This window comes from Tinamus guttatus, unplaced genomic scaffold, assembly GCF_059628265.1.
Source record: "Tinamus guttatus ecotype Peru unplaced genomic scaffold, ASM5962826v1 Tinamus_guttatus_pri_ptg000077l, whole genome shotgun sequence".
Classification (NCBI taxonomy): domain Eukaryota; kingdom Metazoa; phylum Chordata; class Aves; order Tinamiformes; family Tinamidae; genus Tinamus; species Tinamus guttatus.
In genome coordinates this window covers 452752-524840 of record NW_028288611.1, presented here as the reverse complement: position 1 = coordinate 524840, position 72089 = coordinate 452752, and the positions used below count along the sequence as shown (strand labels likewise).

General features: G+C 43.6%; 1 protein-coding gene and 1 long non-coding RNA gene across 2 annotated transcripts; both read right to left on the bottom strand.

Moving 5' to 3' along the window:
• Nucleotides 1–18827: 18827 nt before the first annotated feature.
• LOC104580247 (integrin alpha-2-like) lies at nt 18828–65046 on the bottom strand. The gene is made up of 15 exons (XM_088519941.1): nt 64833–65046; nt 64098–64274; nt 62275–62420; nt 61959–62102; nt 59723–59926; nt 59032–59168; nt 57416–57555; nt 56193–56324; nt 48062–48162; nt 47044–47154; nt 46398–46502; nt 45975–46088; nt 23105–23194; nt 20232–20348; nt 18828–19414 (listed from the first exon to the last, which is right to left on the bottom strand). The coding sequence occupies exons 1-15, from the start codon at nt 65044–65046 to the stop codon at nt 19325–19327; spliced, it is 2022 nt and encodes a 673-aa protein (XP_088376067.1). The 3' UTR covers nt 18828–19324.
• On the bottom strand, nt 54533–55306 carry LOC148595683 (uncharacterized). Its single transcript, XR_015913105.1, has 2 exons — nt 55044–55306; nt 54533–54575 (listed from the first exon to the last, which is right to left on the bottom strand). It is a non-coding gene; the product is annotated as an uncharacterized LOC148595683 (long non-coding RNA).
• Nucleotides 65047–72089: the final 7043 nt, after the last annotated feature.

The window sequence follows — 72089 nt, the reverse complement described above, 5'->3', positions numbered from 1 at the left end:
GGAGGTCCCAAAGCTAGGATGGGCACACGGCAGCGTGTGGAGAGACCAGCCTGGGTCTGGCAGGAGCCTTATTGCATAACGACAGCATTGCGTGCAAGGAGCGAGCATTACCTCTGCCTGCTCTCCTAGGGACAGCCTGGCACATGGTGTCAGGAATGTTCTCTGAGTTACTGCTCAGTGCAAAACATTTTCTTATGTATCTCTGCTTTTCAGACGCCTGCTTCAGGAGAATGGGGTCCTGTGGTCTCAGAATAATCTGGGGGTCAAAGCCCTGCTGAATTTGGAGCTAGGAGCTGATGGGTGGTAAGTAATCTGCCCCAGATGTGTCATACTGTGAAATGTTGCAGTTTGAAAGAGATAGTGGTGGTGGAGGGGGGAAGGAGATATCAAATCAGTATTGGATTCATGAACAGTCCATGGACCGTAGGTCCGATCGCCTTCTTAGGAGCAAATCGAGTTCCCAAATAGTGTAATCACCTATAAGCTCAACCCTGGCAGTATCAGATTCACGAACAGTCCGTCAACTGTAGGTCCGATCGCCTCCCCCCAAACAAGTGGTCGAGTTCACAAACAGTATGATTTATTCAAATGCAACATTTACAAAGCAGGTTTCAGATGTCAGTACAGGAAATTCTCTACTAGAGCGTGGGGTTTTTAGCTAGCTCTGATGTACATATGTGCAATCATCACTCACCCCAGAAGATGGGAGAGGGCTCTCAGTCTCGAGTCTCCTCAGGTGGCATTCCAGTCCGAGGGGAGGGAAGGGGGATCAGTCCGTCGACTGACCCAGGAGTTACGATGGTTTCTTTCCCCCTCACTTCTTAGTCTCCTCAGGCAGCGTCCCGACCTGAGGAGAGGGAAGGGGGCTCAGCCTGTCAACTGACCCAGGAGTTACAATGGTTTCTTCTCCCCACCTTTTCATCCTTAGTTCACCTTTTATACTTTTCTTTGCAGTCAGGTGGAGCTTGAGTGACTAGAGTCATACTTAATATTGTTATTGATTGGTGAAAAAGTTTCTCACTTTCATTTAAAGGTACAGTCAACTGAAAATCTAGAGCGCATGCTCGGTGAGGGGTGGTCGTACCTCGGAGGCGGGTAACTTTTGGGATGGAGGTGTGGTTTTCACATTATAATGAGCAAAGTTCAAGCAAAGTTCATCCGAAAGGAGTGATTTGCCACCTTTGCTGGCTCAGCACCAGCACATGTTATCGTATATCTCCCATTAGACAGCCACTGTGTGGCTTATCAGCGGCCCAGCACAGGGAGTGCAACAGAGTTTGGCCGCGGTGTCTTCACTCCGCTCCATCCTCCGTTACTCCCCTTTGCAGCTGCGAGGAGGACAGATTGTGCTGCCCAGGGAACCGTGGAGGAGCAGAGTCCGTGCGTACCAACCATCCTGGAAGTGGCGACTGTGTATCACCCCAGGCAAGCTACTGTAATGCCAAAACTTCTGTTAGGCCCTAGTTTTCCTCTCAGTTCCTGCTTTCAAACAATTCTTCCACACATACTTACTGTATTTTTATGTCATCTTTTTAACATCAACATTTTATGTACACTTAAATGTTCTTATTCCTAGAAATGATGGTAGAGCAGAACAGCATCATGTAAAACGTTAGTTTCAGACATGAATGCTATATGCTGCCTGGCTTTTGCATCCTCTCTTCTGGATCTTTCCCAAAGTGCTTGTACATAGGTGGGCCCTGCTGATATTACTGGGGTTCAGGCTGCATTCAGCCCAAGGGGCTCCCCACACAGAAAGCCATATGTTCTGAGGATGCTGCCCGCTCTGCTTTCTATTTGCCAGCCAAGTGCTGTGTATTCCTGATGTGATCAGTAAATAATAGCCGGGTGCCTGTTGAGTTGTTTGGCCTGGCTTGCGGCTATGTATGCAGCAGACTCGCACAGTATTTCCCATTCTTTGTTTATATTTGCAGGAGATTTATGAGGATGAATATTCTTGGAAGGAAAACAAGGAATGCTTTTGGGCAAATTCAGAAAAATAACTGTACTCTTTTTAAAAATAAAGTCTTACTATTCCTAATGAGCATGCTGTTTTAGCTTTGGGTTGTTTTCATGGAGAATCTATATGTTTTTAGGCAGTGGTAATAGATGTTTCAATCTGAACAATTTAATTAGGACTGAATTAAGTGAATGACTAGTAATTAGTTTTTTTTTTTTAAGTGGTCTTGATTTTCCTTTGAAATCATCTCTATACTTTTTCATCTTGAGTCATTTTTTTAAAACAATCTTCTCTAAAATTCTTGGTTGCGAGCATTTGTTTACTCTGTGTTGTATACTGCTTTAAAGCCTTTATGTTGGTAATCTGTGTTCACTGTCTGCCTGGGTCATAATAGGACAATTACCCCCCCCCCCCCACCTTAAACTTGCTGAATTTAATTTTAAATGAATGAAGAGTCAGTTTGCAAGCTTTATGCTATTTTGACATTGTTGTAACATGAAAGCTACTTGAAATAGATTAAACATTTTGATACAGAGGAGAAAATATGAACTATACCCCAGAGTTGTTATTTTTTTTATTGGTGGTTACTTTCTGGTAGCTGTGTCTCACAGAAGTATTTTTACCATGCAGCTGATGATTACAAGCCCATCACATGAAAATATATGAACAAACCTCGATTCAGTTAGACTTAATACTTTACCAGCAACAAACTTGCATTAGCATTAACACACAAACCCTTAACTACATCTTAGCAATGTCTAGACATGATTTATTTTGAAGGAGCTAGGACAGTTTTGTAACTGTTATGAAACCTGCCTAAGAGGAAAAAGACTGACTCACTATGTACAGGCTTCCACTGAAAACATTTGGCTGCCCACCAAAGAAAGATCATGTCTTCCTGTCATTACTCTGTGCCATGATAGTATTTGGATGCCGTGTATGACATTTTTACTAATGCCGAGAGGCAGTTCCTATCTAATTATTATTATCAGTTTAATCAAGATAAAGGATGGCAAATGAAAGGGGTAAGGAGAAATAAAATGATTTGCTACAGCTTATACATTGTTTCATCAGACAACACTTGGGCCTCAGCCATATTATCCATTTCATTGCGTCTGCAGTGAAAATCTACAAACAGCATTTGCTGAACAAAATAAAACCTGAAAAATAGGCAATGGTGTCTCCTCCCCACTGGTGTCTATAATTTCTATAATGTTAGTGATATGTTTTTATCTGGATTAATTAAACCCTAGTGAAGTACACAACTTTAGGCAGGAGCCTGGTTAAACTGCTGCTTATCTTGTGTCCTTTCCCTCGGTGGAACCCGTGAGCAAGCTCCTCTGCAGTGCAGCAGCTGCTCCTTGCGTGCAGGCACATAGGCAGCCTCCAAACCATGTGGGCCTTATCTAGGCAGAGCTCATCAAGTTCAAGGTTGAATTTTATTTTGTTTTGGGTGTTGGAGAGAAGCCCTCTGCCATTTTTTTTTTCTGGGAATTGTACAGAACCTTGACTAAAGATCACTTCCTCTGAGTGTAATTCTTCTTTTTGTTAGAGTAACTAATATAGACAGTCTCCTGTTTTTGGCATTCCTTTTTCCACATCATTAACTTGTTTACTGTTACCATGCAGCTAATGAGTCTGTTAATTTCAAACAAATATATGGCTAATTTGCCTTGTGGTGGATGGCTTCTGAATGAAGTAAAACCTATGCAGTGCTTGTAAGCTAGTGCTGTGCTTTAATATAGAAAAACAGTGGTACTGAGAACAGCTAAATCATGATGGGAGTCCAGATTAAGAGGCAATTCTGTAGGACCCTGTGCAAAGAGAGGCTATATAAGAAGTTAATAAGGTTGAGGTGACTAGGTACCTAATTTCGCTATCTGCTTCTGTGAACATATCTTGCTACTTATGCTGAGCCACCCTGCTCTTGCTGCAACCATGAGATAAGATATCACCCATGAAGAACTGGTAACTGCGAATAACGTATGAAGGAGTTGCAGCTGTCTATAAAAACACAAACTTTTTCCTAAGACGGCGCAGATTTCAGGCAAACTGTAAGAGGTCCGCCGCCGGCTGGCTAATAAAAGCTTGCTTTTCAACCCACCAGGTTGAGCGTGCGGGTGATTATTGAGATTACGGACTAACATTTGGGGGCTCGTCCGGGATCTCAGTAATCGCCAGGCCCTCCCTGGTTGGGAAGGGAGGTCTGATGAGACAATAACTCCCCGCCGCCGGCACGCATGGGACACCACTGTGTTGCCCCGGGTAAAAGTTGAAATTGGTTGGAACGTTCCACAGTACTATCGTGGTCATTGTTATTTGTGTCGGTTGTCGTACTAATTGTTATTTGTGTCATTTGTGTTGTGTTCTAAATTGCTTTAATCCAGACGGAATGGGACAATCGAGTTCTGTTCCCGAAGGACCCCTTAATTGTTTTTTGTCAAATTTTCAAAGTTTTAGGAGATGGACTCTCCTAAATTATGGGTTTAATATTAAGGCAGATAAATTGAAAATCTTTTGTACAAGTGAACTTTTGGAGTGGGTTGGCCTCCTGAGGGGTCTTTTGACCCCGACGTAGTCCAAAGAATACTTTTTATCGTTATGGGAAATCCTGGCCACCCTGATCAAATTCCTTATATCGTTCCATGGAATGATATCCTAAAAGAACCCCCCATTTGGCTACAAATGTGTATGGTAAAATGTGGAAATGGGTGCAAAATACTAACAATAAGAATGAGAAGAAATAAGCCCCCCATTCCATCTGCGCCTAAATTACCTGTCTTACAAGAACCACCCGAGGATCCATTTTTACCACCCTATAGTCCCCAAGAACCACAAAGTCCCCCTGTGGTGCCGGATCAACACGGTGGTCCTGTCCAGGATGACCCTTTATCCCCGCCCCACACTAGAAGGGGGTCAAACTTATGGCCCGGTGGGAACTGGTGCAGCTATCTCTCCTGACTCCACCAGCTCCCCGGTACCAGTTTTACCGCTAAGGCAGGTCCCTGGAGAAAGAGGGAGCGCATATATGTATGTGCCCTTCTCCACCACGGACCTGTATAACTGGAAGCAACAAAACCCTCCCTTCTCACAAGATCCTGGGAGCATGATATCTCTTTTTAAATTTGTAATGTATAGTTATCAGCCCACATGGGATGATTGTCAACAGCTCCTCCATGCCCTATTTACATTGGAAGAGACGGGGAGGATTTTAAGGGGAGCTAGAGAATTGATACCAGGTATAGAAGACCTGACCAAACATGGTCGTAGAAACATTCAAGATGAACGTGTGCCCCTCCAACGGCCGGAGTGGGATTACCATACAGTGGATGGGTGAAGGTCCACTGAGTTGTATCGGCAGTTTCTGATACAAGGGCTTCAAAAGGCAGCCAGAAAACCTACAAAATTGTCAAAAGTAGCAGAAGTTAAACAGGGACCCTCTGAGTCCCCAACTGCATTCTTGGAACGCCTGTTAGAGGCATATTGGATTTATACCCCTATTGATCCAGAGGACTCTGCAAACCAAAAAGCTATTAATCTGGCTTTTGTGTCTCAATCAACCCCAGACATAAGAAAAAAGATACAAAAACAAGATGGGTTTGCAGGAAAAACTAGAACTGAGCTAGTAGAAATTGCTCAGAAAGTATTTGATAGTCGGGATACACCCAAGGATGCCTTGGCAAAAAAAATCACCAAGGCAATGATAGCAACAGTGGCAGCTTTACAAGCCGCTCCCCCCCCATCGTCCTACAGATAGGAACCTTCCCCCAGGAAGGGAAAGGAAGGATAATATGGAGAACCCCCCCAGACGATCCATTCTTGACCGAGATCAGTGTGCAGTTTGTAACAAGAAAGGACATTGGAAAAATGAGTGTCCTTACCGAAATGCACCACCAAACTCACGAGAGATTCTGTCTATGAAAGACGAGGATAACTGACGGGGCCGGGGCTCTGACAGCCCCCAAGAGCCCAGGGTAACTTTGTTCGGGGGCAACCTGTTTCGTTCCTTATTGACACTGGAGCGTCACATTCAGTACTTAAAGAACCGTTAGGCCCCCTGTCCCAAGAAACAACTAGGGTACAGGGTGCCACCGGACAGATGGAGACCTATAAGTGGACCGCATCCCGAACGGTGGATTTAGGAAAGCAAACTGTAACTCACGCGTTTCTGGTCATCCCTGACTGCCCTTACACCTTGATAGGGAGGGACCTTCTCCATAAGCTAAAAGCCACCATTTTGTTTCAAGGGACCCAGCCGATAGTAAAATGGGGGGATGATATACCAAAAGTATTGACTTTAACTTGCCCCCTGAGAGACGAATATCTATTTGTGGAAACAACAAAAGATAAGTACACCCTAGATCCACTATTACAGGATCTACAGAAAAAAATACCCTCGGTATGGGCAGAAAGTAACCCTCCGGGTCTAGCTGCCCATGTGCCCCCTGTCGTGGTGACCTTGGAGGCAACTGCTAGACCCGTGCAAGTAAAACAGTATCCTATCAGAACTGAAGCAATGGAAGGAATAAAAAAACATATAAAAAGACTAAAAGACGCAGGTATTCTGATCCCCTGTCAATCGGCTTGGAATACCCCATTGCTACCTATAAGGAAACCAGGGACAAATGAGTACCGGCCAGTCCAAGACCTAAGAGGGGTCAATAAATGGGTTGAAACAATACACCCGACTGTCCCAAATCCTTATACCCTCCTTAGCCTCTTAACGCCGAAACATGTTTTCTATACTGTGTTGGATCTGAAAGACGCTTTTTTTTCCAATCCCTTTGTCCTCCGTGAGTCAACCCTTGTTTGCCTTTGAATGGAATGACCCATCCGAGGGGTATTCAGGGCAACTAACGTGGACAAGATTGCCACAAGGGTTTAAAAATTCCCCGACGATATTTGATGAAATCTTGCATAAAGACTTAGTCGAATACCGACATAGCCACCCTGAGGCAACCCTCTTACAGTATGTAGATGATCTCCTCCTCGCGGCTTGGACCTTGCAAGAATGCCAGAAGGTGACCAAGGACTTATTGAGGCAGCTGAGTGAACTCGGATACCGCGTATCTGCAAAAAAGGCACAGATATGCAAAAAGAGGGTACAATATTTAGGATATTTAATAGAGGAAGGAACACGAAAACTCTCAGCATCAAGGGTACAGGCCATCACACAAATACCGACCCCCAAGACAAAGAAACAGGTGCGAGAATTCTTGGGGGCAGCCGGATACTGTAGATTGTGGATATTGGGGTTTGTAGAAATGACGAAACCACTCTATCAAGCTGTAGCAGGGGGAGATGCCAAACCCTTGGAGTGGGGTCCACAAGAAGAGGAGGCATTCCAGCAAATCAAGCAAGCCCTTATACAGGCACCGGGATTAGCACTGCCCGATATATCAAAACCTTTTTGTCTGTATGTACACGAGAGGACAGGAGTTGCAAAAGGAGTAGTTACCCAGGACTTAGGCCCATGGAAGAGACCAGTGGCTTACCTATCTAAGAGGTTGGATCCCGTAGCAGCCGGGTGGCCCCCCTGCCTACGAGCAGTGGCGGCCATGGCAGAACTTGTAAAAGAGACAGACAAGCTCACTTTGGGGCAAGGGCTCACTGTTGTAGCTCCCCATGCGGTAGAAACCCTCCTAAGGGAAGGTACTTTGCAATGGATGACAAATAACAGGCTGGCTAAATATCAAGCCCAATTACTCGATTCCAGAATAAGATTCTCAAAAACTACCACAATAAACCCAGCAACTTTATTACCGGACAAACAACTCGAACCTGTCAAACATGACTGTACAGAAATCCTCTATGAACTCCACAGTCTTCGGCCGGATTTGACCGACATGCCACTTGCTTCCCCAGAGGAAACCTTATATACAGATGGCAGCAGTTACATAAAAGATGGAGTCCGGTATGCAGGGGCCGCAGTGGTAACACAAGAAGGCCGAGTAATATGGGCCCAATCATTGCCACGTGGTAGTTCAGCACAAAGAGCTGAACTCATTGCTCTGACACGAGCGCTACGATGGGCAAGAGGAAAGGTGGTAAACATCTATACTGATAGCCGGTACGCCTTTGCCACTGCCCATGTGCATGGGCAAATATACAAAGAAAGGGGACTATTAACATCAGAAGGAAAAGGCATAAAAATAAAGAAGAAATTTTAGCCCTACTGGAAGCTGTGTGGGCCCTCCGAGCGGCAGCCATTATCCACTGGCCAGCACACCAAAAGGGAAATAGTCCCCAGATACAGGGCAACGCTCTAGCCGATAGAGAAGCAAAACAGGTGGCTCAACAGCCAGTGGGGCCACTACAAATATTAACATTAATGCCTCAGACCCAGTGGCCTGAAATACCCCCCGAATATACTGAAGCTGAGAAAGATTTATATAAAGGACCATCAAGGGGAAGAGGGAGATGCAGGATGGTGGTAGCTGCCAGGAGGAATACTGTGTTTACCCGAACAGATGGCAGAAACCTGGCTACGAGACTTCCACTCCAGCATGCACCTCTCCCCTAAAAAAGCATTTGAGTTGGTACAATTACACCTCTGGACGCCGGGTCTACGTTAGAAGCTGGAAAGGATTTCTGCCCAGTGTGCTACATGTGCTCAAGTAAACCCCAAAATATCCTCACCAAACCAGGGGACTAAAGAAGTGGGGGACGCACCAGGGGTTTACTGGGAACTAGACTTCACCGAGATAAAACCCAGAAAGTTAGGATATAAGTATCTATTGGTATTCGTAGACACATACTCGGGTTGGGTAGAGGCTTACCCAACAAAAACAGAAACCGCTGCTATAACTGCAAAAAAGCTCGTTCAAGAAATAATTCCTCGATTTGGCTTACCGACCCATCTGGGATCCGATAATGGTCCTGCGTTTGTAGCCTCAACTACTCGGTGGCAAAGGCTCTGGGAATCACTTGGAAATTAAGGTGCATATATCACCCCCAGAGTTTGGGAAAAGTGGAACGAATGAACCGAACACTGAAAGAAACTCTTACCAAATTGAATATTGAAACAGGGGCTAACTGGGTTGACTTGCTTTCAATAGCACTTTTACGTGCACGATGCACCCCGTATAAGATAGGATTGTCCCGCTATGAGATACTTTATGGGAGGCCCCCACCATTGTTTCCAAAAACTGTAAGCCTAAATAACAACTCTCCAGCCTTCTTACCTTTGTTCCAGGCATTGCAGAAAGTACGAAACCAGATACACCGAGACTTGCATAGCTACTACCAAAGCCAGGAGTCAACACAGGAGTCGGCCCACCCATACCAACCAGGGGACTTGGTCTATATCAAAAGGTTTCGAACAGCATCATTGGAACCTCGGTGGACAGGGCCACACCAAGTGATACTTCATACTCCAACAGCGATAAAGGTCGCCGGAAAACCTGCGTGGATTCATCACTCCCATATGAAACCAACTCCACCTCAACTGAATCCAGATTCAGATAAGTGCACTATTTCTAAGGACCCTAGTAACCCCCTAAGGGTCACAATACAGAGAAAATGAGTAAACAGATATGGGAAGCTGGGTTAATTTTAACAGTGTGTATGCAAACTTTGGGGTTAAGATATGAGCACAGTCCTTATCGCCCCATTAACTGGAAATGGGAAATTGGGAATACTGTAACGGGAAGCACAATCCAATCAATAAGCACTAGTGACGCCCCTGAAATAACAATTGATTTATGCAAAATAGGGATACCCATACAACGAGTCTCAGCAACAGGGGGTCACGGGGCAGCAGTGGCTCAGGGATACGGTCCCCATTGTGGGACTACTGTGGGGGAGGAATTACTACAGGAAATACAATACTACGCATGCCCTGCTATAGGAAATCCTAAGTGTCAAGGGGATGACCAGTTTCACTGTGCGCAATGGGGTTGTGAAACAGAATCCTCCTGGGGGCATCACGACCCCTTCATAAGAATAGAACGGGGTCCAAAGGGTAAATGCAGTATATCAGGAACTTGCAATCCGATCCTTTTTAAACCCCAGTATTGGGGCCGATATAGAACAACCTGGGATACGGGCAGGACGTGGGGACTACGGCTGTATGTCCACGAGACTGACCCAGGGGTCTCCCTAACAATACAGAGGCATTCCCCTACTTTTGAAACAATCAACCCCTTGGGACCTAACACGGATTTGTTTCCCCTAGCACCCCCTATAAGAATCCCCCTTGAACAAGAAAATTCCATAAGTTCACCTGCTGCTCCAAATGGAACTACTCCACGTCCTCCTCTTAAAGCAGTGCCCAATTTTGCACTGCTTAATGCCACGTACAAATTCCTGAACACCTCAAACCCAAACATGACTAAAGATTGTTGGTTATGCCTAGATCCAAGACCCCCTTACTATGTAGGCGTAGCTACTGAAGCAGCATCTACACCCAGGAAGCACTCAAACAAGTGTACATGGAATCACCCCAGATTGACCCTTGGGGATGTGCAGGGAGCAGGACTATGCTTGATCGCTGTAGGGTGAAAGATACCCCCTTTGTACCAGAAAAATTGTAACCGAACATTAAGAGTTAATGTTACGAGAACCAGGTATTATGAGGCCCCGACAGGGGCGTGGTGGGCCTGCATGAGTGGGCTGACTGACTGTGTAAACACCCAGCAACTTGAATCCCCAGGTAAAGGGCCTGATTTCTATGTATTAGTGTATGTTCTACCCCAAGTGTATTTGTATGATGAGGATAACGGAAGAGCCCACCTGAGCTACATTGAACACCATCATGGGAGAGAGAAAAGAGCTGCCCCTATCTTAATTCCATTACTGGTTGGGACAGGAATAGCTGGCTCCACCGCAGTCGGGGCTTCTGCATTAATCACTCAAAAACAGGGATTGCAGGACTTAAGCTCACGTGTAGCCCAAGATATGGGATATATGGAAGAGACAGTGGGAAGATTGGAAAATCAAGTAGACTCTTTAGCTGAAATAGTCCTCCAAAATAGAAGGGGACTAGACCTTCTCTTTATGAAGCAAGGAGGCCTATGTGTAGCTCTTGGAGAAACATGCTGCTTTTATGCAAATCAGTCAGGAGTCATTAGGGAAACATTAGCCATGGTGCGCAGAAATCTAAAAGAAAAATATTACCACGGGACACAAGAACAGAATCTGTTCCAGTCGTGGTATAACTGGTCCCCATGGCTCACCACCCTAATGTCTGCAATAGCTGGTCCCATAATATTAATTCTTATCTTCATGATCATTATCCCTTGCATTTTAAAATGCATCCGCACTCATATCGCTAGTACAATTTCAGAGGCAAAAATAATGGTCACGAGGACGTACTATAACCCACTCCCAGGAGAAGAGTATTACCTCAATGGTTTGAGGTAGGAGACAACAGCCAGTGGGGAAATGTAGGACCCTGTGCAAAGAGAGGCTATATAAGAAGTTAATAAGGTTGAGGTGACTAGGTACCTAATTTCGCTATCTGCTTCTGTGAACATAGCTTGCTACTTATGCTGAGCCACCGTGCTCTTGCTTTTCGCTATCTGCTTCTGTGAACATAGCTTGCTGCTCATGCTGGGCCCCCCCTGCTCTTGCTGCAACCATGAGATAAGATATCACCCGTGAAGAACTGGTAACTCCAAATAACGTATGCAGAAGTTGCAGCTGTCTATAAAAACACAAACTTTTTCCTAAGACGGCACGGATCTCAGGCAAACTGTAAGAGGTCCGCTGCCGGCTGGCTAATAAAAGCTTGATTTTCAACCCACCACGTTGAGCGTGCGGGTGATTATTGAGATTATACACTAACATTTCCTGTATTTCACAAATGCTTAAGTCTGCTGCAAGACTGCAGTGCTACAGATCCAGGGTGACCTTAAATGCACCTTCCCCATCAGCAAAGCAGCTGGGAAGGAGGGTGCAGAAAATAAGAGAAAGAATAATAGTGTACTTCCCCACAGTGCCCAGGAACAATGAATGGAAGAGATGTTGTACTGAGTCACAGCTGAGTGTTACAATGTGTGTACGCTGCCATGGTCAAAACAATGAAATGTCATTTTGTGTCCCTAGTTGTGCATGAGGCAAGTACGGCTTTGTTCTGAAACAATGATGTATCGGGATTGTGTAATGTTGGGTTCTTTAGCTGGCGTCGAGAAGATAAATGGAAAAGCCTCCTAGGAGGGATGAGAATAATTAGAGGTAAAATGTATCTCACTGAAATTTAAGTACATACTCTGAGCTTGTCATTGAGGTCCCTTCTGTAGGGCTCCCCAGTCTACTGGGCTGATTCTATGTTAAGAAGGCAAATTATTCTGTGCTAATGATAGCTGCCTAAGGCTATGTCTGGACTGACCCAGAAGTGTTTCCAACTTTCCAGGCTAGGGGATGAACCCCAGCTGCTTCTGACTAAGTGTCAGGGAAGGATGTGGTTGCACATGTCCTGATTTTCACACACACAGAACTAGGCTGCTGATCAAAAAATATCTTGTGTTCTGACAAGGTCTGTAAGCTGCATGATGGGCAGCTGATGATAACTATGAGCGGAATGCTCAAGTTTGTGTATTCACCAATAAGGGGATTTCCCCACAGTCTGACTGAAGAGCAGGACAAAGGCAGGGGAGACTGAGCGGAGCCATGAGCGAGTGGGACAAAAAGAGCCATCTGCCAAGAGTTGGGGGGCCTTTACAAGGCTCGATCAAAAACCAAAAACATAAGGAATAGGAAATAGTAAAACTAAATATAAACAAAGTTCAATGAAAACAGATGCTAAGCCCTTGAGGGGAAGAAGAAAAAAAAAAAAGGAACAACCATCCAAAACTCATCGTTAAGCCCTTCCAGTAAGTGTTGTCCTGTGGACAACAGAAAGAGAACAAGGTTTTCTTACTCTCTTATATCCAAAACTGGAGTGCAATGCAGATAAGGAAACTGGTTCTAAATTCTTCAAAAGGTTTTAACTTTGCTGAAAGATAAAATTTTGTGCCTTAAGTGAGTGTAGGGTCATCTGATTCTCTATTATGGAAGCATTAAAGTTTGTAGTTGGAAAGTTTATCTACCACCAAAAGTATGGAGGAGCTAAGAGGAGAAAAGGCAATGTCCACAAAAGCAGCTAGTTTTCAGGTGGTGGTTACTTCATGACTGTCAGTAGTCTTCTTCACAAGCAAATTTCCCCCTCGCTTCCTTCCCTATGTGCGGAAAATTTCGCTGTCAAGAACTGAATGTCCAAAAAGGAGACAGAGGAGTCCTAAAACTTTATTCGAATAAAGGGAGAGTCCACCGGGCATATCCCTGTGGGGACTCTCTAATTGCTGGAGGACGCAGCCCCCCTTTTATCCTAATTTCCCGACCGAGGGACGCCCTCTCCTTTTCCCCATTGGCCAAGGTACTCAGAAGTTACAGCCTTCCTGGCCCGCCTACACTGAACTCCGGCCTCTCGCCATCTCTTCTCACCTAAGGTCACCTGACTTCTTTGTCCCCCTTGCAGAAGAATGTGGGGGAATTCCCCTATTTCCCTCCTTTGTAAAGGCCCCCATCTCCTTGCAGATGGCTCTTTTTGTCCCACTCACTCATGGCTCCCCTCAGTCTCCCCTCCCTTCACCCTGCTCTTCAGCCAAACTGTGGAGAAATCCCCTTATTGATGAATACATAAACTTGAGCATTCCGCTCAATCCCTCCTCTTTTTTTTCTCTCTCCTCCTTTGGGCAATATTTGTTTTTACAAACCCCTACGCTCTCTAGAAGCATAACGGACTCTGCATAGATTATTAACTAACAGCCTGTGTTCAGTAGGTCTAGTACCCATGGGTAGTCTTCATATCCTCCTGGACTCCCACAGACCTAGCAACCCAGCATTTATTTTCCAGACCCACTCCTAGCCAGCGGTACAGATCTACGAGAGTTAGCCGGGGCTTTCCATCCTCTTCCTTCAACTGAGAAGTCCAGATTTCTGGAGTCTTGGAAATCTTAACTCTGGTATGATGAGTCCATCCATGCTCAGCTGTCTTGATTGATGTTTCTGTGGTTAGTAATACCTGATAAGGTCCACGCCACTTTGCTAGCAGTGGTGCTTCTTTCCATTCTTTGACCAAGACCCAATCCCCTGGTTGGATATCATGGACTGCAAAATCCAAGGGGAGGGTCTGTGCGAGCTGGGCTTCCTGTCGGAGAGACTTCACAAGAGAATGTATTCTGGCCACATATTGAAGCTATTGGTCAAAGTCTTTCTCTGTGTCCCGAAGAGCTAAAGCCAAAGACTTGGTCAATTTATCTTCTAATTTTCTAAAGCTCTGTTCTCCTTCTCATGTCCATACCACAACATTGGGCTGTTTTGGGTTAAACCTCCAGCCAAAATATGCCCCAAATATATATATATATATATATAAATATATATATATATATATATTTATATATATATTTCCCCCGACACCCTAAACCCTTTTTGGGCCAAGAAAATGAGTAACTTCACAGCAGTTTCCTTCACCACACTCTCTTGTTCACCTGATAGGGGCAAGTCATACTGCAATAACCTGGCTCCTGGGGATGGGATAAATTCCTTCAATATTTTCTGCAAGGCTTGTCCAAATAGGACCGGTACCTTGGTGTATCATTGCAGGAGGACTGTCCATGTCAATTGCTGTTTTATCATTTTTCCTGGAACTGCCCACACTTCTGAGTTCACTTCAGCCTGGCTTTATCAGACACTTTGCACAAAGTTACAGTAGTGCTAACTTCTTTATCATCCCCCACAATATTAATTGACATTTCCAATCCAGACATCAACTCCAACCCCTCAGAAGATTGCCTCTCTCTTTTGTTACATAGATTCCTCTAGATGTTGCCCTTAACCATATTGACGCACATTCTTTCTTGATGAGACCCTTCTCAGTATCACTGAGATACTGGCACAAAACCTGACAAAGACTAGGATCGTCATCCGACCCTACAGGGGGCCACCTGAATCCCCTGGTAACTTATATTCTGGCCAAACAAAACAATATTTATCATTAGTTCCTTGGTTATTTCTGGGGGAATGCACAGGTTATCCCAAACCCTCAAAAGTCTCCCCAAGGGACTATATGGGGATAAGTTGAGGTCATCATTCCTTTTCCCAGTATCCTCTTTTGGCTTCCCTTTTCTGCCCTCCCTGGATGTCTATATCAGGGTCGTCATCCCTTTTGTTCCCCACTGTCCCATAGTACTCACCAGTGAGATTTCGATGGTCCTTTCCGTCAAACCTAGTCCTTTCTGTCGGACTTAGCGCTACCCGGAGGTCCTTTCCTTCAGACCTAGTCCCTTCTGTCAGACCTAGTCCCTTCTGTCAGACCACTTGAGGACCCCCTCCCGGTCCTACCTGCGGATCCCCCTGATCCGCTTCTCATCTGTCTCCGGACAGTCTCGGGAACCCAATCAGTCATCCGGTGCAGGCTGCCGTCGAAGGGAGTCAATCACCAAAAGCTATGGTGAGGCGCACCATTGACTCCAGTCGTCATCTGCCGTTCCCAGAAGGTGGAAGGATCCCAGACGAGCCCAATTGTGTGGAAAATCTTGCTGTCAAGAACTGAATGTCCAAAAAGGAGACAGAGGAGTCCTAAAACTTTGTTCGAATAAAGGGAGAGTCCACCGGGCATATCCCTGTGGGGACTCTCAAATTGCTGGAGGACGCAGCCCCCCTTTTATCCTAATTTCCCGACCGAGGGACGCCCTCTCCTTTTCCCCATTGACCAAGGTACTCAGAAGTTACAGCCTTCCGGCCTTCCTACACTGAACTCCTGCCTCCTGCCATCTGTTCTCACCTGAGCTCACCGACTCCTTTGTCCCCCTTGCAGAAGAATGTGGGAGAATTCCCCTATTTCCCTCCTTCGTAAAGGCCCCCATCTCCTTGCAGATGGCTCTTTTTGTCCCACTCACTCATGGCTCCCCTCAGTCTCCCCTCCCTTTGTCCCGCTCTTCAGCCAAACTGTGGAGATGAATTATTTATTATTGATGAATACATAAACTTGAGCATTCCGCTCACCTATTTGTCTCCCTTGGCACTGATGCACTCTGCTTTTTCATCGTATGGTGGGGAACAGCCAGAGTTGCTGTCAGGAGATGCCACTCCAGAGCACTTCTGTACATAAGAAATTATATGAGTGGAGGGTGTGAGGCTGGCAGAATCAATACGAGTAAAGTGAAATGACCACATGTGGTTATGAAGGTCTGGGCCAGTTTTATCATCAATGTATTTTCACTCAGAGCTATCCAAAGAGAGGTATTTTGCACTAATGGGAACTGGCTTTTACCACAATATAGCTTATTGCTGCTGTTATACTCACAATGATAACCTACAAGAGTTTAAATGCAGCTTCTTTGTAAACCTAGCAGCTTCATCCCCTTAGGGTCTACCCTGTGTGATACCAGAACAGAGGTATATTTGACCTCATTTTATGGCAATGGTGCTTCTTCAGTAACATTCCTTCCCTTCAAAGTGCTGTTTAAAAATAAATGACACTATGCTCAGCAGTTTTATTCTTTTTATTGTATTAACACTGTTATACCCCCAGGTAGGCACTAGGCAGAGCCCTGCTCACATGGAGCTTACACACTAGCTTTCAGAACTCAATTTGATTATAAACTCTCCTGTACATCTCAAATCTACATAGTGTCACATGAAACTAACTAACTCTGAGTTAGGTCTTGATTCTAGTACTTCATCAAGTCTGCAACTAGATTCAAGACCAGAATCAGGTCTATTTATAATTTGGGCTTGCTGAAGTTATTCCTGACTTCTCCTGCTGTAAGCACAAACAAAAGCACATGCTGAAGCCTGATCAGGCTTCAGCCTGATCAGTTTCATGTGTAACATGTTGGAGGTTTTTTTGTTTGTTTGTTTGTTTTTAAAGTAAAACTAAAAAAAAAAATCCTTGAGCATAATGCAAAATATACATCATATTTCCATCATTATTTGCAGCTGTGCCAACTCAGAAGTGCAATAAACTTTCAGTTACAAAAACTGATTTAGCTATTTAAGTAAAACTACTTAAATAGAACTGCTAACCTTAAGTGGTTAGGTGATAGATACAAAACCTTACCCAGTGCTGTGCCTTCCATTTACTTGGGGAATAGTTTTGTTTCCAGGGAAGGGGGAAAGTCTTATTGTCTGGGACAAAATAAAATCCAGTGAAGACAAGTGAATTGAATCACTGCTGTCTACTTGATGAATTGTTAAATTCTCCAAAAATTTGCGTGTGGGATACAGACCTATATCTTCCACTAAAGGCAGAAGAGGGAAATCTGGTAGAATGCTGAATTTCCTTGTAAGAAGCACCAGAAGTGAAAGATGGTACCATCTGCTCCACTGTGACATTCCCTTTCTGGCCTGGAGTGCATGACCCTGGTTATACAGGAACTTCCCACACATATGGGTGTAGGGTTTTGCATTTTTCCTCTGCAAGAATTGAAGCAGACAATTTTTTATCTTTACTTTTAGCGCATTTGCCTTCTGGGTTCATAACTACAAATCAGGAGCTTATTTTTGAAATTTACACAATTGCTACATTTCTTTATTTTTTAAATAATTGTTTTGGCCACAGACTCAGCTGGTGGCAACAATCTTGTTAGACAATCAAGATCAGAATCCAGATTGTTTTTCAGAATGTTTAAAAAAAACTTCAAAAATTAGAACTTAGCATTTCATAGATATAAATCCAAAACACTCCACTGAATGCCATCCAGTGCAACTGAAAATGAATCTATCATTTACCAAAAAGGTGGTTGGCTCCTGATTGATTACTGATTAAAAAGACTTAATAAAACTCTTAAGCATGCTCAAGTCTTATTTTTGAAGAACGCTCCAGAAAATAATTTTAAAGGTGCCTCAGCATAATGAAGAACTAGCTTTGAGGAAGACAAGGCTTGAGGTTCTAAGTCAGTTAGGCACATTTATGTGTTTTGCTCCTCCAGTGAATCACCCCCTAGTCAGAAACAATCTTAAGTGTAGGTCAACCTACATAAAGACAACACACACTTGTCTCACAACAGATCATTACTGCCAGCCACGAGGAAGAAAGACACAAAAGGCCAATTATCTTGACTATTACCTGTCTTAACAGTAGGAGCCTTCCCCAGACTGAGCTTGCATTACAAGGGAGGCAGTGTAATAAACAGCACGAGGAATTTGTGTTGTTAGTAACCAACACAAAGCCACCCAAGTGTGCATTTAACAGGGCTCCATCCAGAGCAATACAGTAATTTACTGTTTAAGATGTAAGTTAACTTCTTCTAGACATGGAACCACACAGGCAAGTTGGTCACACTGAGCCTTGTTCTCCTGGAGGCCTCTGAGATGCTAAAGGAAGAAGTGCAGGACACCATTTCCAGAGCTTAGAGCTTCACTCTCCTCAGGCTTAACAGCAGCTTACTTCTTTGGTTCAGCATCCCCTCTAGTTCACTTACTTATGCTTGCAAAAATTTTCCATTACAGAATCAAAGACAAAATCTTGACTCTTTTCCCTATTTATGCCAAAAGCTAATCTGGTGTCAGAGGGACTGCTAGTTTAAAGCCCAGTGTAACAGTATTGCTAGTGCTCCTCAAGTCGAAATACAAAAACCAGTCATAACAGTGAAGAGACCATGTTGAAAGTGGTTGTGAAATTCATATTTTCTTCTCATAAAGACAGTATACAGAAGGCAGTTTTATATATTTATCATTTGACAATATTTTCCCAAAACAATATACTTGTAATTTAATTGTGACCTTAGTGCAAGGAATATGTGATCCTTTGGAGTGATATGCGCATCCATTTGTCATGTAACACATGGTTAGACATCTTGATGTGCAGTTTCCATTTTATAGTTTATAGATTAGTTAAGACAAAGGTTTGTTGGTGCAAATAATTTCTCTAAAACAATAAGTATGGAGCTAGTCAATGATATATTGAATTTTCTTCTCCCAGGCTGGAAACAGTATTCACTGCACATTCATCATCAAGTTAAAAGAAAATCTTCTTTACACATATGGTACTTGTCAACTGAATTATGAACTGATGCTGTCCCACAATAATCTGAAATAAATTGCTTTGTTTCAATCTGCAGTGGATCAGGAGAAGGGTTGCTGGCACAATATACGTTACTGTAAACTCCGGACCTGCCAGTTCTAAGGGCTAAGTTTGTTTGAAAGGCAAAAATATACAAGAAGAGGCACTATAAATCATTTGTGAAAAAAAAAAACTGTCCTGCAGTTACTCTTACAATAAAGTAGAATTTGTAAAATATTTTCATCTATAAAAAAGACACTTTCATTAAAAATGTTTAAATGGTATTAAACTTTAAGGCACTCCAGCTGAAGAACTGATTGGATCACAACTACTCTTAGTGGCTCAGATGTCCTCTCTGTATCCCCATCCTTGTATCTTCAGTCCTTGTCCTTTGTGAGTTCTGTAATTTCATCCATATCTTCTATATCCTGGGTCATTTTTTTGTACTGTCTCTTGAAGAAGCCAAGCTGTAAGATTTAAAATAACATATTGTGTCACATTAAAACTAGCTAAACATTAGTATAATTGCTAAAATAGGATATTTAACAAGAGCCATTTATTTAGTCATTTACAGCTACGTTTCTCAATTGAGCTAATGGTATAGTGGTAGAAAATGAAAATATGAATGTATGTACTCACATTCAGTGTTTAATTTGTTGCACTTAACTGTAAAGTGAAAAGAGCTGGGATGTAAACTGCCTGGCATAACCAAGCACCACAACAGAAGTTGCCTCTTTGCCAAAATACAGGAGCCTGAAGACCTCTCCAGGCTGTCTTGGCATGCCAAGTTGCTGTTTAAACACCAGTGCCTGGGCACACAGACACATTTTTCCCTGCCCTTAAACTAGCTATTCTTTGTACATCACATATAGCCCTATAGGCTTTCTCTGTTCTCTGCATATCCTCTCTCCTTGGTCTCCCCCAGTTGATTCCTACTCCCCAGCCTTTCCCACCAGGAGTATTGTGGGAGCATCCAGAGTCCAGCCAGGGAGTTGCTGATGTCAGAAATGCCACTGCCCTTGTTTTTAGCCATTGGCAAGTCATTTAACACCTTCACATGCCAATATCTATGGCCCCTTAGTAGCTTTTCTCTCCAAATTTTTAAAAGCACATATACATGCTAGCTCCAGCATGCAGTACCAGTGCAGTATTATTCTTACCACCAAACTGCATGCGCAGTTTTGTTCAGCACTGGAGGAAGATTCCAAAGAAGACAGCCCAAGTGCATGTATGAAGAAACACTATTTTCTGCTTTTCTTTGCAGGAATATGAACACCTACTTACTTTCCATAAAACCGCAATCAATGCTAACAGCAAGAAGAGTCCAGCCAATATACTGCCAATCACACCACCAACTGGTATCTCAGCCTTCTCATCAGGCTTCATTATTGTAACTGGGATCTGAAAGCAAACAGATTTGCGTGTTATAGGTTAACATTAACAGTGTTTAAAGGTTTTTCTTTGTAAAGAAAATTCTTATCAAGAATAGCTAGGCTGTATGTATTCCAGGAAAAGAGAGACTTTGACACACCAGGCAGTTGCAGCCCTTACACTAGCGTCCCCTGGTACCAGTTTGTGCCTCTGTGGCGCACAGGAATCTCTTTTAAGGACTAGGGTCCCTCATCACTGCTGACCGTACCCAGGTAGAGAAGGAGTAACTTCCAATCAGTCTTCTGTTTCTTCAGTCAAAGGAATTCTTTTGGTGTTGTCGCCATACTGCATAGACACACTGTCACTGGAAAAACTGGATATGTTTCAACACACACTGGCAACAGGATCATGCAGATCCACCATCTGCTCAAAACAGGTTTCTACTACATCAGCTAGAGAAGAACTGTGTCAACTGGCTGCTGGTGGAGTCGGCTATCTGTGGTGGCCAGCTGTGATAAGGCAACCTAATTACAGAGTCCATACACTGTTGTGCACTGATGGTGGCTGCTGACATTTCTGCCTTTCTGATGGCAGCTCCTCTGTCTCTTTTGCCTGCTCTTCTGACCTCCTTGGAAAGGCACTAGCAACTTGTAAGGTTCTCCCTGTCCTTCACGTTAATGTGTTTTCCCCTGAGACAACTGCATGAATTTGCAGCAAGATGTATGGGTTCAGAGAAGTATTTCTAACAAACACACCTATGCTTCCTGCTGGTCAGAAGAAATACAGTCAATACCAGAGAGCTCCCATAACAGTATATACAGTGCTTGGATATTAGTTTTCAGGTGTTACCCTATCTCATTGCATTGGGTATGACCAACTATACAATTACATGTAGCATAGCTGCTCAAGGAGATATTTGCCTAATATTTATGAACTGACAAATCTTTGGATTTAATCATGGAATAATATTCATTCAGCATGAAGATTTTTTTTCCTTCCTGAAACATGATAAAAGGAGTCATGTCGGTTTACTTTGTCAGGGTTGCTTGCTTGGTGCATTTGTCTGGTGTAATTTAATCTCAAGCTTTCTGAGAAACTTGCACTGAACTGACATCTCAGTGATTTAAGTTGTTTCTGCTGGAAGGCTCTCATGTTGTGCTAGGTGTGGCCATGTGTATTCATTTCACAGAGGCAGGTTTTTTGTATTTTCTAATAAAATGGCCATGATGATTTTAGCAGGTTAACATAGTGTCCTCCAGCTGGCAGTGCTTTCTAACTTGGGAAAAAATCTGAAAGCTCTTACGCAAAAATATCTAAGCAGCTTCTCCACATAGATGATATCAGTTCATTTGGCTACACTGCAACCCAGCTCATCCAAATTAGAAGAACCAATTTCATGTGTGTGTGCAGCTTGTCTAGTGTGTAGACTTCATCAAAATACATTTTGTTGCTTAGGAGCTCTGCAGACATCTTTCGGGGTCTGCTGTCTCAGAGCTGTAGATGTCCCAGCTGCAGAAGGCCGATTGAAGAATTACTTTTTACTTGTTAACTGGCAATTTTATCAGTCATTTGAAAGGTTCAGTTCTGGTTCTCCTGAAATCCCAACAAAATTGATAGTACTGTAAAATTTGGCGCTACCATGGTACAGCTGTGGAATATTGTCCAGTAATAGATGGTAAGGCCTGTAAAATTACTCAGAATATTTCAATGGAGTATAAAGAAGTTCTATCTCCTAGTAGAAATAATGTCATGAAGCTCAGGGCCCTGAGCACGCTTCCAAATACTGCCATTCTGTTATTCTGCAAAATCATGGCATTATTTTCAGAACTTCAAATATATTCCCTTTAAGTCCTCAGGAATTGGAGATTTCCCTGAATACAAATGGGCTATTTAGAGATTCTTTACAGAAACTGAGTGATACATGAGAAAATAATAATAAAAATAGTACTGAATTACAGCCTTATTTCTATTTTGAGATACGTCCATCAGTAATTTTCCTGGTACACATTTCCATTACCTATGACAGGGCTATACTACCTTTCCCCCCTCCTGACACTTGACTGCCTTGCTAAGTTGCACTTTGATCTTCAAAGTTCTTGATGATAATTCTATTATCTAAACTCATTATTGCAAATTGAAAAGTGTTACCCTGTAGATACATGAAGAGAACAAGGATTTTTTTTTTAATAGCAGATAATTATTTTTCAGTGCTGCTTAATTTGTATTTTAGTGGATGGAATGCTTGGGAGGATTCCAAACTATGAGTGGTGTTTTACTGACTTTTCCTGAGATTACCTGTCCCATATGGTCCACCAACCATACTGTCCGCATTACTGCCATTCTGTATTCAGAAATACTCCATAATGTTTTACAAATGAGATTAAGTACATTTGCTGGAGAGCTGGGCCAAATATCTGTTTACAACTATCAAAACAAATACACTTCCACAAGTAGAACTATAAATCAGATTTGCTAAAATCTGATTTTGAGAACAGGAAGCTAAAGTGAGGTTCAGAAGATTTTAATTGAGTTTTATTCATAGTAATACAATCTGTTTGAGATCTGCAGATTAAAATTCATCTGATTGCTGTTGTATATACAAAACATAGATAAAAACATTTTGCTTTCTTAAAGGGGATGTATATAGCTAAAGGACACTTTAGTTTAATATATTCAAATATTATATCAGTGCATAGTTTTCTATATACTTTTCAGATACATTAAACATCATCATTTTAATGCACTAAAAGATAGAGAAGTTAAATATCTATTTATCCATCACTTACAGTTAGGCTGTTCTCTCCAATTACAAATAATGTAGGGTTATGCGTATCAATTTCTGCCTCTGCTGAGAGTTGTAGTGTCTGGAAAGTTGACTGAAAAAGAAGTTAAAAAGAAAGAAAAACACACCTGTAAAGCTCTATATCAAAGGGCAAATCAACCAGAATATAGATATCCCCAAAATTGAAATGAATGAAATGAAGCCTTCAGAACTAGAAAAAAAACCCTGCAGCACTGAGAATATTAAAATCATCTTTGTTTTTCTTGAGCTAATTTTTCTATAAAAGCAAAAATATATCAGTAAGAATTTCGCTATTTTTATTTATTAGCAATGAAACTTATGAACTGTCTCTGCTTATTTATCATATAGTCCAAGCAAAACAGAATAATTTGATGATTATATGCATTTTTATAGCTATTTCAAAGCTTTCGATGCTGTTAACTTTGAAAAGATGGGGGGAGAGAAGCCTGGTGAGAAAGGCAGGAACAGTTTGGCCTTTGAAGGAAGTGGGATCTGGATCTTCTTTCCCTTCTTTCCTCCCTTCCCCCCTCACTTCTTTGCAATGCTACTCCGTTTTTCCCCATTTAGTTTTCCTATCACTATCAGTTCATCTCCACTGCTCAAATTCTGACATCACTCTCTCAACTTAAAGAAAAATTAGGAAAAACCCCTGAGGCAGCTCCCACTGAGAGGGGCCTGCATGCCAGATCTCCTTCCTCTGCAGCCCTGCCCCAGGCAGCCACCACAGCTGAGCTGGCACTGCCAGTGCAGCCTCGTGCTGCTCCATGAGACATTCCCATGCACTGCAGCCATGGGGGAGATGGCCCTTTCCCAGGACACTGCAGGAAACATCTTGATGTTCCTGGGCAAGCGTGAGCAGTGCTGCCAGCAGCACAAAGAGCAGCAGGGAAGCTGTCCCAGAGGCAGCAAACGCTCTGTCCTTCTGCCTCCTGCATCATCATTGTGAGTGTCCCTGCTCATGCAGGGCTGTTGGACTAGGCGATCTCCGGAGGTCCCTTCCAGCCTCGGCTATTCTGTGACTCTGTGGTCTCTTTGCAGCTGCTTCTAACAAACCTACAACAACGGCAGGACAAGGCACAGGTCCCTTGAGCCAGGGCACACGAGCTGCCTTAGTCCAGAGCAGCCCACACGCTGCACCGGCCACGCAGACCATGCACACCTGTACACCTGCACTGGGGCAGGCTCTCCACGTACTCTCTCCTGGCTGCTGGAGACTCACCTGATCACTATTCCAAATACTTTATTATTTCCTAAACACCTCTTCCTTAGCTTTGTTTTGCAAGTATCAGCATGCCTGCTCTTCTCCTCTTGGACAAAGACTGATTGCCATTAAGTAAAGCAGCTAATTATCTGCAAGGTTGGGTGCCTGCAACGTTGTTTGCACTAAACATTGACAATTAAATAGAAACTAAGAAAATGGGAGTGTTGCAGTTCAAATCTGCACTATCTGCAACATGGGAGGTAAGAGGAAAACTGACATGCAATCTTCACACCTCCCAGCAGTAAACAAATTATTTCTGTAGGACCCTGTGCAAAGAGGGGCCATGTAAGAGGTTAATAAGGTTGAGGTGACTAGGTACCTAATTTTGCTATCTGCTTCTGTGAACATAGCTTGCTACTTATGCTGAGTCACCCTGCTCTTGCTGCAACCATGAGATATCAGCCATGAAGAACTGGTAACTGCAAATAACGTATGAAGGAGTTGCAGCTGTCTATAAAAACACAAACTTTTCCCAAGACGGCGCAGATTTCAGGCAAACTGTAAGAGGTCCGCCACCGGCTGGCTACTAAAAGCTTGCTTTTCAACCCACCAGGTTGTGTGGGTGATTATTGAGATTACGGACTAACATTTTGGGGGCTCGTCCGAGATCTCAGTAATTGCCAGGCCCTCCCTGGTTGGGAAGGGCCGCCCGACTTCGCTGGGGGAACGCTTCCAGGGGTAGCGCTACCTGACAACGTTCCAGGTCCCCAGATTCCGCCTTCCCTTGGTGACCGGGCGGCACCTCGCAAGCTTAAAGAACTCCGAGGTCCAGGGGGAGCGCTACCTGATGACATTCCAGGTCCCCGGATCTCGAAAAACCTTGAGGTAAGGGATCGTACGATTCAGGAGGTTAAGGGGCGCCCCGATTTCTGGTGTGGTGGACCATGGGAGGTCTGATGAGACAATAACTCCCCGCCACCGGCACGCGTGGGACGCCACTGCGTTGCCCTGGGTAAAAGGTTGGAATAGGTTGGAACACTCCGCAAGTAGTATCGTGGTCATTGTTATTTGTGTCGGTTGTCGTGCTAATTGTTATTTGTGTCATTTGTGTTGTGTTCTAAATTGCTTTGATCCAGATGTAATGGGACAATCGAGTTCTGTTCCCGAAGGATCCCTTGATTGCTTTTGTCAAATTTTCAAAATTTTAGGAGATGGACCCTCCTAAATTATGGGTTTAATATTAAGGCAGATAAATTGAAAATCTTTTGTACAAGTGAATGGCCAACTTTTGGAGTGGGTTGGCCTCCCGAGGGGTCTTTCGACCCCGACGTAGTTCAAAGAGTACTTTTTATCGTTATGGGGGATCCTGGCCACCCCGATAAGATTCCTTATATCGTTCCATGGAATGATATCCTAAAAGAACCCCCCATTTGGCTACAAATGTGTATGGTAAAATGCAGAAACGGACACAAAGTACTAGCAATGAGAATGGGGGGAGAGAAGCCCCCCATTCCATCTGCGCCATCCATGCCAAAATTCCCTGTCCTCCAGGAGCCACCCAAAGATCTGATTTTACCACCCTATAACCCCCAAGAAGCACAAAGCCCCCCTGTGGTGCCGAATCAACACAGTGGTCCTGTCCAGGATGACCCTTTATCCCCACCCACACCAGAAGGGGTCAAACATGGCCCGGTGGGAACTGGTGAAGCCATCTCTCCTGACTCCACCAGCTCCCTGGTATCAGTTTTACCGCTAAGGCAGCTCCCTGGAGGAAGTGGGAGCCTGCCCTTCTCTACCACGGACCTGTATAACTGGAAGCAACAAAACCCTCCCTTCTCAAAAGATTGTGGGAGCATGATATCCCTTCTTAAATTTGTAATGTATAGTTATCAACCCACATGGGATGATTGTCAGCAGCTCCTCCATGCTCTATTTACATTGAAAGAGAGGGAGAGGATATTAAGAGGAGCTAGAGAATCGATACCAGGTATAGAAGACCTAACCGATCATGGTCGTAGAAACTTTCAAGATGAACATGTGCCCCTCCAACGGCCGGAGTGGGATTACCATACAGTGGATGGGTGAAGGTCCACTGAGTTGTATCGGCAGTTTCTGATACAAGGGCTTTAAAAAAAAAAAAAAAAAACCCTACCAGCCAGAAAACCTATGAATTTGTCAAAAGTAGCAGAAGTTAAACAGGGATCCTCTGAATCCCCAACTGCATTCTTGGAACGCCTGCTAGAGGCATATCGAATTTATATCCCTATTGATCCAGAGGACCCTGCAAACGAAAAAGCTATAAATCTGGCCTTTGTGTCTCAATCAACCCCAGGCATAAGAAAAAAAGATACAAAAACAAGATGGGTTTGCAGAAAAAAAAAAAAGAAAAAAAACTAAACTGAACTAGTAGAAATTGCTCAGACAAAAAATCACCAAGGCAACAATAGCAACAGTGGCAGCTCTACAAGCCACTCCACCCTGTCGTCCTCTAGATAGGAAGTTTCCCCAAGGAAGGGAAAGAGGGGATAATATGGGGAACTCCCCCCCCCCCAAGATGATCCATTCTTGACCGAGATCAGTGCGCGATTTGTAAAAAGAAAGGACATTGGAAAAATGAGTGTCCTTACCGAAATGCACCACCAAACTCACGAGAAATTCTATTTATGAAAAAAAGAAAATGACTGACGGGGTCGGGGCTCTTTTTCCCCCCCCCCCCCCCCCCCCCCCCCCCCCCCCCCCCCCCCCAAGGTCTTTGGATGCTTAATCAGACATGAACTTGATACTAAAAACCTAATTAAAGAAATCAAAGGAATTGCTAGTCATCCAACAGAGAAGTATTTCTTTAATGTGTCATCTGAGGCTGCGCTGCTAGAAGCAGCAGGAACACTTGGTGAGCGCATTTTTAGCATAGAAGGTAAAATACTTAGATTGGAATCTTGTAGCTGAGGAGCTGTTTTGGCTTCATCCTAGCGTACGACCATGAAACTCACAAGTACCGGGAACTGTGGGCTGCTTGGTGCTCACCAAGAGGGCTCTGTTTTTTGAGGACTTTCTCGAGGTTATTCTCCCAGCTAACGCTGCTTCAAGGCAGTTCCCGCCCTTTGGTGGGAATTGACCCTCAGTTGCTCAAAACCTCCATGAAGTCCTGGGTTTGAGGCATCTGAGGGTTTGTATTAATTCATATGTGTTTAGAGCTTTTATCAAAGGAAAAGTGAAGTATCTTAACTGCTTGTCAGATTCACCTGTGTTTCACTGTTAACATCAAACAAGCGTAAAGATAAAAAGCAAATCAAAAAAATGCAGTTACACTAATGCAATCAGCATAGCTGCTACTATACTCCTTTCCCGACATCACCTAGAGTTGTTGGTACACAACTTGCACGAACATGCTGAAGAGATAAGTCAGTGGCAGCTCATATCATGAAAGTCAAGTTTTTAAAGTCATATTTAGACCTTGCTTGGGAGAGTTGTGACCTACCCTCAGCCCTCTCTGAAAAACTTTTGTAACTACAGCCTTACTCTGCTTAAGGTAAAATCTCTTCCTTCCCTCTCAGCTGTAGGGAAGCCCTACGCAGGGTGTTCTCCTGGTGCCGTGGAAACTTAGAGCGGTGTGGAGAATCAGACCCGAAACTTCATGGAAGCTGCATCTGATCTCATTTATTAACTTTTAATTAGCAGAATATATAGCCCAAGCCATAGCAACAGAGCATCATGTAATAATATGATTGGTTATCCGCATTAACCTGTATTGACGTTTATGGAGCTGATAGGTTGCCATGCCTGTATCCAAGCGCCTAACCGCAAGATTTAAAAACAGTATCTCAGTCCTAGGAACTTCCTCAAGTACAGGAGGTACTTCCTTAAAAGTTGTTTACCAAAATTCAGTGATTCTGCACATCAGCCTTTTCAGTCCAGGTTAAGGACGGTCAAAGGCACCCCCCTGTACAACATCCCCCTACATCTCCCCCTTTTTCTTTTAAATCAGGTGACCCCGAGAAGCTAGCCACCCCTGAGTTGTTAAATGAGGGTTGCGAGAAAATTGCTTTAGGATACGGGCAATCAGCATCCGCATACAGCTCCACAGCGCCAGTAATCCGAGCAACAGTAATAACCCCCATAGCAAAAGCATTAAAACAGATTTGACAAGAGATTTAACCCATCCTCCCAGACCAAACAAGTCAGTTAAACCATCAAGTCCGAAAAACCCAACATCCTTTGTTACTTTCTGCGTGTGCTTGATCAAGTCGTGGATTTGCTGATGAATGGCTGCCGAGTGATCTTGCAGGTCCATGCAGCACATCCCGTCAAAGTCCTGACACCCATGTCCATGAGCAAGAAGCAGAAAATCAATAGCAGCACAATTTTGCAGCACAGCGTGTTGTACCTGGGATAAGTCTTCCGACAATTCGCTAAGCACAGCACTGGTAGCGTTTGCTTGTTTAACTGCCCAACATGCAAGACGTTGGATATTCCTGTGAGCTCGGGCGGCCGATGCTCCCAGCACAAAAAGGGAGGCAAAAATTACTTCTGAATCATTCCATAAGCTGACATCATCATTGCAATCACTACCTACAGTAACCCTTGTACTTCTTCGTCGCCTGACTACTATTCTCCTGCTCCCAGGAGGCCCATGGGGCCATATCATGCTAAGGTGACCAATCGTGCATGGTGCTCCCATAGGCTGGGCTGGAATGCCAGCCCAGGCGCAGTTTCTGCATATAAGAAAATATCTGGGCAGAAGTTTACGGTGCAGGGCATTACCTGACACTTGAGGGACGGACCCGTTACACCAGGTTACCCAACTCATTCTGTTACCAACTGGATTTACGGGGGTGGTGTTATTGGATAAACGTTGTGGGTAAGGCAGTGGCACAGCCTCGGCGCTAGTGTTCAAGAAAATGCAAGCAGTAGCATTAAGAGAATCCAGCAACTCTAATTCCTGTGGCGGGTTATCCATATCCAGCTGGCCGTTAACCCACTGGTCGAACCGTGACATCACGACAGACATGCTCTTATAATCACAATAGCTGCTACCTGCGTTCTTACAATTGTCATCATAGTGAGCCGCAAAAACCGCAGCTTCACTGTCATCAAGTGGGACCCCTACCAGACAGGTCACAAAGGGTGTGCTGGGTGTCGCCAAGCTGGCACAAAATTGTGTAGTATTTAGCTCTCTGGCTAATGTTACCCATATATTTTGACATGATAGGCCCGCACACAGTCCTCTATCCTGCACTGATAAGCTTGTTTACAGGTTCTTCCTTTCCTACTTCTGGTGGTGACTTTCCCACAATCTTTTCGCCTTGGTCTTAGTCTGGCTCATTGTATCCATCTTCTATCGGGAAGCCTCCGTTACTTAGATATGCTCCCACTATTCCCCCTTTTTTTACACTGATATGATGTACTGAGTAGGCTATATGGATTCAGGTCTGTCCAGTTGCTTAGAGGAATACCTAACACCAGTGCATCAAATTGATCTGCTGTCCCACAAAGCCAACAACTCTTAATTTGGGTATAATTAACAATATGCCTAAGAAGCATAACATACACATTAGCGTTAAAAGTAGCATCAGCTTCTATAATAGCATTGAAAGTAACATTACCTCCTAACAGCCACAATATACAGCTAATAATGACAGTAACACTTCTTCCTCCCATGTTGTTCTTCTGCAGGCTCACACTTTCCACAGCTAGGGTACCGGCTGCTTGCCTGCTACATCTGATGTATGCGAGTTTGCTTCCAGCCAAGGTTTCACCCATTTTGCTGGCACCCACCTGGTTCCAGCATCTGTAACGATACAAGCATACCCTTTTCCCCAGGTTATCAAGTCCAAAGGTCCCGTCCCTTTTCCCGTGTTCCAGTCTCTCAGCATCATCTTACACGGACCCGACTTTACTTCTGTCAGGGCTCCCTTTAGCCCAGCCCTGTATTTGACCATCAGAGGGACTAGGCTATCCTGGGGTAATCTCAAAAAGTTTAAAACATATTCTCCTCTTGCCAATTTTTCTGCAGGCATAATTCCCAATTCTCCTCCTTTTCGTTTTTTTGTAGCTGGCATTTCAGCGTTTGGTTCATACGTTCCACTATGTCGTGGTCCTCAGGATGCAATAGTATGGTGAAAAAACAATCTTTTAAATCGATTATTAAGATGTCCCAATCATTTTGAAAGGTTCTCGATTTCCATTTCTATTTATGTTTGCATAGCTTCAATTTGGTTTCCACCTCAGAAATTGCTTGGGATTTCCATATATTAAGGAGGCCCCCGCTCCAGTAGCAATTGAGGCTTTCACAATTTGTAAGGACTGTTGCAGGTCCTTCCGTGCCAGTTGCACTGGAGCTTGGCCGTTGCTTCATTCTTGTTTCCCATGCTGAAGTATTTCCCTGGTCTCTTTCCAAGGATACAAGCCAGAGTACGGCTCCCAGTCCTCCACTGGTGGGGGGGACACCATAGTCTGAGTTATTCCTGGCTTTCCTGCTTTCAAATTCTGCACTTTCCTGTTGTGCTTATTCAGCCCTCTCTGCTGATATATATTACACAATAAAGATCTAAAGACTACGCTGTTGCCTGACATTGGCAATCGACTCCGTCCGCCGAGGCGGCCAGGCACGTCCAACCCGTGCCCGGGCCAGAGAGCACAGACACCAATATGAGGATGCTGCAAATGGCGTTTAATATACGCAGGCTGGATCTTATAAAGGTAGCAAAGGCGGAAGCATGCCTATATAGCCAATAAGCGTTGCTCTTTACCTAATATGGCATATGCCTTAGTTCCCTATTCTTCCCGTACATCGCGAGATCTTCCGAGCGCCGTACCCTACATCTCCCCCCCCCCATGTTAATCTAAATATCCTAAATATCACTACTTTGAACAAGCTGCTAATAGCGTACATTGTGACTGCCTTGTTTCTGTGAGCGTCGTAGCTGATGCAATACATAGTGGATTATACATGACAAAATAGGCATGCCGCAAAAGACACCAATCAATACCATAATGATAATCAACCCAAGCTTCCACAATCAATCCAATTGAACCAGGATAGTAATCATGCCCAGATACTGTTGCCTATGCTCTCAAGCCATCTCCAGTTTCCTGGGTTACATCTTATCACCTGTAGCAGATCTGATCCTACGTTTTGAATGGCCTCCGACCTCTTGCCGATCTTCTCGTAGTCTTTTGTGGTCAGGCAACAAAATGTTAGGTTTTTGAATGTTCTGGACTGGCCTCCCCCCACCTGGAGAATCTCGAAGATTACGTTGATGGCCTCGTGATGTGCTTTGAGTATCTTGTTGACATCCCTAAAACCTGCCGCTATCTGTTGAGACAACGTGTTTACTGCTTTATTCGTCCGCAACAAGTGACAGGTCGAGCTTTGAATTTTGTATAGCCCTGTTGATCCTAAGATTGGGCCGAGGCAAGTAATATTAGCATTCACCAGGACGAGGAATGGTGCCTCGCTCATATTACCCGGTAAAAAGACACCAGGTGACATGGGGGCAAAAATTTTACAAGGGTTGGGGGTATTTTGTCTGGTGGTAGGTATGCAGCAGCCAGCAAGCATAGCGCGCTAGAGCAGGAAACGTTTCAGTTGGGGAGAATTATAGTACCGTTCGTCCATCTTGTACCTGAGTGTCTAACAAGTCTTTGGGTATAATCCACTCCCTGTTTCCTTCATTATCCCCGTAGCTAAATCTTCCCACACCTCTGTCTATATTTATTGTATTATAACTTTCACAGGTGGCAGAGGGGTCTGATGTAATCTTTCTCTCCCATTTCTGAGCCTTCTGAGTGACTATCTCTAGGTACCCTGTGAAATTCACATGATGGGAGCGGTATGTCACATTAACATATGACCCATATGGTGACCATGATTCCCCATACACTGTCTCACTAGGCAGTATTGTGAGATTTGCTGCGCTTTGTGCCATTAATTTGCATAAAGCGTTATCTGTTAGCGAAGCCGCAAAGCTTACAAAAGCAAAGCATGTTAGTGGATTGTGTGGAAGGAGCGTTTGTAGAAGAATTGTTTGAAAGCAGGAACTGAGAGGAAAACTAGGGCTTCACACAGCTCTGGCATTACAGAGGCCTGCTTGGGGTGCTGCACAGTTGCCATTTCCAGGATGGTTGGTGCGCACGGACTCTGCTCCTCCACGGTTCCCTGGGCAACGCAATCTGCCCTCCTCGCAGCTGCGAAAGGGAGTAACGGCGGATGGAGCGGGATGAAAGCTCCACGGCCAAACTCTGTTGCACTCCCTTTGCTGGGCTGCTGATAAGCTGCACAGTGGCTGTCTAATGAGAGATATACGATAACAAGTCCGGTGCTGAGCCAGCAAAAGTGGCAAATGATGAACTTTGCTTGAACTTTGCTCATTATAATGTGAAAACCGTACCTCCATCTCAGAAGTTACCCGCCTCCGAGGTACGACCACCCCTCACTGAGCATGCGCTTTAGATTTTCGGTTGACTGTACCTTTAAATGAAAGCGAGAAACTTTGCCACCAATCAACAACAAGGTTAAGTATGACTTTAGTCACTCAAGCTCCACCTGAATGTAAAGAAAAGTATAAAAGGTGAACTAAGGATGAAAAGTCTGGAGGGAAGAATTCATTGTAACTCCTGGGTCAGTCGAGAGGCTGAGCCCCCTTCCCTCCCCTTGCGCCGGGACACTGCCTGAGGAGACTCGAAACTGGACGTCTTCTCCCATTTTCTGGGGTGAGTGATGATTGCATATTTGTACATCAGAGCTAGCTAAAAACCCCATGCTCTAGTAGAGAATTTCCTGTACTAACATCCGAAACCTGCTTTGTAAATGCTGCACTTGAATAAATCATACTGTTTGTGAACTCGACTATTTGTTTGGGGGGGGGCAATCGGACCTACAGTTGACAGACTGTTCGTGAATCCGATACCTTTTTTGATACCTCCTTCCCCCCCCACCACCATTACCACTACGGCTTTCAAACTGCAACATTTTCAACACAGGTTGAGATCAGGACTTTCCCCTTTTTCCACCCCGGTGGGGAGGCAATAATGGGATGCGCCTCTCGCCCTCGCCCATTGTCGGGCCTAGGATTCTGTGTTTCCTGGTCGACTCCATACAACCTGTATCAGCAGGATAACGCAAAGAGACCCTTTCCTCGTCTTGCCATGTCGATCATTTGTTTTGCTGTTCTCCAATATTTCCTTTTCAACCGGACAAGGTGCTTTCTTAGTAGGTCGGGGTCCAGTCGAATCCTCCATCACTGAGGTGTATGGGTTGTGGGGGTCGTCCCACCAGCTGTTCCTGTAGGGGTAAGCTCATAGTTGCCATGAGTTTTGAGGTTCGGTCTTATCCACCTTGCGGGTACCCATTTCACTACCTCCTGCTGTCTTACGGCCGCGTAGCCCCTTCCCTGGGTTACCAAGTTCCACCCAGACTCCCATATCCCTTTCTCTGGGAACCTGACCAGAACTGGGGGCCCATCCTCTATAGCTGCGACCGCCCAATGCTTATCCACTGGTGCCTTGTTCTCATTTCCACAAATGAAATGATTCAGCGAATATAGCGCTCGCATCAAAATTTCTGGTTGCTTCATACTGGGAATTCTTTGGGTATGACCTTCCCCCTCCCCAAGGATCTTGATTTTTTGTTTGAGGGTTTGATTTGCTCTCTCTACAATTGCCTGTCCTTGGCTATTGTGAGGAATTCCGTGCTGCAGTTGAATTCCCCATTTGTCAGCCCAGTCTTGCGTAGATTGGGCTGTGAAGCAGGAGCCGTTATCTGTTTTGATTATTCGCGGAACGCCTAACCATGCTATAGCCGTTATCCAATGCTGGTGAGCTGCACGCGCAGTAACCCTCTGGTGTTGTGTGGCTATGATCAGTCCACTGCATGTATCCACTGTAACTGCTAACCAGGGTCGTGGTTTGAATAAAGGGCATAATGTGAAGTCTGACTGCCAGATTTGATTTGCCTTTAGGCCACGGGGATTTACCCCAGCACCCCATAGAGTCGATCGTTGGCAATACGGGCAAGTGGCTACCACATCCCTGGGTGCTGCAAGGGGAATGTTGCAATGCTTTGCGAGGGCTCTCGCTCCTATGTGGAGGTGCTCGTGTATAGCACGAGCTTGTGTTATTGTCCATACACCCTTGGCTGCTGCATCAGCTTTATTGTTGCCTTCCTGATAATATCCCTGTATACTGGCATGACTTCTCACATGGACTATGGAGGCTGTGGTGCTGCGCTGTTGCAGCGCCTCCTCCAGCATGATGGCTATTGGCGTGCCCGCCCATACATTCTCCTGTGTGCACTGATATGATGTATTGAGTAGGCTATATGGATTCAGGTCTGTCCAGTTGCTTTGAGGAATACCTAACACCAGTGCATCAATTGATCCGCTGTCCCACAAAGCCAACAACTCTTAATTTGGGTATAATTAACAATACGCCTAAGTAGCATAACATATCCATTAGTGTTAAAAGTAGCATCAGCTTCTATAATAGCGTTAAAAGTAATATTACCTCCTAAAAGCCACAATATACAGCTAATAATAACAGTAACACTTCTTCCTCCCATGTTGTTCTTCTGCAGGCTCACACTTTCCACAGCTAGGGTACCAGCTGCCTGCCTGCTACGTTTGATGTATGCGAGTTTGCTTCCAGCCAAGGTCTCGCCCATTTTTGCTGGCACCCATCTGGTTCCAGTATCTGTAACGACACAAGCATACCCTTTTCCCCAGGTTATTAAGCCCAAGGGTCCCATCCAGTTTCCCGTGTTCCAGTCTCTCAGCATCACCTTACTCGGACCCGACTTTACTTCTGTCAGGGCTCCCTTTAGCCCAGCCCTGTGTTTGACCATCAGAGGGACTAGGCTATCCTGGGGCAATCTCAAAATTTTAAAACATATTCTGCTCTTGCCAATTTTTCGTTTTTCGTAGCTGGCGTTTCAGCGTTTGGTTCATATGTTCCACTATGTCATGGTCCTCAGGATGCAATGGTATGGTGAAAAAACAATCTTTTAAATCAATTATTAAGATGTCCCAATCATTTTGAAAGGTTCTCGATTTCCATTTCTATTTATGTTTGCATAGCTTCAATTTGGTTTCCTCCCCAGAAATTGCTTGGGATTTCTGTATATTAAGGAGGCGCCCGCTCCAGTAGCATTGAGGCTTTTACAATTTGTAAGGACTGTTGCAGGTCCTTCCGTGCCAGTTGCACTGGAGCGTGGCCATCGCTTCATTCTTGTTTCCCATGCTGAAGTACTTCCCTAGTCTCTTTCCAAGGATACAAGTCAGAGTACGGCTCCCAGTCCTCCATCGGTGGGGTGGGTGGGCGGGGGAGGTGGGGGGGGACGCCGTAGTCTGAGTTATTCCTGACTTTCCCACTTTCAAATTCTGGACTTTCTTGTTGTGCTTATTTAGCCCTCTCTGCTGATATATATATTACACAATAAAGATCTAAAAACCACAGATACAAACAGCACAAACACAATTTCTATCCAGTGGCACGACCTCACGTAGCTGTGCACTCCACTAGTGAGTTCCACTGTCTCAATTGCCTAATCCCATCCTCGCTGCCAATTAGGTTGCGAATGGGTTTGGGATTCGGCAATAATCACACAGAACAAAGTGGCTACGGCTATTCAGGTGAAAGCACGTTAAAGAAGCAAAGTATGCCTAATTACTCGTGAGGTAATACTTGTTGGCAGGACACTGAGACTGAACATTCTCTTGAGTTGGCAGATGAGAGGGTTGCTGACAGGCTCCCAACTCAGCGGGCGTCCCCGCAGAGACAACGTGGGTCTCAGTGTTAGGAGTCTCACCCCTCCCTTCTCTCTGCTCTGTCTTGTTTATGCCCGGTGCATCCTGCCACGTAGGGCCAGTACATGCCAGCAGGCAGACCAGGGGGCGGACAAACTCTGCCTTCAGTCACATAATCTTCCCTCCTGGGTGCGCAGGTGCGCATGTCAGTAAATTGTCCCAGTCGTCAGTCTGAGGGTCCTGCCTTTCTCATCTCCCTCCCTCTCGGGTGTTTGACCTTCAAACTAATTTAGAGGATGTTTGCAGTTAAGTTGGCTACAAGCCCGGTCGAGCAGCCGCCTTCAGCTGCTTTTGGAGGAGATCGGCTCTGAGCCTGACTGGGCAGCCGCCTCCGCACTCCTTATCGCTCAGCCTGGGCAGGCAAACATCTTCTTTCTCAGGGTCTTGGATTCTATTTTGCACAATAGTTTTATGACTCTACAGATCATACAAATTTCCACCTTTCAACCATACCTCGTGTCGGCATCAATATACAAAGGATACAACACATAATAGAGATGAACATAGCAAATAGAAATAATAGCCCTAATAACGGTTTCTGTCCTCACTTAAAGCATTACAGTTCTTCAACCCCCACTTTTAAAGACAGATCAAATTCCTCTGCACCTCCCTCCTGGCTTTCATCAAGCCTTCAGCAACATAAGTTTCCTTGATCTCATTCGCCTTCTCTTCCCCAGCCCCCCTTTCTCCTTTTTTCAAGGCGATCTAACAAGCGGAAGCGGGGGCACAGACAGTGTAGGCGCCGCAGGTGCAGGCACAGAGGCAGGCACGGGCGGGGGGGGGTTAGCGATGGATCTCCAAACACCAGCGGTTTTCAGTGGCGTGGCGGTCCCGGTCCTGAAGCGCTTGCAAAGGCTGCTGTGGCTCCGATGGCCACTTTGCTTTTGGCTTTCACATCGGGTTTGAATGCTAGGTGGGGTTCGGCTTTGAACCCATTCTCTCTGCACCAGATCGAAAGCTTGCAGAGGGTCTGTTCATCAGCCTCTGTCTGCACTCCCACTGCTTCGCTCTTCCCGAGCGCCTCCCGTGCTGCCCTCCAAGTCTCCCTCTCCTCCCTTGCTCTCTGGAGGACCTGCCGTATCACTCCCCATGTCTTTAGATCTTTCGCACTCCCTTTAGATATACCATATTCCGCTAAGGCGGTGGTACATCTCTGCCAGTGCTGGGGGAATAAAACTTCCCCGGCACTGTTAACCGCCCCTTCTTCAAGGAGCCGCTCAATGCAGCTCTTAACTGCGTTCGATTTCATAGAAATCCCCCATTCACGAGCAAACGATAATACGACCTTGATTATCCCTTCCATGATCCGGATCCCTCGACCGCCTGCGGTCCGCCGCCTCGGAGTATCACGTCGGGGTCACCACTTGTTGCCTGACATTGGCAATCGACTCCGTCCGCCGAGGCGGCCAGGCACGTCCAACCCGTGCCCGGGCCAGAGAGCACAGACACCAATATGAGGATGCTGCAAATGGCGTTTAATATACGCAGGCTGGATCTTATAAAGGTAGCAAAGGCGGAAGCATGCCTATATAGCCAATAAGCGTTGCTCTTTACCTAATATGGCATATGCCTTAGTTCCCTATTCTTCCCGTACATCGCGAGATCTTCCGAGCGCCGTACCCTACACTACGCACACAAACAGCACAAAGACAATTTCTATCCAGTGGCACGACCTCACGTAGCTGTGCACTCCACTAGTGAGTTCCACTGTCTCAATTGCCAAGTCCCATCCTCGTTGCCAATTAGGTTGCGAATGGGTTTGGGATTAGGCAATAATCACACAGAACAAGGTGGCTACGGCTATTCAGGTGAAAGCACGTTAAAGAAGCAAAGTATGAATAATTACTCTTGAGGTAATACTTGTCGGCAGGACACTGAGACTGAACATTCTCTCGAGTTGGCAGATTAGAGGGTTGCTGACAGGCTCCTAACTCGGCGGGCGTCCCCGCAGAGACAACGTGGGTCTCAGTATTAGGAGTCTCACCCGCCCCTTTCTCTCCGCACTGTCTGTTTATGCCCGGTGCATCCTGCCACTTAGGGCCAGTACGTGCCAGCAGGCAGACCAGGGGGCAGACAAACTCCGCCTTCAGTCACATAACCTTCTCTCCTGGGTGCACAGGTGTGCATCCCAGTAAATTGTCCCAGTTGTCAGTCTGAGGGTCCTGCCTTTCTCATCTTCCTCCCTCTCGGGTGTTTTGACCTTCAAATTAGTTTAGATGATGTTTGCAGTTAAGTTGGCTACAAGCCTGGTCGAGCAGTCGCCTTCAACTGCTTTCGGAGGAGGTCGGCTCTGAGCCTGGCTGAGCAGCCGCCTCCGCGCTCCTTATCGCTCAGCCCAGGCAGGCAAACATCTTCTTTCTCAAGGTCTGGATTCTATTTTGCACAATAATTTTATGACTCTACGGATCATACAAATTTCCACCTTTCAACCATACCTCCTGTCAGCATCAATATACAAAGGATACAACACATAATAGAGATGAACATAGCAAATAGAAATAATAGCCCTAATAATGGTTTCTGTCCTCACTTAAAGCATTACAGTTCTACAACCCCCACTTTAAAAGACAGATCAAATTCCCCTGCACCTCCCTCCTGGCTGTTGTCAAGTCCTCAGCAACATAAGTTTCCTTGATCTCATTCGCCTTCTCTTCCCCGGCCCCCCTTCTCCCTTTTTCAAGGCAATCTAACAAGTCCTGGACCCAGCCGGGCCGTTCTTCAGGCGCGACGGGGGCAGTCCGGAAGCAGGGGCACAGATGGTGCAGGTGCCACAGGCACAGAGGCAGGCACGGGCGAGGGGGGTTGGCGATGGACCTCCAAACACCAGCGGTTTTCGGTGGCGTGGCGGTCCCGGTCCTGAAGTGCTCGCAAAGGTGGACATGGCTCCGACGGCCACTTTCCTTTTGGCCTTCACATCGGATTTGAATACTAGGTGGGGCTCGGCTTTGAACACATTCTCTCTGCACCAGATCGAAAGCTTGCAGAGGGTCATCACTGGCCGTTCTCCGGTCTCCCATGCAGAGAGCAGCGGAGCCGTGGGCGGCACTTCACGCCAGGTATGACCCAACTCTTTGGCAGTTTTGCTACCTTCGAACATCTTTTCCATCAGGGAGTCTCCAATCTCCCTCCATTCTGTAATACTAAACACCGACTGTGGCTCTTTGATATGTCCCTTGTCACGAGCCCAGGAGAGGAGCTCTTGCAGCTTCTTCATACTAACCGCCGCTTCCCTTCGAGCTAGCGGCTCCTGCAGCAATTGTACGGCCGCTTCCTGCTCCATTTTCCTTTACCGCCTGCCGCTTTACCGCGTTACAGGATGCTCTTCTCAACCGCCTGCCGCATGACCGCGTTCCAGGACCAGCCTGCCGCTCTAACGCATTCCAGGACGTTCCTCCGTTCTCCTGCCTGTTCCTGGCTAACGGAGTTCTACTGGGTGCATCCCTCCGGGTCTCGCATTTAAGCTCCCCGCTTCTCCGCATTTAAGCTTCTGGGTCTCGCATTTAAGCTCCCCGCTTCTCCACATTTAAGCTTCTGGGTCTTGCATTTAAGCTCCCCAAGCCGCTACCACCGTGTGCGCGCTTCATGGCCGGCTTACCCGCTCCGGGCCCTTCTTAGGTTGGATCCACGTTCCCACTTTTCCAGGAGGCGCGTCAGGATCCCTGTTTGGGCGACACTTGTAGGGAATCCCTACGCAGGGTGTTCTCCTGGTGCCGTGGAAACTTAGAGCAGTGTGGAGAATCAGACCCCAAACTTCATGGAAGCTGCATCTGATCTCATTTATTAACTTTTAATTAGCAGAATATATAGCCCAAGCCATAGCAACAGAGCATCATGTAATAATATGATTGGTTATCCGCATTAACCTGTATTGATGTTTATGGAGCTGATAGGTTGCCATGCCTGTATCCAAGCGCCTAACCGCAAGATTTAAAAACAGTATCTCAGTCCTAGGAACTTCCTCAAGTACAGGAGGTACTCCCCATCCCCGTTCCGTTCCGTTCCGCGCCGCACCACGCCACCCCCCCAGTACAACATCCCCCTACACTCAGCTGCTTTTATTCTTAATCAGGCCCATACTGCTAATGAAATAAAGTGGATCAGCTGAGCTCCTTTTTCTTTCTGGGTTTTGCTAAGTGCTTTTACCATGCATGACTATTACAAACCATTCTTCCCATCATCTTCTGCTTGTTTTGGAGCAGACTTGTAGCAAAATATATTTATCAAGTATTAAATTTCCATTGGTTGTAAATGCTGGAAATAATTTAAGATGAATGGATAGGTTTGGAGAAGACAAATTACATATACTCTCAAAGTCTCCTGTAAGATTAACCATATGCAGATACTTATTATGCCAGGTACAGATCAAGGCGATACATTCCAAATAGAAATGTCACAAGTGGGCTTCAGTGCATATTACTCACAGAAAAAGGTAGGTGAATTTAATTATTTAATCATATAAATTGATGTGGTTATCTAGACATGAATGTATAGAAATGCAACAAAACAAGACTAATAAAAATAATGACCCTGTTTTATGATTAGTATCAAATGTTAAGGAAATTATAACTAATGTCAGATTAGTGTCAATTTATTTATTTTTCCACTTGAACATGAAAAAAATACTTCTAATATGTTTGCTGATGGTATATATTTCTGAGAAGAAGATACATATTAATAAGTTAATCTGAGTAATAGTTTCTTTGGTTGTAATGATTTTGAGACAATCCAAGGAATTCAGGGACTGCTGAGTTCACCTAGTATGAAAAGCTTAGTTGTTCCAAGCTGACATTTTGCAGTTGAGTAACTCAGAAGAATTGAAACAAAACTGTAAAACTGGCTTGTTTCTGGGCACTGACCAGGATGTAAATAAATCAAGTCTGAAAAGACTTTGTCCAGTATTTATAGTGTTATTAACATTTGTTTAAAGCACGTTTCACTTATAGCTGATTTGTTATAGTTTCTAATTTCTATTTTTCATGATAATCAATTGTAAGTTCATCTTGACCAAGTAGACCCTCTCCAACTGTGATTCAAGCATTTTTTCAATTGAAAATATCTGAAGTCTTATCCTTTCTTCCTCTGTCCTTAAAAAATAGTGAAATAATTTTTTAAACTTCTCCTTGTCAGCGCACATTGATGTTATCATTTACTGAGCACTTGATACAAAAGTTAAAAATCTTTCAGTGCTTGTTCAGGAAGGCAGCACATCCTATTTTTATTGCACAATATCTTCGTTAAGTAATGAAAGAATTTTAATAGTACAAATTCTTTTCTTTCCTTTGCATGCCAGTCAAAGATTAAATAACAGTTTATTCATTTGGATTTTGGATTAACTGTCCTCTTAACAACATCTCCTTGTCATACGCATAAAAGATGAAATTTTGCATCTCTTTCTGTCAGCTTTTGTGTGCTGTCATTGCACTTGAACACAAAAACTAACGCCCACAAAAGTGGGCATTTGTTCCTCTTACCACTTTGACGCTTTCCTGAGTATTGTGAGTACATAAAAAAACTTATCAAGCCCAACAGTAGGGTGGACGTGTTCCGGATGGGCTTGGGATTCAGCAATAATCACGCAGAACAAGGTGACTACATCAAGCATTTATTCAGGTGAAAGCACATAAAAGAAGCAAAGTATGGATAACTACTCACGAGGTGATGCCTGCCAGCGGGATACTGGACCGAAACATCCTCTCGAGCTGGCAGATCAGAGAGAGAGAGCGAGTTGCTGACCGGCTCCCGTGTAGACAGCGTAGGCCTCAGAGTTAGGAGTTTCTCCTTCCCCTCTGCTCTCTCTGCACTGTCCTCTCTATGCCTGGTGCATCCTGGCACGTAGGGTCAGTACGGCCCAGGAGGCAGGCCAGGGGGCGGACAAACTCCGCCTCGAGTTGCGTAACTCTTTCCCCCCTGCCCCGAGTGCGCGGGTGCCCAGTTTCTCTGGGTTCCCGTACACTACTGTGACCTCCGCTCCCGTGTCCACCAAGGCATGAACCGTTTGTCTATTTTGTTCTGACCAATAAATGGCACATGTAACGAACGGTCGATCGTCTCGGCGAGCGATGTTACATTGGAACCCTTCGGACACTGGAGCTTGGCCACCCCCCTCTTCTTGTTTCAGGCATCCAAGCCCCTCCTGAGGGGGAGAAACTGGTTCCAGCTCTTCCTTGGGTCTGAATCTTAACACTGTCTGCTCTAAATCCTTCCATGCGTGCACCACCTGTGATCTATCAGCCTTGGACATTATTCCTGAGTGTTGCTTCGCAGCCTAGACCGCACAGACATTATATCGGCGTGCTAGTTGGCATAATACTTCTGTTGGTTTCCCATCAATTTCCTGTTTATCAACACCCTTCTGTAAAAGGGGATGGAAGAGCCGAGCTCGCTCCCTGGATTCCGACCCTGTGTTCCCACTCGACCCTTTTTTTTCTCACTGCTGCCTTTTCCATCCACCTCTAACGCCAATCCTGGAAGGTCCCCTATCTGTTGCAACTTTTCAATTACGTTCTCAATAGGGTTTCCTTGTTCTGACATCAGAACTGGAATTAGATAAGGGCACCACGCTCCTGGACATCCCTCCAACAGCTTGTTTCGCATCTCAGGTAACAACAGCTGTTGCAGATAAAGCTCCGGACTTCCCAATTCTATAGCAATCTTCATGGCCTCTGCCTTAAGCATCTGGTATGCTTGTCTTATAGTTACCCAGGAGGAGCTGGATGGGGGCCAATCCCCATCATTAGTGTGGCAGTAAGCGAGACCCTCGGCTACCACAGCCATAAGACTCTTGCCGCTTCCGTCCACTCTTTGCAGGGTGGACTGTACATACATGTCATTAGTTAACCCCAAAAACCTCGAGGCATCGACATTGTCAGTTATCGCTGAATCAGCCCCTTCTTCCATTAATCTTACCATCCAGGACTGTGGTTTCTAGCAGTGACAAATATGGAACCTAACATTGACCATCTCATTAGCCAAAAGCAGGCCCATAGTTCACATTGAAATATTATTTGTTTTTGTTGATTACAATTGTTCTTCATTTTAAATATTGCATTCTTTTTCCTGTTGTTTGTGCACTACTACAAATAAAATATGTGCAGTGTGCATAGGAATTCGTTCACTTTTTTCCAAACTATAGTCCGGCCCCCGACAGTGTCTGAGGGACATTGAACCGGCCCCCTATTTAAAAAGTTTGAGAACCGCTCTGCTATAGGAAATCCTGGGTGTTAAGGGGATGGCCAGTTTCACTGTGCCCAATGGGGTTGTGAAACGGAATCCTCCTGGGGGCATCATGACCCTTTCATAAGAATAGAGCGGGGTCTGAAGGGTAAATGCAGTATACCCAAAACCTGCCAACTGATCCTTTTTAAACCCCAGTATTGGGGCGGATACGGGCAGGACGTGGGGGCTACGGCTGTATGTCCACGGGCCTGACCCAGGGGTCTCCCTAACAGTACAGAAGCATTCCCCTACTTTTGAGAAAGATTGCTGGCTATGCCTAGTTCCGAGACCCCCTTACTATATAGACGTAGCTACTGAAGGAGTACCTGTTCCCAGGAAGCACTCAGACAAGTGTACATGGAATCACCCCAGATTGACCCTTGGGGATGTGCAGGGAGCAGGACTATGCTTGATCGCTGCAGGGTGAAAGATACCCCCTTTGTACCAGAAAAATTGTAACCGAACATTAAGAGTTAATGTTACGAGAACCAGGTATTATGAGGCCCCGACAGGGGCGTGGTGGGCCTGCATGAGTGGGCTGACTGACTGTGTAAACACCCAGCAACTTGAATCCCCAGGTAAAGGGCCTGATTTCTATGTATTAGTGTATGTTCTACCCCAAGTGTATTTGTATGATGAGGATAACGGAAGAGCCCACCTGAGCTACATTGAACACCATCATGGGAGAGAGAAAAGAGCTGCCCCTATCTTAATTCCATTACTGGTTGGGACAGGAATAGCTGGCTCCACCGCAGTCGGGGCTTCTGTATTAATCACTCAAAAACAGGGATTGCAGGACTTAAGCTCACGTGTAGCCCAAGATACGGGATATATGGAAGAGACAGTGGGAAGATTGGAAAATCAAGTAGACTCTTTAGCTGAAGTAGTCCTCCAAAATAGAAGGGGACTAGACCTTCTCTTTATGAAGCGAGAAGGCCTATGTGTAGCTCTTGGAGAAACATGCTGCTTTTATGCAAATCAGTCAGGAGTCATTAGGGAAACATTAGCCATGGTGCGCAGAAATCTAAAAGAAAAATATTACCACGGGACACAAGAACAGAATCTGTTCCAGTCGTGGTATAACTGGTCCCCATGGCTCACCACCCTAATGTCTGCAATAGCTGGTCCCATAATATTAATTCTTATTTTTATGATCATTATCCCTTGCATCTTAAAATGCATCCACACTCATATCGCTAGTACAATTTCAGAGGCAAAAATAATGGTCACGAGGACGTATTATAACCCACTCCCAGGAGAAGAGTATTACCTCAACGGTTTGAGGTAGGGGACAACAGCCAGTGGGGAAATGTAGGACCCTGTGCAAAGAGGGGCCATGTAAGAGGTTAATAAGGTTGAGGTGACTAGGTACCTAATTTCGCTATCTGCTTCTGTGAACATAGCTTGCTACTTATGCTGAGTCACCCTGCTCTTGCTGCAACCATGAGATAAGATATCACCCGTGAAGAACTGGTAACTGCAAATAACGTATGAAGGAGTTGCAGCTGTCTATAAAAACACAAACTTTTCCTAAGACGGCACGGATCTCAGGCAAACTGTAAGAGGTCCGCCACCGGCTGGCTACTAAAAGCTTGCTTTTCAACCCACCAGGTTGAGTGTGCGGGTGATTATTGAGATTACGGACTAACATTTCCAGTCAGTTTCTTGCAAAAGTAGCAGCCTTTTATTCAGATCTCTCCCTTCTGTGTACCTGTCAGCACTTTCCCAGCATTCTTGATCCAACCATTTTGAAAAATACAGAGAGACAGGCAGATGCTTTCCTTCAGACACCAGCATAAGTATATTACACTATCAAACTGACCTTTTCCTTTTTAAAAGGAGAACGCTGAACCTGACAACCACTCCGCTGCTAAATGTCAATACCTAGCCGTAAGATTTGTCAGACAGACTACCAAGACTGCGTCATATTCCTGATGCTCTAGACAACCCCAGGACTTTGGACAGTTTGGTCGGTTGCCTAGCTGAGGCACAAACATGGTCTCATTTCAAAAGTCTGGTAAGTCATGATGAATTATAACCTGGAGGTCACATGGTGATTTAAAATGGAATAGTCAAGATATTATTGAAGGATATTTATTATGCATCGTACAGGATGCTCTTAAAGCAAGGACTGTTTTCTTGACACCAAGTTTAATCGAAACAACAAAATCAATAAAAAAAAATCCACACCTTGTCTAACAAATATAACTGGCAGCACCAACAAGCTTTTGATATTTAGATATGATCCCTGTATAGGCTATGACGTTCAAAACCTAAAAGCAACATTATTTTCTGGACTATGACTAGATTGTACGGCTGTCCCACGTTCAGTTTTGTGGAAACTTTTGTTTCTGATTCTTTGAATGAATTCAAGGGTCACAGCAAGAATTTTTTCCCCCCATCTATGAAGAATTATCCCAGCATTTTCTTAGGTTTTAACCTCTAGTCCCAAAACCTCTAGGACATCAGATCTGTTACACAGCTTACTACTTATTTTACTTTTAGATTAAAGACACAATAATGTAAAGGATGATCTTCCTATATTTCGAAGATTTCTTTACCTCTGTTTAGGAAGTGTCAGAAACTATGAAATATTTGAATACTGGTTCATTCATAAAAACACAGCTGATGCTCACAGCGGCAAAGGTTCCATTCCAGATTCTGGTGGACACATTCACAAAATACTCCCCCTTCAACACAAGCTCTTCCAGTCTGCACGTGATGGTGCTGCACTTTGCATTCTTACAGTTCTTCCAGTGAAAACAGCAGAGAGAAGTAGTATGCATTAAAAAATACATCCTTAACAAATTTTCTTTTAATAATCAGATTTTTTACCCTGGCCTTTGTGTGCACATGAAGCAAGTGTTTGCAAGTGGTGAACAAGCACTCTCCTTCCCTCTGTGGTAGATGCAGTATGTTTGGAAAATCACAGAGGCTCCACTCCTGTGGAGGTAGCAAAGGCACCGTTCACCTCCCCAGCGCGTCCCGCGGGCACAGCAATGGGCTTGTAGCGATCAGACCTGTGCCCCCGTCCTGCACTAGTGCTCATCCTCACTCACCAGTTCTTTGGAAGCTCTGAAGTTCTCCTTCTTAAAAGATGCAGAATAAGGTCTTTTTCCTATTTGCAGTAGGTTTACCCGAGCTTGACACGTAACACCTCTGGCCTAAAAAGATAGAAGGAATTAAATTAGATAACATCATACTCAAGAGTTTACAGTATCTCATCACAGTAATATATATTTTTGCAACCAGATGTTGACAGTCAATGCTGACTGTCAGGGTCTAGATTGTGAATTATACATAACTGGATACTTTTGGAATATAAGAGACTGAACATGTTTTAGGGCAGAATTACAAAATTAAACTGCTCTTATGGTAATTTGTTTATCCTAGGATGACCTGAGAGTTTTGTCCTAATCTAAAAATTTCATTTGTACTATACTCTTCCCAGGGACTTGGAAAAGGACCCAGGTGAAGAGTTTCAGGGTCATATGAAAAGTCAGCTGTGGACTGTAAGGATAATCCACTTGTTGTGCCAGTACTAGAGAAGTTTCTTGATCATGCTCCCCTTTTCCTTTTGAAATGGGAAGAGAAGAAAGGCAGAGATTCAGACAATCTCTGCCATTCTGTGAAGGAAATAGTTGATGCATACGGTGCTGGTTAACCCCCCACAAAACACAGCAGTTTATGTATCCAGTTCTTCACCTGATCTGTGCTGACTGCAGTTATATACATCAGTGGGTTGTCTTTGTTGGTCAGTTCTGGGAGACAGAGTTTTACAGACACCATTTTTACTGGAATACTTCCTGTTGTTACCTGCAAAGCAAATAAATCATGATTAATTGAGGTAGTTATTCTCACATAAGCAAGAATTATTTTGGATAGCAAGAAAATCATAAATCCAGGATGAATAAGAAAGAATGGGATTCCTTTTGCAACGGTCTTTTTTGTATTAGAACACTTACTGAAGTAGCAATTACATTATACCAATACTACAGCAAAAATTACAGTATATTGTTTCAGCTCCCAGGCTATTTCCTTACCAAGCTCTTATTAATTGCATGAAATCCTCTTTTGAAAACCAAGTATTCTGCCATAGCCAAAATGCTTATTATTTAGGTGTCCCTGCTGGAGCAGGGGGGTTGGACTAGACAATCTCTAGAGGTCCCTTCCAACTTCAACCATTCTGTGATTCTGTGATTTAGTCATTTAGCATACCATCTACATGAAATTTAAAAGGGACCTAATTAAAATCCTCCTCCTCCTTCCCCCTCCCCCTATTGTTTTGGAACCAACATTTTTATGGGTTATATAATAAACGCTGCATCAAGCCTGGTTCTTTCCTCTGGTTTGAGCTTTCAACCCTTAGTCAAACTTCAAATTTAAGAGTCTAAGCCTGAGAAGATTTATTTTTATATATCAAGTTAGCAGAAAACAAATATGCACTGTGATTAGCTGGCCTCAAGTTAAGCATTAACCATCCCATAAAGATGTAACCAGTGCAGGACCAATCCCTCTCCCCCTCCACTCATAGATAGGAAGTACAAATTTCATCCTTAAGCTCGTAAAGACTGTGAGTGTCTATCCCTAAGCGGCTCAGCTTTTTGGCTGACTCGTAAAGCATCAAAAAAAGACAGTGAAATCAGGATTTTTTTAAAATTGCTTTTGCCACCAGAAGGAGGTAAGGCAGCTTCTCAAACTTAAACCAGAAACTTCTACTAACCTTAACTGAAAAGTTGAATGCAGGGCCAATTTCTCCAAAATTATTCACAGTGGAAGGAATGCTACAATCAGAGTACACCGTAGAAGTTGATGTTAGCAAACCTAGTTAACAACCGTAAAACAACACATTTCAACTTGGCAGCCACTGCAAAAACATATGCAACTGGATGCATTTTGGTTTGCTGTAAGGCACTTATAAACAGAGGTCAGAAACACAATCAAAAGAAAAATCAGTCACTTGTAATGCTTTCTGAATTTTATACAGCTGCTTAGGAAAACAGGCTGCATAGCGAAGCCCAGAGCCCGAGCGAGGCCGCCCACGAGGCCTGGCAGGGCTGGGGCTCGGCGCAGCCTGCTGCACCGCTCCGTGCCTCAGCGCGGTACTGCAAGCTGCGCTCTGGGCCACGGCTACTCGCTGCTTGCCGGGCTCTCCTCCCCACCAAGAGCCCATGGGGAACCCTGGGCGTAAGGCCACATGCCACAGCCTGACTTGTTTCTGCAGTGCCTGGGTGCTGAAACACACACAGCACCCTGGTTGGCTGCATGGTGCAGAGCGTGTGGCCCCCTGTATCCTCTGGGCTGCTTTCCGTCTTGTTGATGCTTTTTTCTGCTCCAAATTTCCGACGTAATGCGAGGGCTGTTGCAAGCCACCACGGCATGCAGCTGAGGATGTGTAGTGGAAGGATGTAGCAGAAGGGTCTGTGGATGCTGGCGGGGGCACAGCCAGCAGAACAGTGCTCAAAGCAACACAAGTGCCTCAGTGTGGCACTACACATCCATACCACTCCTTGTGAGCCAGCCCTGAACTGCTTCTGGTTTTTATCCTAGAGGAGGCTAATTTGAGCAGTCAAAAACCAAGCCAGGGAGCGAGTGGACAGCCATGACTCAAGTATGTCAAGCCTTCTTGCAGCACAAGGCACAAATACCCCTTATTTATCCCTCCCCACTTAATCCAAGTAACATCCGTGCATTCCACTGCAAGTCAACACACGCCCTCTCACAGAGCTATTCCTGATCAATCAGTATTCCTCTATACTGCATCTGAGATCATTTTCAATTCTCCATGTTTTCTCCCATGGGAAAAAACAGAAAGGGCCTCCTTACAAGAACTTCCAGAAGAGCCATTTGAAACACTTTTTGCTTCCTCACTGCTCAAAACTCCAGTCCTACCCGGATGCATCATCAGCGTCCTTGTCCCTGCTGCAGTCATTCGCAAGACTGACTCACAACTTTTGTCCTGGGAACTTACAGTGGGAGAGTCTCCCTATAAAAGTCTCTCTTTAGGAAGACAACACAGTTTTCTCAACATTTATCTTTTAAAAAGTTGCCTCTTTGGCTAAATTATCAGCCTCGAAGGAACCATGAGAAGCTGAGTTCTTTATCTCCAGATAGATATTTCCTAAGTGGAGTACAAGGTCAAGGACAAATGATCCTAGACAACCATTTTAAATTGTACTTTGGCTTAATATGTATTCCCCTTAGTTCTTTTAAGCTGACTCATCTCCAGAAATCCAGGTCCTTTTGTGGCTGAAGTGGTTCCTTCATGTCTTGACCTGTGTATGAAATTCCATTTTCTCGTACTGCAGGAGATGCATCTGAATTCTAAATGTTGTTTTTCTTTGAGTAACTCTTATATATTCCTTGCCTGGCCTTTTCTGAAGCAATGAGCTTATATTGGTGTTTCTCAACTAATTAGATTTGCAGATTCAAATGTGCATCATCTAGTTTTCCTAGGGGGCTGCTGTGACAGCTGCCATCTAGAAACTTCCGTATCTCTACTAACCTTAAGTTACTACATTGTCACTGCTAACTTAAGTAACAAACACTACTTCTGCTGAATCTCATGCAACTTTCTCAGTGAACTGAAAGAACTTGTGTTGCTGACCCAAATATACACTTGTCAGCAACTGAAACAATCTGAAAAATGCTACAGCACTCCAGAATTGGTGCACCGGGGTGATGTGAATCCAGGGCCTCAGAATATTTTGGAACAGCTGCTGCAAAAACAGGTTATTGAACTCAACATCAACACTGGGGTCCACATTCCAATGCAGGTCACTGCATACAGCCTAAAGTTTCATGTGATTATAGTAATCTTTGAATATTAATTTCCCAAACTCATTGTTGTTGTTCATTTTTAAGCAGGTTCCTCTTTTTACATCCAACAATTATGCTTCCGTTTCTGTCATTCTTTGAATAATTGCTGTTCATCTTCTACCAGTTTCGCTTTATAAATTTTGGAATGCTTTGGCATTTCTTCCCCAACAGTTGGTGACCAAGTGCATGAAATGTAACTACACATAGTTTATCCTAGAAATTCAATAATTTAGAAGGATAAACAAGTCCCTTCTTTGATGAAGCCGAAAATAACATATGTTACCTGAGAGTCAAACCAGTGTATTTTTGTTTCAGTTCTAATTTAGCTAAACTGAAATTACTCGTTTGGGATAGTAACAGACTGATTACTCCTCCAATACATCCCAAATGACTGATAAAATTCAAGGACTGAAGAGATTTCTAGGGCATGAAATGAAGGCCCAGTCTGATGGGGATTTTTGTCTCTTCCCTCCCTGCCTCTCCTTACAAAATGCCCCTCTCAGGCATAATGGACCTCTCAAGGCAGCAGTTTAGTCAGAACATTCAAGGGGATGAGAAGATGATGCTAGAAGGCAAAGGAGTAAGTGTGAGCCAGAGACTGCAGGAAGGGTGAGAAAGTTTGTTCTTTTCTGTTCACTTGAGCTTCAGATTTCATCTAAATTCAGTACATTTTGGCCTAGAGATCCATTTATAGCATATATTAAAATATAGTATATATTAATTATATTATCAAAACCACAATTACTGTTTTTTGTTGTTGTAGCCTCCATTCATGTGAGCATTTCATCCCCTGTAGCAATTATACGTATGGATCCATAATTGCTTCATACACATTTTGTAATTCTTTAAATGTAAGAAGAAATGTATTGGAAGAACATAAATTTCTCCTGGTACTGATGAAAAGGGAATTTTTTATGACAAAAAAATGCATTATTTTTCAGTGGTCTTTCAGAGGCTGTTCCTATATTTACATACCTTATAAAAATGCCTTTTCTCTTCTTCTGCAGAATGTCATGTTTTTATTCCTTTTGGCAAGTTCCTTATTGCTCCAATTGACTATGTTAGAGTCTGGAAGTCTGTTGCTGTTCTGCCCAAAAGGAATAAGAGATTAAGTTCCCTAAAACCATGGATATCATGAGATTTATGCTATATATGACAAAAAGGATATATGATCCATGCTAGGGCTGTGCGGGCCACCCCATCCTCTCAAGACAAGCATATTTCCTTGCAGGGATTACATTCGCAGAGCAAGCTCTGGGCTCAGTCAGCAGTAGGAACTTGACTGCAATTCAGTTCAGGTCCCTGGAGACTGCAACGTGCTGAGCAGTGACTTGCAGCCTCTGCTCCCAGCCCTTCACTCCCAGAGTTACAAAGCTCAGTTGCATCTGGGAGTTCGGGCATTTTCCAGAGGCAGGGAAAAGCGCGTTTCATGAGCATTGCCCCCTTACTCTGGTAAAGATCACTAAAAGTCATCCCTTAGAGTTAGGTTCTTTTAATGTCTCTGAAAAGCAAAGGGAATTCAACCACAGCTAAATCTAAGAAATCCTCACCAGCAGTAAATGCAGATGGTGGTGTGGGGGGTAGAATACAATGCTTATTTAAACACGCTAGCTCTACCTGTTGTCCTGTTCAGAAAACAGGGTAACTGATTTGGCAAATTACTGTCGATTGAGCTGTGCCAGTTTGACAAAAGACTTCAGTCTCATTGCTCTGCAAAAGAAAGACAGAAAAGTCATTTTAATGCCAACTTCTGATAAAACAGACAGGAAATCCTCAGGTTTGTATCTTCAACAGGGCATCTATTACATTAAGGAGCAGGTCAAGCAGGTGTAGATAGCAGCTCCTGGAGATGCACCCGATGGGGCTACAGCGAGATGAGTGAAAGGTGGGAAAGGCCCAATGCTGTGCAATTTCTTGTGGGCTGTTATGAACTTGTGAGATTGTTTGCTGGACAGTCAGCATTGCAGATCACATCGTATTAACTGTTATAGTTTTTTTTCTTACAGCATTTTTATAAAACTGCTCCTATTTACAAAACCTGACACAGTTAAGCACTCTCAGTACTAAGAGTTAAGTACTGAGAGTTAGAGTACTCAGAGTACTTACAGTACTTCAAAAGTACTTAGAGACTGAGAGTTAAGTACTATAGAAATTAATGTGCAGTTAAAGTACCTTTGTAGGAAAAATTTACAGTGCATAGGAGCTTATATACCACTTTACAGAATATTTAGCATGTCATCATCTCACACCAAAGGAAAGAAAACCTCAAAGGCTATAACCAGTTATCATCACGCTGAAAAGAATTTGTTAGAACATACTGTCTTTTGATAAAATACAGCCCTATGAATTCATGAATTATGTCCCCCCGACGCACACGTTCTCAGCTAATGCCTTTTCTGCTTTGAGGTAGGCACATTTGGGGGCAAAAGCTCTCCTTGCATGCTTCTAAGCGAAAGGGGAGGAAAACCCTAGCTCCAGTGTGGTCTTTTGGCATGAATGGAATGAATAATTCTGCTGTGCAACAAGAAGGGGAGGTAGAGGGGCATGCACCCTCAGCGTTGTGCGGAGCACTTCTGCCAGCTCATTGTTAGGAAAATACTGCTCTTGGATGGTGATGAATGCTCCTATTCCCCCTTCCTTCAATATAGCGATTGCTCTGGAGTTCACCCTTAGTACTATCATGCACCTCTCCAGTAACAGCCTGACAAAATAGGCCAAACGCTGAGTCTGGATTTCATCCTACATGAATTATCTGGGAGCAACAGTTCAGATTAAAGATTTACTGCACTCCCCAAAATAGTCTGCAAAATGCCTTTCTTTTCCTTTTCTAAGACAAAAATTCATTAGAAGACTATATTCTGGTATAGCGATATAAGAAATCACTTCAACCTGATTAACTGTCTAGTTGGAATACATGGCCTTGGCCGTAACACTGTTTCTAGATCCAAAGTCTGTGCTTTAAAGCTATATCCATGCTGCATGTTTGATTTATCATATATGAATCCCCTCTGGCACAGCAACCGCATTCAGATGTTGGGAGTCAAGCAGAAGACGTGGATGCCAAATTCTAAAGTAAGGAAAAGATGACTGAAATACTGAGGTGAGGTCGAGCTCAATGAATGGCCAGCTTTTATGCTGAGTTGACAGTATCTCTCCTTGACTTAAATAAACTGATATACTGAACGGAATAATTTTGGTATTTGAAGAAATAAATTGGGAGAGTTGTGTATACACTTTCTCCTTTTCTGGGATAGGCCCTACTAGAAAGAAAAAAAGCATTTTCTCTAAGAAACTGGAAAAGTAGTGGCAATAATACAATTAGGGTGGGTATTTCCACATACTGGTAAAGAAGATGAAGCAAAAAACAAGTTGTCTGAAAAGGTAGCCTGGATTCTGGTGTTATATGCATTTTCCTTTTTATTTCTCAGTTTCACATTGAATGTCAGCCTTCTATTTTTGCTGCTTACAATAAACTGATATTTGTTGTTGGAAAATAAAGTTCAGTGTTGTAAACAGAGATACTAGAACACCTGTGGAACATGAAAATGTTGACTGTAGCCACCAAAAATAGCAAGCAAAGCACAATCTGCTTTGTAAATTCTATGCACCTAGATCCTCTATTGTCAAAGAGTTTAGAAATAAGAAATTCTGTGATTGTATTTCTTAAAATTGAAGGAAATTAATGTTTTTTTTTTAAATGAAGGCTCTTGATTATGTACCATTAAAATAATAGTACTGAATTTACAAAGGTTCCACCATAGCAGAAACATTGGCATAGCGTGGGCAGCTGGGTAGGATGGCACCTCTAGGAAGAGCAGCCATATTGCTTTCCATACTGCAAATATGCACATATATTTGTGTACTGATCAGGAAAATGTGCTGCCCACGCAGCTGATCGCTACTCCCGAGAGGCACAGGCCTCTGTGGGCATCCTGACTGCTCCCTGGGAGGGATGGAAATGGCCACTGCAGGGGCTGTTGCTTCTCCCAGGGCTCTCTCCTTCACAACAGCAGCCAGACAGACATTATAGCTCCGAATGATTGCTGTGTCCTCAATCCTAAGGGACCAAAATCCGAATTTGTCTACATTGATGAAAATCCTGTGCTTATACACAGGATTGCCAGTACACTTGTACTCCTGACATACCTCTTTTTACCTGATTATGACAGAAATACCATTTCTATTCCCCTTCCCCACCTCCACCTGCTAATTTGAAGTAGGCATTGAAATGGAAAGACATTTTCAAGCACAATTCATCCCGAGTCCACAGACAAGCCAACTTTTGAAAACTAACAGAATGACCAACCCCAACAATTCCATTTATTCATCTCTTACCTATCATCTGCCTTCTGTTGAACCTTAAGGACAAGATCACAGATACAAAGTTCATCTTCACCACAGTCTTTAATAAAAGGAATCTATGAAAAACAAAAATATTTCCTGAATGATAGGTCTCAGCCTTAAGACACTACAGTCTGTAGATAATTTTAAACTAAGTAGCATGTTACTATGTCAGATGATCTAGATGGAATGTTCGTGATCATGACAAATACAACGCAGTTGAAGGGACTGCCTCTCTTTTATTGACTCATTTACTGTATGTTAAATTAACTTTAATTCCTTCATCTTTGCCATCAAGTAGGAGTTCCCATGAATGATAGCCCATGAATTGACCCCAACGAACATGCTTTTTATGCCATGCTGACTCGTGGATGTGACTAAGTATGTGTGTGTGAGCAAGGCCATGCAATATAGACAGAAGCATAAATGGAACAAGGAAATACTCTCAGGCATGTGTTTCATGTACTTCTTTGGTGCTTGTGAGGTGCCACGTTACATATCCGTGTATAGCCATTTGTTTTTCAATAGGAAGACTATATACTTACACTATAGGCCACCGATGCAGGAGAATATATATCAAGAACAGGACTGGAGCCAGGATTTGCAAGATCAATGTCAATGCGCAAAGTGAGCAAATTCACTGCATGAGAAGGTTCCTGTAAAACATGTGTTCAGATGACAGCTGGCAGCATAGCAAAGTATAACTTCAGTACTTCTATTGTAAATTGATAATATATAGCAAAATAATGTTTAATGTACTGTAAACAGGAAACAACACTGAATAGTCTCATTTCTCTAAAAAAAAAAAAAAAAAGAAAGAAAAAAAAGAGTCTTGTAAGATTACCTCTTTTGGCAATGCTAATCCTTTTTTAGTGTCATTTCTATGATAAAAGTCTTTTTTCAAGCATTCTTAGAAATGCTATTCATCACAATTACTTCTAACACTAGGAAACATACAGATTCTCTGAGGCTACAGAAGCTGGTGCTCAAAACCAACCATCAGGTCATTTCCATTCTCACCTGGTTGCATAAGTCAAATTTTCATTCCACTCTGCATTACTATCACAGACAGTAGCTAGGCCTCTGAACAACACTAAAAGAGAATATATTTCATGTCTCCTCTCTTTCTGGTTGAATTCTCTTCTAGTACTACCGTTCATGGCTCCACAACGACACAAAATGTAATCAACAAGTTCAAGACACTGCGATACTATTCAGGAATGCAGTGCCAAAAAAAAAAAAAAAAAAAAAAAAAAAAAGGACGTTTCAAAGGGAGAGAAGTAAAATTATACCTATTTATTAATCTGCATGATTTGTACAAATTGTAAAGCAAAGCAGGAACTAACTGCAGGACTCTGACTTTGTAATTACCTAACATAGCATCATGGACACAGTTGACAGCTCTCTGGGCTGCATTTGGTTTTCAGTTCTGGAGAAAGATGGAGTTCTGATTCTTTTCATGTTTATTTTTTCCAAACACAACCTGTACCTACCATGGGCTACTATGAAGTTAGCAGAAGTATAAAATTTTTTAGCCTGAGATGAACTTTTGCATGAAATTTTTAGTTCTTAAGGAAGAATCTACTCAGAGTGAAATTAAAAACTACTGAAACTGTGGTCTCTGTGTTAGGTCAGACCTGAAGCACATAATTACAGTGACCTCTGTCCTAAAAAAAAAAAAAAAAAAAAGTCACGAACACAGTTCTCCTCACGACGTACCACAAGATCCCTCTGCATGTACCGTTCATTATTTTCTTTGAATAATCCTCTAGAAGTCACTCTAGAGGAGTGGAGATCAGCATCCAATGTTGCGTTGTATCTTATAGCTGCAAGAACAACAGTATTTTTACTAGAGTCTGACTGCCAGTCATCTCACTACTATATTATTCTATACTACAGAATGGCCAAACTTTCCAAACCACCCTAAGTATTTTACTTTTTCTGTAGCTCACTTAACACAGAACATTCTCAAAATGATAAAGTTTTCTCTTGCATTTTCCAAAGCAGTTAAACAGGTTTAAATCCTGAAGTAAGTTCTCATCCACAGAGAGCACATTAAATGGCAATCAATCCAACCTGCACTGCAGATGCCTGAGCCTGTAACTTGGGCAAGGAACCAGTCAGCAGGGCCAGGATTATACTAGATAAAGAGGCCTTACAACCACATCCTTGAATTCTAAGGAGACTATAAAGAATCTGCATCTTCTCTTCAATCACATAATAATTCCTGTCTTCTCTTCATATTATGACAAATACACTGTGGACATTCATTGTTATTTTATAGCTAACAACTGTGAATTCCTAAAGGCGCTGTATGTTGCACTGAAGCAGTCCAGTGTTACCAAAGCTGTGCACATTTAACTAAACAGCTTAATGAGTGGCCAATGTTAGCCTCAGAAATATTTGGTGCTTTCATGTCCTCGGAGAAAAAAGAGCTTCTCCCCAGTGACATCTGGGGTGAGTTTATGGAAATTATTTTTTTGTTGAGAAGTGTGCCGTCTGCTGTTGTTGAATCCAGCAGTTCTCTCCCCAGGAGTGGCATCTTTCAGGGATATCCAGTTACCCTTCCTAAAGTTTCTTGTGGTCAAGAGAGCCAAAGAAAAACTATGGAACTTGGTGAGCAAAAGATGAAGAAGAATTAGTTTCTCACTAGTGATATTTCCTGGGGTTTGTGGGACAGTGAGGATATAGTGCTCCTGAATATTATTAATCCCTCAGTTTTCAAAGATTAATGAGATAGTGATGACAGTGAGTCATACTGATGAAGTCAAGTCAGAAATACTTTCCCAAGCATTTAAATTTTATACTGATTACTCCTGTTCTTGATAATCAATTCAGTATCAGAATTTCTGCTACCCATTTGAATAATGGTTTTTTGAAGAAATTAATATAAAACATGCCATTGAAATAATCTTACCCACTTGATTATTTCTCTTAGCAGGTCTAAATGTAGCCTCGAAACATATTTTGGCAGTTATTTCCATGTTCTTGTTCAGTAGACTGATTTTCTCAGGTTTAAATGAGGCAATTATGGACACATTTGCAATGCTTCGTGACCTGAAAAATATTTTAAAAAGACTATGTGTGATTTTTAAAAGGACCAGTTAACTTAGAAATGGTTTTCTAAGGTATATCTCTAAATGCAACATTAATTATTATGGCTCCCCATGTAAACATTTTTAATGCTACTGATGGATTTTTTTTTTCCTTTACATGTAACTACATTTGTTATATGATAACTTTCAATACTTACAATAAATCATTTATCATGTCAAATCAATGGATAATCGGTAACTTCATTCTAATGCCCTAACCCTTTTCTTAAGATAACAGAAAATGAAGCTGTTGCCTTTTTTCCCTCCCTCCAACAAATAACCTTCTTAGGTTCCTTCAGGGAAGTCACTGAGTTTCTCTGGAAAGGCAAAGAAATACTATTCTTAATTGATAGTGTACTTTTTCAGAAAAACAACTTTCATGTAATTAATCAAGATTTAGAAGAATAGTTGCAAAGGAACCTTGCATGTAAACACAAACACTTCAATCAAAAGTGAAACCCATTAATCTGACCAAGTGCTGGAGTGAAAGCAAAAAATGAGCATCCTCATTAATCAAATAGACATAAATGCTGGTATTCTAAGCAGCATAATTTTCTTTAATGCAATTACCACAAGCACCTGCAGGAGTTCTGCTGCGGGTCAAAGGTCCAAACTGACCATTTTTAATAACCTTGTTTTATTAAATAAAGTAGCAACTTGGTAATGTTTTTCCTGTTACAATGGGAGCCTCAGGCGAGGATAAGGGTGACAGATAGGAAAGCAAGCTGTGCTTTAATTTAGCTCCACATGGAAGTAGTGGAAAACACACAGCGCGGGGAGCACAGGGTTTAGGTTTTGTGAAGCCTTTCTTCCTTTGTTTGTGAAACTACTCAAATTGCTCTGGCAAAAACGCAAACCCACATGCCAGAAGAAAAGTGGGTGTTTCTTGCCAGAGCTGGGTGCCAGCACTCATTCACTGCTCTGTGACCTTACCCTGCAGGACAAGTTGCTCACACAGATGAGTCTGTTGACTAGCAAAGGTTATGCAGGCTATGGGAGAAGTGTTTTCACTGGCGGTGCTGCACACAGGAGACCCAGCTCGCAGAATTATAGCTTGGCTGTTACATGACCAGCTGTGACAAGTAGTCCCAAGCAAGCAACTCTGACCGCAGCAGCCCCACGTGACTGTGTGGTGGCCACTGGCGGCTTCTCCTAGCCCTCTCCTCCCTGCAGGATCTCATGCCAGCTCCGCCACCACCTTGCTTCACCCCACTCTCTCCTGTGCTGAAAGGGGCTCTCTGGGGCTTGACAAAACATGCTTAAAAGCAATTTAGCCCAACACTGTTTTTCAACCAGCTACAATAATAGCATTTAGACAATAACTGTTGGCTTTGAACACATAGATGGGAAAGAGCTTTTTGGTTTGTTTGTTTTGCTGTTTAATTAACTAAATGCATCTGAAATATGAAGTGCTGCCTTTCCAAAAGGGTTTACTAACCAAAGTAGAACCACATTTCCTTCAGCACCAACTGATACGTCAGTAATGCCATCATCATCTAAGTCTCTATGGCCATCTACTGATCTTCCAAAGAACTGGAGCCGTTGTCCAAAAGCAGGATCTGATCCTAAAATTTTCTGGAAAAAGAGAGTTTGATTACTGAGCTGACACAAGAGTGCTTGAGCTTTTAGATAGCAGCTCAACCAATGGATTTTTGTATATATTTTCTGTATATGGAATGTACTGCTTAAGGAAAATACTTTTGCAGATGTTTTCTCAATTTTAAGCAGTTTACTACTATTACATGTAATACTGTATATTTATATTTTACAGAGCTGATAATTATTTAATCTTCTTTGTAGTACATCAGACCTAAAAATAACAGCTTGTTCAAAATGTGCAGGTAATTAGTTCACTTCATACACAGGTACCAAAAAATATATAAATGGGCTCAGATGAAGCATCCTGCAAGTCATTTTTTTCTATACACTTCAGCTGTAAGAATCATAAAATCATTCAGGATATGCTGACAGCTGAAGTAAAGAGAAGGGCAAAACGTGAAATTAGTCATGAGAATAACCATATTCCTTTAAGAGAGTGAAATAGTAGCTGATAAAAAACACAGCAAATCCTTCAGTTTTCCTCTAGCAGATCTGAAGGCACTGAGCACAGCATTAGGCAAGTTATTTACCTGAGAATATTTGGTATATATAGTCTTTTGGTATCCACTGTAAATATAAATTGCTCCAGAGTTTTGGCTCTCCAGCGGCGCACCTATTACAACATCATTAAAGCCATCTAAATCAATGTCTGCAAGCGTTGCAATCGCTGATCCAAAGTGAGAATTCTCCAACCCTTGTGGACCTTCCAAGAGTTCTTGTTGATGCAAAATCCCCTTTGGGAAAGAAAAATGAAGAAAAAAAATACCACTGTCACTGCAGAAAAATAGACATAGGAACAGTATCTCTGTGCATTGTTTTTTGTTTTTGTGTTTTTTCTAATACGTTCTCCTTGGACTCTCAACCCCAAATTCCTTCCCCATTGTATTGCCCATTCAGTTTGCATTATATCTCAGAATCTTGGCAAATATTACACACCAAAATTAAAGCATGCTATGCAAAGCTGCAGTAACAGCAAATATAACCATATGTATGAAGCTTAAATGCTGCTCTCATTGTCCTCATCTGACTGTTCTGAAAATTTCACAATACATTGAAAAATACAGTTTCCAGTTTTGGATTACCAGTTTTTATGCAGAGGGAATGGAAGTTATGTAACTGGACATAATTCTTTGAAATAGAAATGGAATTTCCTAACTGAACTAATGCAAAAAATGTGTCCAAATGTTAAACTCCTGACCTCTCTAGTGCCAATGAGAGAAGAAAGGTTGGAGAACTGTAGAGTTAAATAGCCACGTTTACTTAAGCTTAAATTCAGCAAATACCTTTCTCATCCTTAACCTCGCTCATCACACTATTTAAAATTTTAGAAATATCAGCCAAGCTATTAATTCAAAATGACTAGAAAAGTATAATTTGCACAATGTGGCAAGTTATACAAATACATATTAAAAAATCCTTATTTTTAACATTTCATTTTAAATAATTTTAAATATACATTTAACAAAGACTGCTCATAGATATAAGGAGAGTCATCTTGTTCAGTTTCCAAAACAAGGGGGAAGAATCCTTTCATTTTTCTTTTCTTCTGTATTTTGTGCCCAATGATACAGTCACAATGACTGATGTCTGTTGCCAACAGTTCAGCTTCTGGTACTTCTCTCTACCCTGAACTTCTCCAAATTGCCCAGTTTTATGTAGCTTTAGGATAATCTAACACTGCACTGTGTCCTTCCTCTCTACTTATTTCTTTGCAGTTACCTAGTAGAAATGCCATGTTCTTTTTTCTCTGATTAACTGCAGGTATTCATTTACTTCACTTATTCAGACATCTGTGATTGTCTGTGAGACTGTTTAAAGGTGCCATAATGTTAATACAAATATTATGAAAACCTGCTTACCAGGTCTGAATAAAACTCACACATCAGATAAAATAACATGGCCTTGCTGACAAAAGCAGCAACATGAGTAAAAGCAACCATTTAGCGTGAAAGTCTGCTAGCAGAAAAGCATTTATTAGTGCTGTTTCTGGAATACTCCTAGGTGTTGAACGGATTTGCCAAAATCAACTGGCAAACAATCAATTAGAAAGCCTTAAGCTAAGCTTTCCAGAAAAGTGGTCAACACTGGGTTACATTTGCATACAGTGTCTAAGCATAATGCCTAAACCCTAACCAAACTTTTAGTTATGTCTATGTTGCTAAATAAAAGGGACCTAGACCAGCAGACAACTGATCACTAATACTGCTTAGCTACCAGCTTTGTTAGTGGCTCCATTCTGAACTGCTCCAGCTGGCTTATTCCCACATTATACACACAAGTGGTTCTGGGGAGAAGTCGCTTGTTTCTAGGAAGAAGGGAGGAGACTGCACTGGGAAGGTCTCTGTCCAGAGGCCTCTAACCCCGTCCCATGTAGTCTTTGCACCATTTGCCCCTAAGATCCATCCCCAGCCAGAGCACATGTTCTGTTTCTCAATATAAAAAGACCACTCACTTTTTAAGCACTTTGAACTAGGGAAAAAAAAATAATACATGGGGTCTTAGGGTCACATGCCCATAACCTGGGGCCCAGGAGAGATCTGGGGCCAAGGTTTGTGGTATAGATGTGGTCAATCTGCTTTGGAAGCAGACAGACATCATTCTCTGGTCTTCCGATTTAACAGAACAGACAAGGCTGGTAAATACTATTGCAGTTTGAACTTCCTTGGCAAGACTTCAGTCCAGGGGACAACAGCAAGCCCCTTCAGCTGCTAAGGAAAACACCTGGACTCGTACCCAATCCCAGCACCACAGTAGTTTCATTCCTACCTTTGTTATGGAAAACATGTACACTCTTCCTTCCTCTTTCTTCAGGTCATTCATAAACATTGGTGCACCTACGAGCAGCACATCTGTAACAGAATCTCTGTTAATGTCCACTGAACACACCACACTGCCAAAGTAGGAGCCAATCTGAAATCAATAATAAGAGAGTCATGTTTGTATATGGACTTTGTAACAGTTCTGTCAGAGAAAGTGCACATAGGATTCTATATGCTTTACAAGAAAATAGGAATTTTCAGAACAAATGCATTGCTATTTACTCCTGTCCTGACCTCTGTGAACTTGAACAGAATGTACTTGCCTGCTCGCCTCTCTGGGACTGCACAATGGTGATATTACCATGGCTGTCAACATCATAAACCACAACTCTGCCAGTATAGTTGGATCTTGGTACACCAGCAACAAAATAGACAGAGTTTTGAGTTGAGAGAACAGCAACAGAATAACCTAGGGGAAGAAGCCAAAATATAACAGGTGTGAGAGAGAATTAGCTACAAGTTGTCAGTTCATTATCCACAAAAGCTGAAAGGATGAATCAACCTGGTGTATTAGTGGCAGAGGGTAATACTTCTATACCATAGCTAAGTAGCCACGCATGCATCAAACGTTCTTCCAGAGAGAAGACTGATAGACAGATCGAGTTGAAGCAGGTTTACAGAATAGCACAGACAGTAGTCTAGCCTATTCAGTCCAAAGCACACCGCAAAAATGTCATGCTTGTGAGGGAGACAGGAAAAGTGAAGAAGTGAAGAGAAACATAAGCCCAGCTTTTGAGCCAGTCTTCAAACCCAAGAGGAAGGCCTGACTTCTACAAAGCTCTCGGTGCATTTTCCCACAGCACACAAAACCACAGCCCAGTTCTCTGGCTGAATACAATTGGCTATATTAAAAGCTTGTCAGCTGAAGGGCTTATATTGATTGAGCTTCTTTGAACATTTTAATCCTCATCCCCAGTATTATAACACTATTTGCTTTCAAGAAACATCATTTAACATCTGCAAATATTTTAAACATGAGTTAGCACTCTAAAGCTAGTATTACTACATATTTTACATTTCTGTGATTTTAGCACAGTTCGTTTATTTTAACAGAAGAAACAAAAAACCTTTCTAAAACCTACAGTTAAACTGAAGAACCACATCCCATCTTTAGGCAGGCTGCCATACAAAGTGCAGGCATAAAACACTACAGGTTGCAGAGCTGAATGGGGGCCACGCTAGCAAGCTGGGCAGAGCGTTTTAGCTTGGGCTCCCCACTCATACGGAGAGCTGGTGAGTGAGGCAGAAGGAGATGGAACAGAAATGAAGAAATAGCAATGGAGTGCCCTGAGGAGTAAGAAAAGACAATGACATTGTTTGCGCCAAAAAAAAAAAAAAAAATCAGGGACAAAACTCCGGAAAGTTCCTGGTGGAGAAGTATTGATAGGAAATGATTGAACATTTTAAGTCATTCTTGATGTGGGAAGAACGAAAATTCAAAGGTATTACACAAACAAAAGAACTAGAACCAATTAGACTGGGTTTATTTTTACTTTGTGTCAGGTGGAAGTACTACTAAGTCATACAAAAAGGGTACATATTAATGGGAATACATTTCATTAAAAAACTTCAGGGATAAGAAAGCTAAACTTGTGCTATTCAGAGATGAACTGCCAGAGCAAGCAGATTGTACTTTTACAGAGAAGATTTAACCCTATATGGAAGATAAATGAACAGAGAAGACAAGCTGTCTTGCTTTATTGGGTCACAAAAACATATGTAGGAAAGTAAATGGGGGTTACAAATAAGACTTCGGTTAAACTGCAGCAGTATTCCTAAAATTATAAACGGAACTGGAAAAGGTCAGGAAAAGAAAGAGTGCAGATGAAACTGTGATACCAAATCAATCAACTTCTGATCTGCATGTATTTGGGGAAGTAAATAAAGAGTATGAAAATTAAAAGTACACATAAATAAATAAATAAATAGACATTTCATTTAGTGATTGACCAGTATATAAAATCTTTTCAGATGCAAAAATCTTGTTTCCCAAATCTGCTCTTAATAGGAACTTGGCCAGAACAGCATTCTTTACTATCTTGAAAGATATCTGATACCTTTCAAGATTTATATTTCAGCTCTTTACCTAGATATGAGCTATGATTTCTGTCCTGTAGAATTTTCTCCAATACATGACTTGGAAAGGTGGTCACTTTGTTTGAAGCCTCCTGAACTACTTTTCCACTCCAGTCGTAAGCCCCAACAGCACCCAACAGCAGAACATCCTTAAAAACAGAAAATAAATTCAACGTTTTAGAAGTGCCTATTTAAAAAAAAAAAGTGTGGAGGAAGTTGAAGTTACCATAGATATATAACACTGAGTTTCAGCTAGTGCAATAGTCCAATTACTGCAAACTGTTGACTGGAGTACTTTATAGTGTTGCAATCTCTGTCCTGGAATTTACTACCCTATTAGGTGGAGTTATTACTTTTTTACAATAAGATAAGTATCTTTTTTTTTTTTTTTTTTTTTTTTTTTAGCTCCCAGGCGCTCCCAGGCGCGCTCTCTCTCTCTCTCTCTCTTGTGGGCGTTAGTTTTTGTGTTCAAGTGCAATGACAGCACACAAAAGCTGACAGAAAGAGATGCAAAATTTCATCTTTTATGCGTATGGCAAGGAGATGTTGTTAAGAGGACAGTTAATCCAAAATCCAAATGAATAAACTGTTATTTAATCTTTGACTGGCTTCCAAAGGAAAGAAAAGAATTTGTATTATTACAGGTCCGTGGTAGAGAAGGGCACGCTCCCACTTCCTCCAGGGACCTGCCTTTGCGGTAAAACTGATACCAGGGAGCTGGTGGAGTCAGGAGAGATGGCTTCACCAGTTCCCACCGGGCCATGTTTGACCCCTTCTGGTGTGGGTGGGGATAAAGGGTCATCCTGGACAGGACCACTGTGTTGATTCGGCACCACAGGGGGGCTTTGTGCTTCTTGGGGGTTATAGGGTGGTAAAATCGGATCTTTGGGTGGCTCCTGGAGGACAGGGAATTTTGGCACGGATGGCGCAGATGGAATGGGGGGCTTCTCTCCCCCCATTCTCATTGCTAGTACTTTGTGCCCGTTTCCGCATTTTTACCATACACATTTGTAGCCAAATGGGGGGTTCTTTTAGGATATCATTCCACGGAACGATATAAGGAATCTTATCGGGGTGGCCAGGATCCCCCATAACGATAAAAAGTACTCTTTGAACTACATCGGGGTCGAAAGACCCCTCGGGAGGCCAACCCACTCCAAAAGTGGGAAAGAAAAAAAAAGAACGAAAAAAAAAAGGAAGAAAGAAGGAAACTGTGTTGTTATTTCATTTTCTTCTGTATCATCTAAGTATTCAACACTTACTTACAAAACAATAAAATGACTTTCATTCATATTACCAAACTGCTTATCAGATTATATTCCTATACAATGTACCATTCAAATAGTAAAAGGCAATGTGGGCAAAGGAGAAAACGCTGAAGTTGCTTGCAGTAGATTAGTTCTGCTTTTTTAGTTAATTAAAGAGAACCAATATTCCCCTAGTTTCCCTATAGATGAATTTCACAGTTTCAGTCTCACCAGTGTAGACAATACATGCCTTATATACAAGTTATATACAGAATACACACATTCATGCATATATACCAAAATGATCACTCCAAAATTGCAATAATATATATAATTAGAATTACTTACAGCAATGCCATATCTGGTTGTATTGTCTTCATAGCATCTACCTATCACTGTTTTCAAGTTGGAGCCATCATGTGATTCACCATCTGTCACAACCACCATTACTTTTGTACCTGATGGGCGTCCCCCCGATTTGGGAGAAAAAGCATAACATCTGTTATAAAAGATTAGATGTATCAGATGTAAATTTATTATGGATGGAATTCTGCCTACATATTTAAACAAAAATGTTCATCACCAACTTAGAAGAAAGATCTTCTGTAGTGATTTTCTAATTCTAAATTTGGAGCGCTGCCATGGAAGGGTATGTGCTCTTTAGGAAGGACAGGCTGGGAAGGCGAGGTGGTGGAGTTGCTCTTTATGTGAGAGAGCAACTGGAATGCATGGAGCTCAACCTGGGAGTGGAGGATGAGCGAGTTGGGAGCTTGTGGGTAAGGATTAGAGGGCAGGCTAATGTGGGAGACACTGTGGTGGGTGTCTGCTACAGGCCACCTGACCAAGACGAGGAGGTTGATGAGGCCTTCTATAGGCAGCTGGATATTGCCTCACAGTCACAGGCCCTGGTTCTCATGGGGGACTTCAACTACCCCGACATCAACTGGGAGGACAACACAGCCAGGCACAAGCAGTCCTGGAGGTTCCTGCAGAGCGTCGATGAGAACTTTTTGACGCAGGTTGTGGAGGAGCCGACGAGGAGAGGTGGGCTACTGGACCTCGTGCTATCAAATAGGGAGGGCCTAGTAGGAGATGTGAAGGTGGGGGGTAGCCTCGGCTGCAGTGACCATGAGTTGGTGGAGTTCAGGATCCAACGAGGAGGAGGCAGGGCTATAAGTAGCCTTGCAACGATGGACTTCAGGAGGGCCAACTTTAGCCTCTTCAGGGACCTCCTCGGTAGAATCCCATGGGCTGGAGCTCTAGAAGGCAGGGGGGCCCAAGAGAGCTGGTTAGTTTTCAAGCAGCACTTCCTCCACGCCCAGCAACAGTGCATCCCTGTGTGTAGGAAGGCAGGCAGAGGGGGCAGGAGACCTGCGTGGATGAGCCGGGAGCTTGTGGCAATGCTCAAGCAGAAGGCAGCAGTATACAGAATGTGGAAGAAAGGACAGGTCCCCTGGGAGAAATACAGGAATGTAGTCAGGGAATGCAGAGATGCAACAAGGAAAGCTAAGGCACGGCTGGAAGGCAATCTGGCAAGGGACGTTAAAAATAACAAAAAAAATTTCTTCAAATACATTAACAGCAAAAGGAAAATCAGGGAAAACGTGGGTCCGCTGGCAGACGAGATGGGCACCCTGGTTACAAATAACACAGAAAAAGCAGAGTTGCTCAATGCCTTCTTTGCTTCGGTGTTTACCAAGGTCAGCCCATTAGAGCCCCAGGCCCTAGGGACAAGAGAAGAAGCTGGTGGAGAGGAAGACTTGCCCTGGGTAGAGGAAGATTGGGTCAGAGAGCACCTAAGGAACCTCGATACCCACAAATCCATGGGCCCTGATGGGATGCACCCCAGAGTGCTGTGTGAGCTGGCAGATGCCATAGCTAAGCCGCTCTCCATCATCTTTGAAAGATCCTGGAGAACGGGGGAGGTGCCGGTGGACTGGAAGAAGGCCAATGTCCCGCCAGTCTTCAAAAAAGGCAAGAAGGAGGACCCAGGCAACTACAGGCCAGTGAGCCTCACCTCCGTCCCCGGAAAAGTGATGGAACGGCTCATACTGGCCGTTGTCTCCAGGCACATGGAGGACAAGAAGGTGCTCAAGAGTAGTCAGCATGGATTCACCAAGGGGAAATCTTACCTGACTAACCTGATAGCCTTCTATGATGAAATGACCGGCTGGATAGATGAGGGGAGAGCGGTGGATGTCATCTATCTCGACTTCACCAAGGCTTTTGACACCGTCCCTCACAACATCCTCCTGGGCAAGCTCCGGAAGTATGGGATAGATGAGTGGACAGTGAGGTGGATTAGGAACTGGCTGGATGGCAGGGCCCAGAGCGTGGTGATCAGCGGTGCAGAGTCTAGTTGGAGGCCTGTAGCTAGCGGGGTCCCCCAGGGGTCAGTCCTTGGTCCAGTCCTGTTCAATTTATTCATCAATGACCTGGATGAAGGCACAGAGTGCTCCCTCAGCAAGTTTGCTGATGACACAAAACTGGGAGGAGTAGCCGATACCCCAGAGGGCTGCGCTGCCATCCAGAGGGACCTGAACACACTGGAGAACTGGGCGGTGAAAAACCTCATGCAATTCAACAAGGCCACGTGCAAGGTTCTGCACCTGGGGAGGAATAACCCCAGACACCAGTACAGGCTGGGGAATGACCTTCTGGAGAGCAGCTGTGCGGAGAAAGACCTGGGTGTCATGGTGGATGAGAAGTTGACCATGAGGCAGCAGTGTGCTCTCGTGGCCAAGAAGGCCAATGGAATCCTGGGGTGCATTAAGAAGAGCGTCTCCAGCAGGTCAAGGGAGGTGATCCTGCCCCTCTACTCAGCCCTGGTGAGGCCGCATCTGGAGTATTGTGTCCAGTTCTGGGCTCCACAGTATAAGAGGGATGTGGAGCTGCTGGAGAGAGTCCAGCACAGGGCCACAAGGATGATCAGGGGCCTGGAACATCTGCCCTATGAGGAGAGGCTGAGGGATCTGGGCCTGTTCAGCCTGGAGAAGAGAAGGCTGAGGCGGGATCTAATCAGTGTATATAAATACCTCAAGGGAGGGAGTGAGGAGGACAGTGCTGGTCTCTTTTCAGTGGTGGCCACTGATAGGACTAGAGGAAATGGCCGGAAACTGAAGCACCAAAAATTCCATAGGAACTTAAGGAAAAATTTCTTAACAGTGAGAGTGACAGAGCACTGGAACAGGCTGCCCAGAGAGGTTGTGGAGTCTCCTTCTCTGGAGATCTTCAAAACCCGCTTGGATGCAGTCCTGTGCCACGTGCTCTAGGTGTCCCTGCGTATGCAGGGGGGTTGGACTAGATGATCTATAGAGGTCCCTTCCAACCCTAAGCATTCTATGATTCTATGATTCTATGAAATTAAAAAACTTAAATAATAATATTTAATATTGCTCCTGATAGTTTGTTCTCAAAGCACTGTTCAAAGAACTGCCAAAAATGTAAGTTAGAAAGTGTAGGAGAAAAATAATAAAAAAAATAAAACGGTGAGCTGGTCATTTCTGATTGAAAAGTAAGCTTTAAGAAAAACAATTATTTGTATGGATATTTTTCTGACACCAGAGTATTCAGGAAATTACTCCACTAACTTCAAACAAAAGGTGAGACAGGCTGACAACAGCTCTCTTTATACTATGAAAAAAAATTGTTTCCACTTAAGGAAAAATCCATCCCTAAATAGGACATTGATTCTGTTGGTATTTAAGCCAAGAGTATTGTCCTTGACCCAACCGCAAAACAGCATCTTCCTAATGAGGAATGAACCTGATTTGTATACGTACTCAGAGTTACATAGACAAGTAATTTTAAGTTCTTCCTGTATTTCATACTGCTAGTGCTGCATTAACACATTGGCACTGGACAACAGATTTTATTTTCCCTACATTCAAACCAGGCCTTGCTTGAAAATATAAATGTTACCAGCCTCACTAAATCAATGGATAAACTTTGCTCCTTTCAATGATTTTGTATCTTCCCTTGAAGATTGTCTGCAGTGTTTGGCACATGTCAAGTTAGAACATTTGGGACAGTCCAAACAACTCCCTTGGGTACCGGAACTACTTTAGGGTAGAATTTAACCCAACGGGACATGCTTTTCAGCAAGCATGCTGTTCTGCACTGAGCCTGGAGAATGTACCTGGTGAATTCTGCCTGGTGATGGGAACCTCTGTAGAGGCTCTGGGCACTTGCAGGCCCAACAGGACAGAAGTCAGCAAATGAAATTCAGGGGATGCTCATCTCCTTGCTGGATGCTGTTACCGTAGTACAACAGTAATGATCAATGTGTTTTACCTTGCATAGTCAATGGCTTTGAAAGTATTAGTCAAATCTCCTCCCTTCTGATAGGTTCTCTCCATTGCTTTAACAACTTCAGTCTTTGTTTTATATTCATTCCAGTTGAACACTATGCATGGCTCATTACCATATTGAATTAAACCCACCTACACAATAAAGACATTAATAGATTAGATTAGAATTAGATTATCATATTTTACTGTTACATGCAATCATGATGTTAACCTATTCATCAGGCTGGAGTAAAAGATCTGCAGATGCACATAGGGTTATCATTTTCTTTCAACACATACAAAACCAATTAATAGTAACGTTTGGAAAGTAAAGCTAAATACTCTTGCATATTATGTCATTTATTATGTATTATAATATGTTAATGCAAACAATCTGAAATTGTCATTAAGCATTTGTTCCAGTTACTTCCAGAAACATTTATGGACAAAAATAATACTGGGGGCCCAGTGAAAAATGAGAAAATAGAATAAATTCTACAAGCTGAGAGCACCTTGTGTCGATCTTTCCTAAGAAAATTCTAATGGTTAGTTACTTCATAGCACTGCAAAACCTGCTGTTTTTTAATACAGATGAATGCTAAAGAAAGATGCACACTTGCTACAAAAGAAAAGAGAAGAAGATGCTAAAGCTAAGGTTCAGAGATGGTGTGTGACTGTGTGTGGGAAGCCTAGCTTCTAAGCACCTAGCTTCCAAAGCAGCCCAATGAGTAAGGCAGCCTTGGGGAGAGATTTCCAGGAGCCCAGTCTTTGTTCCCAGAACTATTTCTGGAAAATGGACAGCTGCAAAGACAGAAAAAAATTAAAAACAGGAAATAAAGCTTTCCCTAATATCATCAGATTACAAGGAAAAAAGAATTTCTCGAAGTTCAAAGAAGTAACTAAGCAGGAAAAAATCCTGTTCTTAAAATATAGGGCTTCAAAATTAAAAGCCATATGAAAATCTCACTAGAGAAACTGTTCTACTATTAACACCTCCTCACAGACTACATTTTAATGATTCTTACACCTAATATATGAAGGAGATCTGACCCCATTGGATATAACCTAGATTTCTCTTTCAGCTGATCAATACTTTAACTCAAATTGTTAACTCCTTTTGAAATTCATTAGCTGCAAGATAGAAGGCCCAGTCTCTAAAGACAACTGCATAACCTTCAGTCTTGAAGGAGATGCTATAGTTATGCTAAAGCATACTTGGTTTCCTTTGAAACTGCATTTGCTTTTTTTTTGCATTTTCTGAAACCAACCTGGTTAGGAGGGCTTTAAACTAGATGAGAAGGGGGAAGGGGAGTGTCACACAGACACAACAAGCAGTACCGCGGGAGCCTAGGTCAGATGGCGTCCAGCGGGAGTATGCTAGTGGGGAAGTGAGGATAGGAAATGATCACGGAGGGTCCTCTTTCATCCCTCCTGGGAAACCTGCGGGCTCGGCTGCTTCCCTGAAATGCCTGTACACCAATGCGCAAAGCATGGGGAATAAGCAGGATGAACTGGAGATCTGCGTGCGGTCCCAGCGTCATGATCTCATTGGAATCACAGAGACGTGGTGGGATAGCTCGCACGACTGGAGCGCTGCCATGGAAGGCTATGTGCTCTTTAGGAAGGACAGGCTGGGAAGGCGAGGTGGTGGAGTTGCTCTTTATGTGAGAGAGCAACTGGAATGCATGGAGCTCAACCTGGGAGTGGAGGATGAGCGAGTTGGGAGCTTGTGGGTAAGGATTAGAGGGCAGGCTAATGTGAGAGACACTATGGTGGGTGTCTGCTACAGGCCACCTGACCAGGACGAGGAGGTTGATGAGGCCTTCAATAGGCAGCTGGATATTGCCTCACAGTCACAGGCCCTGGTTCTCATGGGGGACTTCAACTACCCCAACGTCAACTGGGAGGAGAACACAGCCAGGCACAAGCAGTCCTGGAGGTTCCTGCAGAGCGTCGATGAGAACTTTTCGACGCAGGTTGTGGAGGAGCCGACGAGGAGAGGTGGGCTACTGGACCTCGTGCTATCAAATAGGGAGGGCCTAGTAGGAGATGTGAAGGTGGGGGGTAGCCTCGGCTGCAGTGACCATGAGTTGGTGGAGTTCAGGATCCAACGAGGAGGTGGCAGGGCTGTAAGTAGCCTTGCAACGATGGACTTCAGGAGGGCCAACTTTAGCCTCTTCAGGGACCTCCTTGGAAGAATCCCATGGGCTAGAGCTCTAGAAGGTAGGGGGGCCCAAGAGAGCTGGCTAGTTTTCAAGCGGCACTTCCGCCACGCCCAGCAACAGTGCATCCCTGTGTGTAAGAAGTCAGGCAGAGGGGGCAGGAGACCTGCATGGATGAGCAGGGAGCTTGTGGCAATGCTCAAGCAGAAGGCGGCGGTATATAGAATGTGGAAAAAAGGACAGGCCCCCTGGGAGAAATATAGGAACGTAGTCAGGGAATGCAGAGATGCGACAAGGAAAGCTA

Excerpts from the sequence above, each read along its gene's own strand:
- LOC104580247 (XM_088519941.1), bottom strand. The coding sequence starts at position 65,046 with ATGGGGGGAGAGAAGCCCCCCATTCCATCTGCGCCATCCGTGCCAAAA. Across the intron at positions 59,927-61,958 it reads ACATGTTTTCCATAACAAAG|GGGATTTTGCATCAACAAGA; the intron begins GTAGGAATGAAA and ends TCTTTCCCAAAG. Across the intron at positions 23,195-45,974 it reads GGAATGGAACCTTTGCCGCT|TCAACTTTCCAGACACTACA; the intron begins GTGAGCATCAGC and ends CTTCTTTTTCAG.